The 70,833-nt window shown below is 40.5% G+C and overlaps 5 protein-coding genes across 9 annotated transcripts; 3 read left to right on the top strand and 2 right to left on the bottom strand.

Annotated features, from left to right (window-relative positions):
- Window positions 1-17,042: 17,042 nt before the first annotated feature.
- On the top strand, window positions 17,043-43,368 carry arhgap44a (Rho GTPase activating protein 44a). 5 transcript variants are annotated; one of them, XM_023264290.3, is made up of 23 exons: window positions 17,043-17,377; window positions 27,344-27,383; window positions 27,993-28,112; window positions 28,221-28,297; window positions 28,505-28,616; window positions 28,810-28,886; window positions 28,994-29,108; window positions 29,305-29,373; window positions 29,497-29,578; window positions 29,912-30,039; window positions 30,249-30,360; window positions 30,830-30,911; window positions 31,083-31,163; window positions 31,717-31,830; window positions 31,934-32,025; window positions 32,642-32,825; window positions 33,790-33,807; window positions 33,915-34,103; window positions 35,259-35,771; window positions 37,753-37,898; window positions 38,009-38,410; window positions 39,053-39,104; window positions 40,162-40,302. In XM_023264290.3, exons 1-22 carry the CDS (start codon window positions 17,325-17,327, stop codon window positions 39,058-39,060), a joined length of 2,814 nt encoding a protein of 937 aa, XP_023120058.2. In that variant the 5' UTR covers window positions 17,043-17,324; the 3' UTR covers window positions 39,061-39,104; window positions 40,162-40,302. The 5 variants fall into 5 exon arrangements, 4 of the variants coding, with proteins under 4 accessions (XP_023120058.2, XP_023120057.2, XP_023120056.2 ...); XR_004846880.2 differs by having other exon boundaries at window positions 38,009-39,104; XM_023264288.3 differs by lacking the exon at window positions 39,053-39,104 and having other exon boundaries at window positions 17,044-17,377; window positions 40,162-43,368.
- Window positions 43,369-45,227: 1,859 nt separating this feature from the next.
- LOC111564675 (RING finger protein 222) lies at window positions 45,228-46,571 on the bottom strand. Its single transcript, XM_023264397.3, has one exon. The coding sequence runs from the start codon at window positions 46,393-46,395 to the stop codon at window positions 45,760-45,762; it is 636 nt and encodes a 211-aa protein (XP_023120165.1). The 5' UTR covers window positions 46,396-46,571; the 3' UTR covers window positions 45,228-45,759.
- Window positions 46,572-47,537: 966 nt separating this feature from the next.
- Window positions 47,538-56,594, top strand: ndel1b (nudE neurodevelopment protein 1-like 1b). The gene is made up of 9 exons (XM_023264275.3): window positions 47,538-47,696; window positions 50,265-50,361; window positions 52,556-52,709; window positions 53,482-53,630; window positions 53,751-53,887; window positions 53,996-54,163; window positions 54,259-54,350; window positions 54,608-54,753; window positions 54,936-56,594. Exons 2-9 carry the CDS (start codon window positions 50,276-50,278, stop codon window positions 55,024-55,026), a joined length of 1,023 nt encoding a protein of 340 aa, XP_023120043.2. The 5' UTR covers window positions 47,538-47,696; window positions 50,265-50,275; the 3' UTR covers window positions 55,027-56,594.
- Window positions 56,595-56,685: 91 nt separating this feature from the next.
- LOC111564602 (medium-chain acyl-CoA ligase ACSF2, mitochondrial-like) lies at window positions 56,686-61,270 on the bottom strand. Its single transcript, XM_023264276.3, has 16 exons — window positions 61,015-61,270; window positions 60,215-60,410; window positions 59,841-59,969; window positions 59,525-59,578; window positions 59,317-59,435; window positions 59,013-59,175; window positions 58,796-58,891; window positions 58,563-58,714; window positions 58,370-58,461; window positions 58,207-58,283; window positions 58,023-58,130; window positions 57,786-57,937; window positions 57,493-57,634; window positions 57,190-57,300; window positions 57,030-57,098; window positions 56,686-56,931 (listed from the first exon to the last, which is right to left on the bottom strand). The coding sequence occupies exons 1-16, from the start codon at window positions 61,119-61,121 to the stop codon at window positions 56,881-56,883; spliced, it is 1,818 nt and encodes a 605-aa protein (XP_023120044.2). The 5' UTR covers window positions 61,122-61,270; the 3' UTR covers window positions 56,686-56,880.
- Window positions 61,271-63,735: 2,465 nt separating this feature from the next.
- Window positions 63,736-68,157, top strand: atp5pd (ATP synthase peripheral stalk subunit d). Its single transcript, XM_023264352.2, has 6 exons — window positions 63,736-63,803; window positions 64,196-64,334; window positions 65,899-65,995; window positions 66,185-66,256; window positions 66,617-66,679; window positions 67,839-68,157. The coding sequence occupies exons 2-6, from the start codon at window positions 64,213-64,215 to the stop codon at window positions 67,968-67,970; spliced, it is 486 nt and encodes a 161-aa protein (XP_023120120.2). The 5' UTR covers window positions 63,736-63,803; window positions 64,196-64,212; the 3' UTR covers window positions 67,971-68,157.
- The last annotated feature ends 2,676 nt before the right edge of the window (window positions 68,158-70,833 follow it).

The raw sequence follows: 70,833 nt of genomic DNA, 5'->3' as shown, positions 1-70,833 counted from the left end.
AGCTTTGCTCATTTCTAGTTAACTGAACTTAATGTGTTTTTTTTTTTTTTTATTTCCAGACCCCTTTCACTTGAGAGCTTAGACTCATTAAATTGACTTCATAAGAAACATAACTAGTACATGAGAAAATTTTGCAGGATTCATTTTTGGAGAGTTAAAACTCCCCAGAAACTAATTTTGTTTGTTTGTTTTCTATAGTGTAGAAAAACAGACATTATGAAAACTTGCCATGTGTCAAACAAATTTAAGGTTGTTTTTTGTTTCCACAGCAATCAAAACAAGTACACCACTGGCCAAAAGTTTTAGAATGCCCCAAATTTTCCAGTTTTGTATTTATATTCAAGCAGTTCAAGTCCAATGAATAGCTTGAAATGGTACAAAGGTAAGTGGTGAACTGCCAGAGGTTAAAAAAAAGATAAGGTTACTCAAAGCTGAAAAATAATGTATATTTCAGAATTATACAAAAAGGCCTTTTTCAGGTAACAAGAAATGGGTTAACAACTTAAAATTGTTCTGCAATGGAGGTTGATCAAGCCTTGAAAGTTGGTGCTACAAATCCTACAGGTGTCCCAACTTTTCTTGATTACTTACAACCCCCTCTGTCTGCATAAAAGTAGTGTTGGAACACACTGCTGCACCACACCCTTCAGAGAATTATTCGAACAGTATTGTACTCAGAAAGTAGTGTGTTGCTATAAAAATGGTGAGGAAAAGGCAATTAACAATAGAAGACAGACAGACCATCATAACACTTAAAAATGTAGGTCTTTCCTACAGAGAAATGGTGAAGAAAGTCAAAGTGTCAGTGAGTACAATTTTCTTCACTGTCAAAAGGCTCAGAAACTGGTGGAAACTCTGACAGGAAGAGGTCTGAAAGATCCAAAGCCACAACAGAATCAGAAGAGAGAGAGTCAACAGCTTGATGATAGGCGGCTCACAGGACAACAGCTTCAAGCACAGCTTACTAGTGGTCATAGTAAGAAATCTCAATTTTAACTGTGAAAAGAAGACTCGGAGTTACAGGTTTGACAGGTCGAGTTGTAGCAAGAAAGTCATTGATAAGACGTCAGAATTTTAAAAAGAGGCTTGCCTGGACCACAAACCACCGCCAATGGACTACTGAAGACTGGAAGAAGGTATTAAGGACTGATGAATCAAAATCTGAAATCTTTCTTTCATCACACAGGATTTTTGTACGCCGTCGAGTAGGAGAAAAGATGGTTCTTCAGTGTGTGACATCAACTGTCAAACATGGAGGAGGAAGCATGATGGTCTGGGGCTGTTTTTCTGGATCTAGGGTCAGTGACTTGTACAGAGTGAGAGGAACCCTGAACCAAAACAGCTACCACAGCATTCTGCAGCACCATGCAGTATCCTCTGGTATGTTCCTAGTTGGTCAGGGGTTCATCCTACAGCAAGATAATGACCCAAAACACAAGTCCAAGCTATGCCAGGACTACCCTAAGAACAAGATGGTAAAACATGGAGTGGTCAGCATAGTCTCCAGACTTAAACCCATGGAGCTGGTTTGGGATGAACTGGACAGAAGAGTGAAAGCAAAGCAACCTACAAGTGCCACATATTCACGGGAACTTCTGGAACAGAGCTGGGAAGAAATTTCTGAAGAATATTTGATTTCCATTGTAGAAAGAATGCCAGTGTGTTCAACTGTTGTATCTGCCAAAGATGGCTACTGTGATGAGTCAAAAGTTTAAAATATATTTTGGTTTCTAAATGGATTTATTTTAAACTTCATTTGTTTATTTGTTCTATGCTTTCATTTCAGAGTACACTGAGACATCTACATGTATAATTTCCAATAAATAAAACTGAAAAATTGGGGTGTTCTAAAACTTTTGACCGGTAGTGTATGTACTAGTTCGCTGAACTTAATATCTCGGGTTTATTGAACTTGTTTTCTAACATTCATTTAATTTCACTCAGCTAGTTTGAAACTTTCACAACTCATAAAATGAATTTGAACCAAACTCAATTGACTCACATGTTTTTCAGGCAGCAGGGGAACTGAGTTTTTTAAGATGAATGAACTTGAAATGATTTGCAGTGTAAAATCAGGAGGACTGTGTCACACAAACAATGGGAAACTCTGCCGTCAGCAGTAATTTTGAGTAGGATTTTTAAATAGCTTCTGTTTGCACATTGTGGCACATTTGTTTCTGTGAAGACAGACATGCAAAACACAAGGTTCACTGTAAATGTAGAAACTCCTGACACCAGCAGGCAGTCAAGTGACACATTGGAAATATGTGTCACAGATCAGCTGTTTGTTAACAATCTCGCACTCGTCCTGCTGTTGTGGAAAGAAAGGTTGTTTGATTGGCGTCAGTGATTCCTAATTGCACTTGTAATTCCAAAAGAAAAAACACATAAACAAATTATGTCAGTGTATTTTAAGGATCATTAACGATAATAACTCACTCTGCCTGAGCGTAGAGATGCAGCTGCTGTAAATTTCATTAATGATGAAGATGTGTGAATATGAATTTTGAAATGCCACTGAAAGTTTGGTGTGTGTGTGTGTGTGTGAGTTAGCACTTCCTTTTGATGCAGGGTCAAAGGCCTTCAGTCCCACTGCACCCCTGAGCTAGCAGAGGATTAGCAGGATTACCCCAGAGCTGCCATGTCAGTCAGAGTTTCACCAGAGACAACCCTGCCCCCTTCATCTAAGCCCCTTATCTCATCTCTCAGACGCTGCTATATATGATATATGTGTGGTGTGAATGTGTGTGTGCATTTTCTAATCCTAATGGTTGCATTTCCACAGAGCGTGAGCACAAGATAACCTGGTTCGGAAAATGTGTGCGTCAAGGGGTTTGGTTAGCCCGACAACAGTCATGTTTGCCCTTTCCGCTCAGTGTACAGATCATGTTTGTCTTTGCTCTGTGGACTTGAAACTCTCTGGGTGGAAGTTCAATTGTTGAGTGCAAGCATTAAAGTATTGCTTGTACAGTTAAGTTCAGAAACCTTTTTCATGTGTTGTGCAAATTGAAGAGGATACAGCCATTTACAAGTGATGACAGGTTATTCCATACCTACAGCAGAGCTCAAAATATGAGAAAACTATTCACAAATATAACTGCGACAAAGTTATTGCACATCTCTCCCGCAAAAGTTGCAATGTGTTTATCTAACTTTTCCTTTTTATGGCAGAGTATTAGTCACAGCACAAAGCTCTTCTGACAAATTCAGCCAAATGTATTTACGTTTTTTCCCAATGTAAATACAGTGGAACGCCCTTGTGGAGCACAGCCAGATGAACAAGTAGAAACAAGTGCTGTGATGTAATGCATCTTTAATGTATTAAACAATATTATGTCTGAAAACTTGCAACTGACATAAGAACTTTTACCCGCCAGTGAGTTTAAAAGGTGTGTTAGCTTTAATAAATTACCTAAATTACACCATTTATCAGAGAAAGCAACTGTACAAACACAAAGACTTGTTGGATTTTCAACTTACTAAGGGAAACAGTCATATGTGACATCTTGTTTATCTTAAAACTAAACCAAATATCAGCTTTAAATTATGATTGTTTATCTGAATCAATTGATTCTACATGTCTTAGATTTAAAAAAAATGCCAAAAATAAACCTTGTGCACCAGATCCTGCAATAGTACAAGCAAACAAAGAAAAACAAAGTAAAAATCTAACAAGTAGCTGCAAGCAGGAGTCACGACCAACAGATAATGACAGAGACAATTTAGAGCAATTATGACGAAAACTAAACATACTTGATCAATAAAATACCTGCAGCAAGGTTCAAAAACAGCATGCAGTGGAACAAGTCGTCAGAAGGTTTTTGGAAAATACATTCAGCATGGTGAAATATCTTTCCAGAGTTAATGTGTGGAGTATGAAAACGACAAGTTGAATTAAATTTAAATTTATCAGAAATGCCTGAGCGTAATCATCCTTTGTGGTGCCATCACCGCATATTGTGAGAAGATACAATCTACTTAGCTTTGAGAGCTTCATTAATTTTGTTTTCTCAAATTAGTCCTCAAATACTTCAAGAGTTTAGCCCCAGAGCCTCTTTCTCACAAATATCCACAGAAAAGACAGTAACAAGTAACTTGGATCACTGTGAATAGCAGCTGTAAAATATCCCAGCGTAGATCTAATTTTGGACAATCAGCTCTCTCCATAAATGGCTGTCAGCTCTGGAACACATTACCAAAATTGTATTAATTCCAGATATAGAGTCAATCACAATAGCAGTTAATGATTTAAAACAAACATGAGCTGTAGCCATTTTTAGCTAATTGTAGGTGTTTTTTTTCTTTTTTCCTTGTTCATCACAGTCATGTATTTTACTGCACTTCCATGTCTGTAGTGTATTCTGGTTTTATGAGACTGAAAACTGTATATTTTTATTGTGTATGTAAAAGCCCAACAAGGGACAAGAGTCAAAAAATCAGCATTATTGTAGCCATAAACTCTCTGTGCAACACAATAGTTTCACGCATTGATTGGACCTATGCTGAACTAGTGTCGTCCTTATCAAATAAAAATGAACTGAACAAATGGCTTTTTTGCAGATTTAAAATTTTGACAGCTTAAAACGCACACACAGTAATATTATCATCCCACCGGAGTCATATTTCTGCCCACCTGACAAATGAACCAACTCCAATATTCGCTGAGTAATTAGCACACTGGGCAAGGACTGAAGAGTGGGCTATGCATTCTTTTTCTGAAAACAAGAAATTATTATTTTGTCCAACATTAATTAAATTTATGAAGACATATAGTATAGCTACCTGCTTATTCAAACCTCAAAAATACTACCCATTTTAATATTCACCGCAATAATGTTAAAATAAATAAACATACAACTCATTGTCAAATCACTAATAGTAATTCACTGAAGAAATTATGAAAGCAATTGTCATGTTGGTAATGTGACATGATTTTTGTGTTTATTTATGACTGACATACTACACCATAACACACAATGGGGAAATGGGAGCTATTGTTGTTTTTTTTCGGAGGCTTCGTTTTTTTTCTGCATGGAGGCGACTGACAGACTTCCAAGTGGAGAACAATCATGGAAGGATGAAACTTAGAACAAAAGACACCTGAGGGAGGATACACAATGACACACAAACACGCACAGCAGTTTTTTCCAGGGTTCCAGACAAGTGTTTCAGCTAATTCATTCCATGTGTAATGCTACATGGAGCAACAATACAGTCACACACGCACTCCGTGTCATCATACAAGGATCGAGGAGACATAAACGGGACACACAAAAAGGAGTGCTTGACTTGTTCTACACATCCTCAGTGTAATTACACTAACTGAACCATGTTAACAGACTGCTCTTGTGCAGCCTAAACAGATGACATAAACAGCAGCTGGCTCATACATAAAAGCCAGACAGTCGAACAAAGTCCTGCATCAGGATTCTGCATTCATGGATGTCAGATTGTGTTGTCTGCTGCTGTGTAGCTCCAACATAAACAACCCTATCTAACCTTTGTGTATTTGGCTTGCCAGTTTGCCGTTATGGTGCCATTTTCTACTTCGCTGACAATAAAAAAAAAGTTTGAATAGTTTAACATCATGAGTGTTCGCATTACAGAAAGGCTGTTGCTGCTTAATTGCCTGGAGAACAAAAGCCTAAAGCTGTGTCTTTCTAACTTATCAAGACATGTGCTGTCCCACACACCTGCCTCCACAATATAGCTTTAATGATGCTGCTTATAACCTGTGCTTGCTCATCACTTTGTCCTGTCAACACGTTTTCGAAATCCATTCTTCAGCAATTGAGCAGTTGTGTGAATAAATAAGCAAGCAGGTGGAAAGGTGTAAGCCATCTGTGGTCTTTTGTGTGTGCATACTTCAAATGTATGGCGGTATTCATATAGTCAGAAGGCACAAAATCACCCAAACACGTTGTGCTAACTATTGGAGCGAGCTCCAGATGTCAGAGTTCCAGAGCCAATTAGAGGGTAAAGTGGAAGGAAGGATGATCTCATCCCAGAAAGAACAAACAAATGCAAACAACAGTAGGAGCGAGCAAAGTCTTACACACGCAAAGCCTTCAATCTAATGACGGGGTTATTAGGTGAGCTGAGAGGCAGATCAAGACACTGCTCTGACTTCATTAGTCCTCCTTCAAGGTCTTCAACTCCAACTAAGGCCATTTAAAATGTCTATAATTTCTCCCGAGCCACGCCAGAAACCATCTTATCTTCTCTTAAGGAACAGCCGTAGCCTGAGCGGATTTCCTCACTTGATCCTGTGGAGAAGGTCTTATCCCTCGCTGATGTCCTCCTGGACATGGAGGCAGCCCTGTGGCAGGTTGGAAAGCTCAAGCAGGCTTAGATTTTCTGGTTCTGACAAGCCGTGCACAGGCTAAATAAAATCCCTTTTCTTCTGTTAGCTCTTTTATTATAGGTGAGCATAGCTATAATACATAAAGGGCAATAAAGAATCTGTGACAGTCATACTTTCATACTTTTTGAATGAGTAATAATGAAACTAGAGTTACACCTGGAGACAGACTTTGTTTCAGGACAATCCTGATGAGTTCATTTAATAAAGATTTGTCCACTTCATTGGGTGAACGCACTCGAAACCCATGTAGTCGTATTATTGTGTGACTCTGACATGGCCTATTTGTTTTATTTTTCTTTTACCACATTTGCACAGGCCATAACATTTTACTGCACTTGTTCTCAATAGAGTATTCACCTAAAAAACACACATCAGCGAGTTGTAACAAAGAAAAGGTATGGAGGGGTATTTAAGATGTCTCAGAAGTTTTTTCACAGGTATCAAGACAGTTTGTTCATCCAATTATATGTATTTTTTTTTTTCACATAATCCAGATGGCTCACAAGTTTTTTTGTTTTTTTTTTTATCAGTGTTGCACTACCTGCTATATGACTCTGACACCTTATTTTCAAGTCTTTTTGGATTTTGTGCTAATTAATTAAGTACTATTTTCACAGAGACAGATATACAGACTTCCAAGCAGGAATTGTAATAGGTACCCTCCCATAGTTTTGTTATAACCTGTCACTGTGTTTTATGGTCTCTGTCAGATGAGCAGAACAGTGTTCATGAGAACTTACAGTAAATATTTACTTATAAATTAATATATGGCAATATACAGATGTCAATCATGGTTTTTTTTCTTTTTGAAAAGTGAAATATTTCAACATTCAGTGAAATGCATCTATTTGCAAGCCTGTTAGCTCATGTCATAGTAGGACGTTTCAGGCAATTTTAAATGTTATGATTCTGCCATATGTCTTTTTCTCCATTCTGTTTTGCAGCATCAAAACTATTCATCATTTAATCATTCTGCTGACATATAAATAATATGTGTTTTAATGTCTCAAGATACCAGGTGCCATCTAGTGAATGAAGCATATTGTACGGTTGCTACTTGAAACGAATTTGTGTTCAGCCAACAAACTACACTGAGTTAAAATGGTTAGCTCATCGTCACCAAATGAAGGTTTTGTCAAATGACAATTTTATTAAAATCTAAATTTGTCCAAGCATGTTAGAATAATAGGAAGGGAAAATACTGAAGTCAAGATGCACAAAAATCAAGTTATCAGGCAAATTTAATTGAGTTACCTTCAGTGTTAAATCAACTTAGGCAGAAATTTGAATTGATGTTACACATAATATTAGGTTGATGCAACTACCAATATTTTTATGTGAAGCCAACCCATTAAAATAGTATTTGCAGCTTCAAATTTGTTTCAGATTTTTTATTTATAAAAGTGCTTTTTTGTTGCTGTTGTTGTTTTTACAGAACATTTAGGCTAGTAACCAAACAATAACCCTTGTCTCATAAAAATAGAAAAAAAAAGAAAAATGTTCCATTTTTTAGGTTTCAGTAGTTATCCAGTTATTCAGTTGCATTGTGTTTGAACAGATGTACCTGTTAAGCACAGTAAATTAAAACAAACTGAGGTTTCATAAGGGTCCCCTCAGGACTGCGATGTAGTCAGGAAGTGGCTTTCCAATCTGCATGAACCCCTGCATCTTTTCCATACAAAAAATTACAGTACAACTTAAAGTTTTTTGTTTGTTTTTTTTTTTTAAAAATCTTGTAACCATGCAGTTATTTAAGTGGTAAGAGTGTGTTGCTTGAAATGCTTTTTCAAGTGCATGATGTCTATTTAAGGTGTCCCCTAAAACATGTTGCTTAATTGTTGTCGAGGTAGCTCATTGTAGAAGTGTATAATTAATGGAAAACTAACTACAAATTAGCTAATCAGCTACCTTGGAATACAGATCTGTGATACTTGATTATGATGAAACTTTGAGTGAAGTTTGTTTTTATGGGGGTGTTTGACTTGCAGACCTTTAAAGAAACAGCAAGACTCATATGTGACAAACCATGGAGCCAAGGTGGCATCAATCAGTGAATTTATTCTGACCTCCACCACTGTTTTATAACAGCATACACAGATGAAAAAGTTCAAAAGATACCACAACCTTGCCCTGTGACCATTTCCAAAAACAGATCCCACCAGCCGATGAGCACAATTGTCTGGTAGTTCTTCAAAAGGTTGCAGTGAACACATTTTGGCAACAGCAGCAACTAGATACCCTCAAGTCGAAGCCTTGCAGGCCGGGTGTCCCTTAGGGGATATATCCTGGATGAAAATGTAGCCCATTATTCGAGCTGAGAACAGGTGCTTTCAACAAAGAACCCTGCATCATTATGGTCCTGTGGGAAATGAGAGAAAATATCAAGGTCTAGGAATTCACGATGTGGCCTTTTGAAAGCAAAGCAGATCAGATGCCAGGGTTGTGAGTCAAACTAGTGAAGCCAGTTGCAGAATAAAGAAGGAAAAACAGGGAACAGCTTCTTCTAAGTTAAGCAGGAGAGTTTTCTTAACCAGTGTACAGCAGGTTTATTGGACATGTATATGAAAATTGGGAGGTTTTTAAAGAATTGTTTTGATTCTGTCATGTGTGATGAATTGCATCCATTACTGTAATTATTATATATCTTAAAATGACACATAAACACATAAAACATGCAATTATTTAACCTCCTGCAAGTGATATAGATAAATAATACTTCATTATAGTACAAAATGAATTTCCAGGAAAACTGATTTCATAAACCACTTACTTCAATTTTGCATCTTAATTATTTGATCTTTATTCTCAGAACGTATCTATTTTTCAACAGAGAAACATTGCATGTCAGTAAAACTCTAAAATAACAAGAAAGCAGAGCCACGGCCAACAAATATTTCTCACTGAAGCAGCGTCTGGGTGGAGGTCCTCTAAAGACGCATTATACTCCACATTACCACTTCTCCTTCTCCGAGCTTTTATTCCAGCATTCCTGGCATGCTTCATCTCTCACTCCTCTTTCATCTGCATCATTTCTCCAGATTAGAACTACATATGTGTCTCGCTGTCTTGCTTAGATATTTTTGAGCATCTCTCGATCAAATCTAGGAGACCAGGATAGAGACCAAAGTTTCCTCAGGCAGGGTAGCTAATACAGCTTCTTGCCAGCCAGCACTTCTTGGCATTGACCAATCTCTGCTCTCCAACTCCCTGCTTGCCTCAGCCTTCATCGAGGTCCTTGGCTCCTGTCAGACCAGAGCAGGGTCCCTTTGATCTGGACCGAAATGACAAGGCTGTGTGATCCCAGTGGCCCCAGGCCTTCTCTGTCACCACAGGCACAATATGACAAGGTCACTCATGGGAGAGCTGAAGGAACATGTGCATGATCTCCAGGTCACCTGTATGATTGGAGCTACCAAGCTGAGAGGAGTTTTTGTAGGACTGTAAAAAACATTTCACGGTAATCAAATGTGTATTCATGAACATTTTGTACTTTCTTATTGTAGCCACAATAGCAAGCAAATGTTACAAGAATAACCACTGAAGGGTATAAGTATGAAAAACTAAGCACTGTCAAAATACTGCTTAATATTTAACAAAAGTGCACCCTTTGATTTGAATTGTTGATTCGTCTATATGGCTGTACTAAAGTTGAGTGATTCCTTCTGAACAGCAAATGATCCCTGTTGTTTTAGGGTTGCAAAACTCATAATTCTGAAGTTTAGTATGCTTGCAATCACTGCCCTGATTGAGTAACGTGTTCAAGCCGTTTCCAGACAAACCACTTAAATAAATCAGAAATAGCTCAAGCACACATGTTATTTATCTCTCAGCTGCACTCATTAGAAATGTACAAAGTCAATTTTAGTCTTCCAGTCAAATTTTCACTCAGTCACGCAGTTGCCATATCTGTTGATTGTATTCTCCGTGGAGAGCCAGCTGAAATGAAGTAAAGCTGGTCTGTGGGCAAGTAGTCAACCCCCTGAGGAAGAGGCAAGACAAACATGATAAGAGGCTGTCTGTAAAATTACAGACTGCATGCAGCCCTTAATGGAGTTCAGCTCAGGGTTGAAAGGAACAAGGTCAATCTGTCACCTAAGCTGTTACACTGATGTTTTCCTGAATTCCTGAACAGCACTATCAACAGGAAAAGGGGCTGATTAGTACAGTATAACCTTTTGAAAACAAATCCTGAGAAGACAAGCACGCAAACCTGACTTTATTGGACTATAGGTCCACAAAAACAGTCATTTTAATGATAATATACTGATCCCACATTAACAAAGCATGAAGAAGGTGCATGAAGCCAGTACAAACACTGTATTGACAATCGTGAACTCTTTCTGCAGGGCTAACCACGCTCATTAGCATTGGATAAACACAGCACTGCGCTGCAGACCTGTACAGCGTATGCATATTTCATAAGGGTTGGACAGTCTATTGAAAATTCAACCTCTTCCAGATTTACTGTACATACAATAACACTAAGGGTGGGCAAACACCATAGACCACACAAACCACCTCTGTTATACATACTTTCTATAGGTCTTGATCATGATTTGCCAACTATACACCACACGGGTCTTTAGTTAGGGATTCGAAGCTCTGTTAACATTTGATTTATGGTCATTGTTCAGATATGTTTTGTTTTCTCTGAAACTTCAGGTTAGAACACAATCTGGGAGTTCCTGCACTTTAATACAGTTGTCTACAAGAATATGGCATGTCTATGTACATTTTCCTTTTCCCATGGTTTATGAGCAATCACCTTTAATATTCTGACTGTAAATCTCTCCATCACTAGCGGCTGCCAGCCCAGGGAGGAGTTGGTTTGTCCCTCAGGTTGCTCGCCTTGCATCATAAATCCTGAACCATCTGAGCTCAATCTGTCCCTCAGATCCATGCAATGCCAAGGCTGCCTCAAGGCCTTGGTTTCCAAGTGTTGGTCTCATATCAAATGTCCTGAATGTGTGTGAGTGTGCAAGTGTGATTGAGCTATTGGGATGCATTTCAGTACAAGTGATGTTCCATCTACACCTGTAATACCACCGTGATGAGGAGCTAACAGCAACAGTGTGGCTCACAAATAAATCAATAAATTTCACTGAAAGAAAATACTGAGATTCTGTCACTTTTCAATGTTAGAACAGCAATAATTAACGTGACAGTGATGCGTTGACATTTGAACTACTAACAGTGTTCTACCAGTGGGTTGGTAATTACAATTTTATGCTGTCCATCCAAATCTTGTTCAAACACTCAAATCAAAACACAGTTTGAAATTCTAGTACAGATCTCCAAGTTTTCAAAGATCCTTTTTATGTCATGTTGAATGTGTGAGATTTATTCAGAATGATGTGCAAGGCAACTAGAAATTTTCCATTTGATGACATGTTCACAAAAGACACAGAATCTTGGGACTGAATCTAAAAAGACAGTAAGTGCATTCCTGACAGAGAAAGTGGGGCTCAAGTGCAAAATATAAATCAGCAGGAAAAATGTGGCACTCCATAAAAAGCTGACACTGTCAGTCAGTGAAGAATGAAGCGACATTAAAACTTCCAAAAGAGCGAATGTCTACATTAAGGCGTTACTCTTTGCATTGCATTTCTCATTACTGACCTGTAATTTGCCATTTTGAGTGGTCTTATCTTTAATTACAAGCATAACACAGATACAGTAAAACAATAAAACCCAAGGACAAGCAGATTATTCATGATTAGCACTTCGGCTTGACTTGAAAATGATCCATTTCCAAAGTTATGTGGGTTAAAAAGTTCCACCATCTGATCCAACGAACAGTAAAAAAGTTATCTTTTCTCAAAGGCATCTCCTCCATATTCAGACTCTCTTTCAAGCAAAACCCAGCATTTATTGTGTGTGCTTGCATGTATATGCATGCACTCTCTCCAAACACATTCACAATAAACTGCAGCTGGATCTCACCACACCCTGGCACTCAGTTATTGAGTTGGCATTCATGAAAAAATTTAAACAAGGTGACAAAGGGTAGCATGCCAGGAACATAGTGTTAATGCAAGACTTAACATGTCAGTGAGTTTGCCACAGGCGAATACCTGTCACTCTTGTGAGCTACTTTCCGTTAAATGTTAAAGGATGATAAAACAATAATGATGACAATTTACGTAATGTGCAGTAGTTGAACTGGTGCTCAGGTCATGAAACTCTCATAATGATCAGTTTAGTCATAATACATGCTAAAGGTTAAAAGGTTAACTCATCTTCATAGGGAAGAATGGCTTCATCCAGATTAACATAAACATAAAAAAGCTTGAAATACTTCTGAGTTTTGCCTGTCATGTTACCTCTATGCTGTTAGCACCTTATTACTGTTGATGCTCCATGTTTTGCTTTCTTTCTCTTTTTGCATTTTTCTTGCGACGGTGTTCAGATTGATTTCTGTGCATGTGATCGGAATTTTTCTGACAAAGATTTGAAGAATATACATGTGTAATTTCACCTGAGTCTTGGCATGTTATATTAAAGGTAAAGCATGTTTTCATCTCTTTCTTCATAGCTCTCAGGTACAATTATCAACTATTACAGTATGGTTGCATCCTCATAGAACTGTGTGATGTACTGTGAAAGATAACACCCTTACAGCTGATCTGACAGCAACATCCTCTCCATTTTATGTCCACACCTTGCCGTATAAATAGAATCCATGAGATATCCTGCTACAGAGAAACAGTCACTGTCATCCTCTGCTTCGTCCAGAACAAACAGTATGTTTTCGTTTTTTTTTTTTTTTAAATCCAACTACTGGTGTGTCCAACACAGTGTCAGTATTTAGGGCACAGCTTGTGTCTCTCAACTCCAGGCCTACTCACTAGCAGACCTGCATTTAGAGTGTCTGAGAGGTGTTTGGGATAACCATCATTTTCTGTCATTTGATGCATGTTAAAACAGCCCCCATAGTTTAGACCTGTAATACCTTTCCCCCTCAGATGTCACAGCATTTTCATTAGGCCCGGCGCTAGGCTTGCTGGGGCTCATTATGTCCCAAGATAACACTTAAAAGACACACCACAAAGACTGGCCTCGGCGCTCAGGCTTACCTGAAAGGCTGATGTTAATGCCTATGGTGAACTTTGTCTTTCCACACCCAGTCTTTGAGAGACAAGAACTATATTAACAACAAAGAACGGCATACCTCTCTGCTTTTTGCAAGATGATTGATTCAAATCCAAACACCAGTAATCAATAGGAATATATTTGAGGTGGGACAATCAAGAAAGTGAATTTGTCTCTATTTTAAAGAGGACTGAGTCATAACCAGAGTGAGGACTTGCTGTGTTTGCTGATTGCTTTGCACACACCTCCTTGATGAATATGCCACACTTTTCTTTAATGACAGACCAAAGCCTTGTAGCAGCGCACCCCTCACACCTAGACTGATTGATCTGAGTAATATGATGCTACGTGTCTGAAGATAAAACAAGCATGATGTGCACGACAATTCCACAAATCTTCTCTCTGTTGACTGGGCAGCTTTTAACCTGAGCTCATAACGTGCCATTAGATCCTTCCTAAAAACCCTGCCTTTGTTTGTTTTGAGCAAGGCTAACACATACCACACGCACGCACACGCCGGCGTTTCATTTCAAGCAAGACCTAACCCATCCAACGACTGCCGGCAAAGGCCCTGTTGCTCTGCGGGAGTGACTGCAATGCCACGCCTCAGTGAAAGAACCACGGGCCATCCATCTGACCAGGTCACTGTCAAAGTGCAGCCCACATATCAGTCGCAGCATTGGGTCATCAGGTGGAGAGGTTATGACCTGAGGGAAGGCTTCATTAGGCGAACCGGGAGCCAATTAGTCCCCAGCTGCCCAGCAGAGGAGCATTAGAGTTCGAGGAAGAACACTCAGTCATCCCACTCAGAGACAGGAACAGCAGGAGAGCAGATGAAGAATTGTTGTTCTTTTGTTATTTCTTTTCTGTTGTGCTCTAATGAGATACATGCCACGAACAGATTAGAAACCTGAGAGTTTTTTTTAATAAAAATGATATCTGAGTGTGAAACCCCCAAAATCCACTTGTAGTTCAATTTTATGTTTGCCCTTCTTGCTTCTCTACATAAGGGCATCCTGTTCATTGTGCAGGGATTACCGGTGAGAGAGTTTCTGAAATAGGCCAGCGGATGTAAAGAATCACCCATGCTGATTTAGAAGTGTCCAGAGACACTCTGAAGCAGTAAGTTTGGCGGGGGGCAGGGGGCTGGGTTTGGAGTCATGACGACACCCCTGGATATGCTTTCAGAAATTCTCCCTGGTTTAGGAGGGGGGCCAGTGTGGGTGTCTGGATCAGGGACTGGCAAGTTCATCTGAATGGGAACTAATGAAAACAAATGATCTGACAAGGTCAAAAGGTCGAGATCAAGGCTGAGGGATCCCCCTGTCCCTCTCAATTTTCAGCTTGGGAGATTAATGAGGGCAGAAAACAGTCATTTCTCTGTATCGTTTACTCCCTGAGGCCTGTGAACCCTGTGGCAGTGATGTGCAGACCCACCTGTTGGCCCAATAATGCCTTGTGACACTGAGCCAGAGGGCATCACTCCCGATGGGTGGATGTAACTACTTTGTCCTGTTCACAGGGGCACAGTGTGTTACCACAGCTCCTCCTAAAAGCTTTGTGAGTCCACCTTGGCAAAATATATAAAGTTATAGTCATTATTTTTATCAGTATTTCACCTACACAAGGTTATGCAAAATACATTCAGATATCAAAAACTGAGCAACAATGCATTTCTTAAGGTGATTTAGAAACATCTGTGACCTTAGCTATATGACTAATGTGATTTTTTTAAAATTTACATTTGGTGAAAATACTTGATGAACTCAGATGAACTAACACCAACACATGTCTGACCAATCCTGACATTTTAAATGGCATTGCATTTGTTGTTTGAACATATTACATGGGAGTGGATATCCTGAGTTAACAGCCAAGTTATGATGCTGAAACTGCTGCTTCAGACTATGGTGCTGAAGAGCTCAAGTGCTTCACAAGACAAGACTGCTCCCTTCTGGACACGTAACAATAAGCATCACAGAATCCAAAAATAAGTCACAGCAAATTCAATGCTTACCATCACTTTTGAAGTCCTTCTGCAGACATTGACTAAACCCATAAAAATTCACATTTAGAAGTGTTTTTTTTTTATCCAAGTAAATAATGCCCTCCTGCCTTAAAATGGCTTAAATGTTACCCTATACCGCAGCTTCATTTAGAAGTTCAGAATCAATGAAGTCCACTATTTATCTACATCTTCTCTGTTCTTGCTGCAGCTTGAGCAGTAAAGCTACAAACCGGGAAGTTTTAATGCTGGATTATTTTAGCCCTACATGTTCAAACTGGAAATCAAAAGAAGAAGAATGAAACAGAAAGCTTGATCTTGCAAATTGACAACATTGGTTCCTTTGATTTGTTACATTTGATGATCTGGAATCTGTGAATTTGAGACTGTCATGAATAAACTGCAGTTTCAGTGCAGAAATGCTCAGTCAGGGTGTTAACTGCTTACTCTCCTCGTGATCATCAAAACCAAATAACAAAAACAATCACCTTATGGACATGCCAACAAGGTAAAAACAAACAAACAAACAAAAAATACTTGATTTTCATGATTATGGGGGTGTTTAGCTTTGAGAAAGATAAAAAAAAAAATAAAGACAACAAAAGGTTAAAAGATAAAGGACTTTTTCCATCCGTCCATACACCACTTAATCCTCATCAAGGTCGTGGGGGGTTGGCTCACATTTGGTGAAGGCAGAGGACACCCTGGACAGGTCCCCTGTCCATCACAGGGCTACATATAGAGACAAATAATCACACTTGCATTCACACCTACATACAATTTAGAATCACCAATTAACCTCAGCATGTTTTTGGACTGTGGGAGGAAGCCGGAGTACCAGGAGAAAACCCATCCATGCACAGGGAGAACATGCAAATTACATGCAGAAAGATCCCAGGCCCAGGCTGAGATCTTCTAGCTGTGAGGTGACAGTGTTAACCACAGCAGCTCTAAAGGACTTTTTGATATTTCATCATTTCAATCATATACATGCACAAAAAGTATTTAAGGAAAAAAAATGCAGATAATTTCTAATTATTATTCCATTATGAGCTGAAGAACTTTAACCAAAGTGCAGTAGCTTGTACTTAATTAGTTCATTAACTTTTTTCCCACTTTAATTAGGACTTGTCCCTTTGTACGTCTAGTTGCACTGATATATCGAAGACACTAGATGGAGGTGTTAGCCAGACTGAGTTACAGCAGTGAAGGCTTTTGTGGACATTTACCACCACTTTTAGGCGTAGGGTATTTTTCATTGTAGGAGGGTATAATGTGATATAATAATAAATGATTAGGCATTATTATTTGTGTTATGTGTATATACAGTATATGTATAGGTCTATATATATACAGATATCTATAAATGCATTTATGACAATGCAACTCTCCAGTTTCTTTTCGTTTCCACTACGAATCTTCATTTGTAAATGGAAACGCAAAATTCTTGTAGACCATTGCAATAAATTTTACCATTAAAGAACCGTTTGATCAAGCCTTGATCTGTGGGAACTGACTGAAATCTTGAATCAGCCTTAATTTAAGCACACTGCATTTCCCATACTGCATTGCTGCGCAGCCGCTACTTGTCACTGCTGTCGCTCTCTGCCTGTGCGTGCCCGCGGTGAATTGGTCCAGCATCTCTGCGCAGGCAATGGGGCAAATATAGATGTAAAGAAAAAAAATAGATTTGAAAATATGTAACCGCGGAATAAGTTCTCGGCGTCGGCAGCTTTGCGATGAGGGAAGGAGAATATGGCAGATTGGATTTTGCGTTGCCCCTCTGTGGAGGACGGAGCGGTATACTGAGAGAAATAATGCGGAATATTTCCCCCCCATAGGTGTTAACATAGAAAATACAAGATGAAGAAGCAATTCAATCGGATGCGACAGCTCGCCAACCAAACGGTGGGAAGGTAAGCGAACCCCTTTCAGTGCGCTATTCTCGCCGGGCCAAGTCAAAGGGAAAGAGAAAGCCCTCCAGTATGGCCCCAATAGGATGTGAGTCATATCCATGCAAATGTGGTAGATTTAATTTGTTATTAGGATCATTATAGGGGTCGCAGAATGATCCGTGCAACTGTAGCAGCACAGAGGAGCAAAAGAACACCCCATGTTCCTATGCGTAATAGCCATTAGAATATGCTACCGCATAGGCAGCGTGTAGGCGCATTGCCCCAGCAGCCACAACCTGCCCACGGAAATTCATTAAATATAGACAGTCGCGGGGCACAGACAATAACGCAGAGAATACCCCAATATAAAAAATATATAAATATAACACTGTATCAACTCTATAGAATGATTTTTTTTTAAAAAATCATGTCGTGATTAAATTTACCTCCCGTCACCAAACCTGTCAATAGGTGAACGTGATGCAGACGGATGCGGTGTGGGCTGCGACGTGAGGGAAGAAAATGGGAAAGAAGAAAAAGGCGCAATGTTTTCATTACGCAGTAACATCAGCTGTGAGGAGGGAAGCACCTCTTAGGCGTGGGTTATCGAGTCCATTAGTTGTAATAATCTGGCATTAATGTAAAATGCGTTTTATTGGAATGATTGATTTTTGCGCATTTAAAGAAGCGCCTTTATCATTCCATTATAGTTCCTAAACATAAAGAATCTCGCTAAATGAGATCTTGCTGTGGAAGGATTCTCCCTCCTTCTCCTCTGTCAGCACTTACCCGCATCTGGGTGGTTCTGAAATCTCCTGCCATCTTCAGGAATGGATGCTTTGTGACCTTTTACATATTGGTCCAATGGGCTTATCAGTCTTCCCCCACCCTCTGTGTTCAGGGGAGAGCAGCTTGTCAAGCAGCGCTGGGCCAGAAGGTGTTCCTCTGCTCAGCTCTGGGGGATTAGAACCAGGAGGCGTGGGTCATAGGCTGTTACAAGCCTGTGTGAGAGGCATGCTACAGAGGCAGGAGGAGACACACCTTGCAGGATCTGTCTGTGCCATCATTTACCCCTTTGGTTCGGCTGCCTTTTTGTAGCTGCAGTCTTTTTCGAATCGTTTTTATGTGACTCATTAGAGAGTGCGTGTGTGGGTGTGATTCTGGATATGTGTGTGGGCAGTCAGGTTGCAGGCCTTCACAGAGCCAGAGAAGATATGACAGTTCTTCATTGCATCCATCTATCTGTTAGCTACGCATACTCTATTTTATCTAGGTTTTGCATTGAGCTTGAACCCAGCTGACATTGGGTAAGAGGCAGATTACATCCTGGACAGGTTGCCAGTCCATCTCAGGGCTAACGCAGACCACCATGCATGATCACACCTTCGAATTACCTTCATGCACGTCTGTCAGCAGGAGAAATCTTGTATGCCAACTCCACATAGAAAGGCCTCAGCAAGTTCACACCCAAAACCCATTTTAGTGCTAACCACTACACCATCCTGATGTGCACTGATACAGTCATATTTGAATGCATTCCTTGCATATGGTGCACGCTGGTGTAGCTGTGAGCATTACATTCTTCTCACACTTTGTTGTTTCCCGAAGCTGCCTAAGAGCAACATGCTAAGTTGGTCTTTCTGCACTAAAGAATAAATAAGCAAGTGAATAATAAGCAAGAGAACTCTCCTTGCACTCCTACTAATGGTACCTAGCAAGGCCTGCCACTCTCAAACCCTTCAATTAAACCACAATCAGGAATTCAGAGTTACTTCTCATCAAGGTGAGCTTCAGTGACCCCTCTTTATTTTGAGCTTTGGATCAGGACTAGAAGCAAGAGCCCTAATACCTTGTTGACCTTGAGCTGTGTCAAACATTGGCATATGGTGATGGATCGAAAGATAGAAAGACTCTAACCTTTACCGTCTCTAACAACCTGAGGCAGCTCATTTAATAACAATGAAGCAAGGCTGGCAGAGTTTTCTCATCATTGACAGGAACAGTAATTCATGATCTTGTTCATTCAAGTGCTTTGGGTAGAAAAGTCCATCAGAAGTGTTTTTATGCTGTTATGTGCTCCCTAATGTCAGAATGCTGCTTTTTTTTTTCAATGCCATCCTATTTTGCACATATTTGAGGACTGTCACCCTGTCCCTCAGTGATAATTTGAAGGAGTTCAGAGGTGTTGTGCTGAAGCATAGATAGGTGAAAGCGTCCCTTGATCTTACCGCTCACAAAGTGGATGTGAATTATGAAGTGGCAGTGTGCTTGATGCTTTATACGCATGCATGTTTGCATCCACGTGTCCTCGCGCCCACATGCCTTGGTGTGTTAGTGCAGGATCAGTGGGTGGACAAATGTGTGCATGTGCAGTTTAATGAGGCATCACACAACAAACGTTCACATCATTCTACAATTCTGCTATCCTCCTGTTTTTGCTTCTCACTGCACTTGAGCTCCCTTTCTGCCAGGAGGTTATATTGGGCTATGTTTGCTGAAATGAAGATGCTTTGAGTTTGAACTTCAGCTGTTTTTTTCATGTTATTTCCACTGACAATACAAGGCTCCTATAGGAAGGAACAAGACACACAAAAAAAACTCTGTTAATTGATCATTTAACCACCCATAGAGGCTTCAGATTGGCTGTTCTGCTGACTCAAGCTTCGACCATCTTTAGAGTAGAGCAGGGTTACTCTGTTGGTTTGAGCCTTTGACCTTACCAAACCTCAGCAGTCTCAGTGGAGTTAATAATTTCACTGACCAATCCTCAGTCTCTTCAAACCAGCTCCATGAAGAGCAAGGGAATGAAATTGTATGATTTAATACCAGTAATATAAGAGTGGGTTGGTGTATATATTAGCATGATATAATGACTAAGCTGGTACATCTGCAGACTTTTAATCCACTCATCTGTTTATGGCATGCGTTCGCGTCTCTGTAATGGCAGGTCTTTCTGCATTGACAGTCTTTTTTTTTCTTTTATGTGGTGGATAATGAAGGTCTTCTTTCAGTGGGGGGTTGGCGTTCAGGTGTGCTGTGTCAGCATCCCTCTGGCTCTCCAAGGCTGCTGCTGCTGCTGCCGCCTGCCTGGGTGAGATCCATGTCATGTGATCGTCAGCTTGACCAATTAGCACTATGGATCAAGACTTTGTACTGGAGACTGTGCAGCTATTCATGCTGTATAGCTAAAAGAAGCCTGTAATGGTGTGATGGGAGATACAACTGAGTGTCTGTAAAGTGGAAGAATTTTGTGTTTCTTTTCATTTTTTGTTTCGACACAAGCATTATTTTAGGGGCTTTAATTGAGGCCTCAGTGTTTTTCAGAAGTTCTTTGGTGATGTTAAAATTCAGTTAAAAGACTAGTGGCCTTCGCTTAAGTGTTTGCATTGGTCTAAAAAAAGCCTTTGTAATTTTTTATGCCCTCATACACCCTGAAGAAGCCAGGAAAAGATTACATTGGTTCAGCCAGCTCCCACCCTCCATTTCTCTTGACCTATTTCTCTATTCCCAACTCACTGCCCTATCTAGGTCTAGGACAGCCTGGTAAAAGATTCCATGATACAAGTCATGTAATAATATGTTGTCCTGTATGGTCAAATATCACACATGGAAGAAAAAAGAAACAGAAATTCAACATATGATTCCCAATTACCACTTTCTCTAGCCCTAACATCATTACAAGTTCACTGTCACCCCCTCCCGTCTTCTCACTCTGCGATGTTTTAGCAATACCACTATGGTGAACACATTCTTCCTGCTTTCTGTCTCGCCACTCCGCAATGCAATTATCAGAAAATGGCAGCCATTTGTGGGCTGGCAGCTGAGTTGTAGATGCTTTCTCTCTTCTGCATTGTCTCACTCCTAACTCTGCTTCTGTTCTGACGCAGCAGGTAAATACGGTGAGTTTGCAAGCTCTCATAGGTTCAGAGTGACCAAAGTGTCCATCCAGAAAATTTAAAGGAGAGACATATAAGGAAAAGGAGAAGGGTACAAGGAGCATTATCTGTTATTATCTGTGTGCACTTTTACTACGTCTTTTTAGATTTTGCATGAATGTATCCCTTAACATATTAACCTTGTGAACAAATTTATGTTAGCATACAAAAATAACTGCCCGTGCCTGTTCTTACATTTAGCACAGCATTAACACAACTCCTGGCAAATATAACAGCATAAGGTAGCTGACAGGTAACATGAGGTGTAGGAGGCAACCTGTTGCATGCCAATGCAGCAGCCCCCCTCTCCTCCCCTCGCTCTCTCTTCCTCCTCCACCTCGTTGCCTGGATTCTCTGGGTTGGCAGACAAGGACAACACTATGGGAATCTGTCTCCATAGTTGATTCACAGCTCTTCTGGATTCACTTTCTTTAGAGTTTCCAGGACATCACATTGTTAAATCTTGACTTCAAAGTCCATAATTTTAACAAATCAATACCCTTCCACATAATAATGAAGTATTTAGTCATCAGCAATCAGAAATGAGTCATTGCTTGTATACTAGAGCATGTATCTTTATTCAATGCAAGAGCTGCTGCAATTGTATCATGTCATTTAGTGCTAGCATACAAGGTCAGTGTTGATAACCCTCCCATAACCCCATCAGTGCCTTTCAGAGACAGCATACAGCATACTACAGGGTATGCTAGTGATAAAGAGCCTTTGTCAAGGGGCCATTTTGGCCATCAAAAGAGAGATGATGTAATATCAGACAGAAGCGCCGTTTCTCTCTTTCCATGTCACTGATTCACTCAAAAGACTAACCTCTTAAAGAGCCCCCATACTGGCAGACTACTACACTCTCAGCACTGCTGTATTTAAAAAGTACATACAAAATAACATTGCATACAAAAAGCTTTAGGTATGGCAGACTCAGGTTCTCATTTTTCTTTGATTTCGTTTTTGCTTTTCTATAGATCTGGTTCTTGTTAAAGTGGGCTTGATCATACGGGTGTCAGCGTTAACCCAGTCTGTGGCTTGTGATCCCTGATCTTGATCAGGAAGAAACCATAGGGCCTAACTGAGATGGAACAAATTAATTAGATGTAATTCAAGCTGTGAGACAGAAACAACACACGTATAGCAGATTCAATCTAAAACTCAAAAATCCTGCAGACTTGTTTCTGACAAATCTTTTAAAATGTTCTAAAATACTGTAATATCCTTAAGCTCAAACATTTTTGGTTATTTTCTTATTCAGCTTATGGTGATTGAATTGAACCGTCTTTGCAATTAACTCGAGTAAAAATATAATGTTGTTTGATAGACAATATCTAGATAAAAGCAGCGTTTAGCAAACTTAGTATTGTGAAATTATTCAGAAATTTATCTGCTTTGTATAATTTGAAATAGTAAAAAAATGGAAGTTATAGTATTAGACTTTAGTGGCATTGTTGTTAGAAATAACTCCTAAGGAGACGGGTGACTCCCTGTCTACATGCCCACTTCCTTCCATTCAGAAATGCCAATTGGCTCCAAAAAGGAAGCACTAATCCACTCATAACAATTTCCTGTTTTGTTTACTTCTCATTGCTGTTACTGGAGTTTCTTATTTTTCATTTTATTTGCTCTTAAATTATGAAGGCTGACTCTCCATCCCCTTTGTCTTTACAGTAAATGCAAAATCTTTCATTTGCTTTGGTTGCCTAGAAACGCTCATTTGGTATTATCTGTTTCGTCACATTTGTTTGGCTTCCCCAGCTGACATGTTGCACAGAAATGGTGAAGACATTTATAGCCTTAACACAGACTTGCGATACTGGTTTAATTTGTAGCCTGGGTTAAACGCTGCATTGATCTTTGTTGCTTTGTTTTAGCTCAGTATTGACTTGATGCTCTCTACTGGACGTTTGACATCACTTTGGTGCATTGTGTGTGTGTACTTGGGCAGATGACAGGTGTAAAAACATTGTTAAGTCACAGTGCAGCACGCCTTTTGTGGAAATAATTCACCATGAATAAAGTTATTAGAGATAAGTCACTGCTTGTGATTCCAGTGAAACGCTGCAGGCTCTCTCTCTCTCTCTCTCTCTCTCTCTCTCTCTCTCTCTCTGTCTCTCTCGCTCTCTCATTCACTCCCTCTCTGGACATATGTGTGTTTTGTGTATGTGTGTGTCCATGTGTGCGTTCACTCCTCTCACAGTTATTCTTGCATACTTGACAGAACTGTGACCTAGTTTGCTGGACAACTACAGTAAGTGGGTTTCTCTGTTTTCGTAGCCTTGCATCCCATCAGCCCCCATGCCTTGTCATTTGGGAGGAAACTGAGTGGGCCTCGAGATGCACACGGCTGCAGTCTGGAGAAAACAAAAAGCATTCAATGGAGAAATATTCAGAGAGCATCTCAAGCACAAACGCTGCTGTGTGTTTTTGAGTGTGTGTTTATGCGGCTGACTGTGGATCTCATGCCAGAGCTCCAGGCCGTGTGGAGCCCTGCTGAGGCCCAGGGCCACCATTCTGCTCTGCTACCCTCCCCAAGCAGTTCAGGACCTAGCATCTAGCATAGCTCCTCCAGGTCTCAGAGCAAGGGCCATTTATTTTAGCAATGTGAGCAAACCAGAGCATGACGGCGTTTTTTTTTTTTTTTTTTTTTTTTTGCTCGGACGAATCTCAGGACCCAGAAAGTCAGCAACGGCCCACAAAATACAATCAAGACTGTGGATGTTATTTTATTCACATTTTGATTATGTCGACATGGATTATTCATGCTTTCATAAGCCGTGTACAGCGCTGGGGGGCTGAGGATGCAGCTGTCCACATTAACATATCTCGAGATAGAAATATTTATTATATAAGATAGACGGAATGTGCAGCTGAAATGGTCAGCTGGGTATTTTATACACATTTTACTGCCGACTTAATGGAACCGCACTGACTTGAAATATGTAAAGTCCCTGGGATGATATGCATGCGCAGTAAAATTACACTTCTTTTTTGGCAGCTGTAAACACCCAGATGTTTCTAAAAGATTCAGACCTTGCTTGCTATTAGCCTTTTGTTAATGTTGTCAGCAGAGGTTTAGAGGGAATTGTTCAAAGTGTGGCAGTTTGCGTAAATATTGTCTCAACTAATTCATCTTCCTCCCGTCTCTTGAGTCATTCATGTTTGCATTGCACAGATTTGAAGCCCTTTTCATCAGTCTATCACAGCAAAATTTGATCGGTTTTGAAGGACTTTTGTGTGTTCTGATAAATTTCTTTATTTTGACTTTAGTTGATTACATTTACTGGTGTCTGTGCAGGTGTTTGTGTGTATGTGTGTCTGTTTGCATTAAGTCATCAGCAACTCCAGGTAAAGGAATGTCTGCAATGTGGCAGATGGTTGGCACAAACCTGGCAGTGTCTTCCTCCCCCCTCCATGAGCACACCACCCACATAGCTGCCAACTCTCCCACGTGTTTACTTTCCTTCTAGGACTCAATCTGCACACTATTTGCTTAGAGGAGTATCTCTCTTCACCTCCAAACTGTCCCTCCGGCTTGCTTTACATCAGGTTCTGTCAGGTCAAGCAACTCCAATACTCACTAGTTTTCCAGCGTCAGCAACGCTGCTGTGTTTTTTTTTAGCGTCTTTACAGGCAGATTACATATGATACTGCTTTCCTAAGAGGAAATGCCACCGTCTGAAAGCAAACTAGCTCATAGAACAAGACAGTGCTGCCTCTGAAGATAGGCTCCAATCTGTTTGCTGTTTGATGTCTAGGTCATAATCACCACATCAGTAGTAGTCAGTGAGAACTCTAGGTTTTTAAGATTTTATTGCTTTGTTTTAAACATCAAGTGCAACAAAGTAATTGTGTGTGTTTTTTTTAACCCACCCTTTTGCTATGTATTGTATCTATGCTCACTTAGCCACTGGAGACAAATAAGAAAAGTAATAGAATTAGCATTATTCCTCATGGTTAATACCTGCCAGAGCATATGCAGCTGTCAAGTTGTTGAGAAAAGTTTAACTTTCTCCTGACGCAGGCAATGAGCGTCACAGGTTAGACATCTATCTGTGCCAAACATGTAACTTCTCCACATTCTTCTCACTGCAGGAGCTCTTGAGCCACCCATGCTGTTGGTCTCTCAGCTCGCACATCCAGGCCAAATAGACAGTGACAAGCTCACAGTTGCATTGCAGACCTCCAGTGGATACACTCAGCATCTAATAAATTTAACAGTCCGCGGGAAGGTGTCTTATAAAACAGGGGGTTTTACAGATTTTTTAGGTTGGTGGAGTGTTTCAGCAAAACATTGCCAAACCTTAGTGCGCTGCTTGAGTTATTTTTGTCCGCCTTTGTCATGTAATCAGCAATCTGCGATCTCACTTACCCTAACAAATCATGCCAGAAATCTCTCGCTTTGCTATCTTTCATTTTCTCTCTCTCTCACTCTAAGGCATGCACGCACACATTTCCTGTATTTTTCCTCCTAGCGCAGTGTGTAGAGCAGTTTTCCAGGAGGCTGGCTGTGATTAGATCAACTGGTACATGGTTTGACCCAGTTCCCATGGCTCCACGCTCACATCTTGGCACTGAGGCTGCGGATGCTAATAGCTGGCATCATTAAAACTCTGTGTCATTGGTGACAATGTATGGAATATTCATTAACAACTGCACATTAACGTTAAAAAGACACTTTCTTTTCTGACATTTTTTTCTACTGTAACCGTACAGAGTCACCATGCTGTGCATTTAAAAGGCTTGATAGCAAAGCACCATACGTGAAAAGAGCACTTTAGTTATGTGCTGCTGATTTATTTTTGTCTGGCTGATGAATAATAGAGCACAAACCGAGGTCTTTTCTATTTTCTTGTTCGAGATAAAGTCAAATTCATTATTTGCAATTGGCATTGGCACAGTTTGGGCACAATCGCAGGAAGAGGCAGTGTAGACAGGAAGGGGAAATGCTGATAGTATGGTGGGTGGCTGCAGGTGGGGTTTGTCTCATTTTAGGATGTCAGACTGTCTGCTATGCCTCGCTCATCACATAAAGCCCTTCTTCTGAGTGTTAAGTACACATTATCCTCCACTCTGACTAGATATTCTTGTTATATCTCAGTTGTTGTGTATTGTAGGAATCCAAGTTTGTACTTAAATTGATATATGTTATTCTTAGGAGACAACTGGCCTATTTTATCTTTTCGTGAAGGTTTATAAAATGCACGTTGAGCTCAAGTGGGAAGTGTTCTTGCTGAAAAAGGACTAAAGTCTTAAAATATAAGCTGTCTGGGTGGAGCTGACACCAAATATTTGTGATATCCAGTGGTTTGCTCTTTTCTGGGTGTATGGCTCATTCGCTACTGCGGATGAGTAAATTCATCTGCTTCATCGGCACTCCAGCTCTGCCTTTCGCTTCAGACTTTTGCTTAGTCCCTGTCTGCTGGAATCACAGTGGGATGTGTTGTTCCTCAGTGAAAACTGGCATATTTGAATCATTGGTGTTAATATGCTCGTGTATTGTCTAAAATCATGACTCAGAAAGACAGCCACACAAACACACACGCCCACACACATACTCCAAAGGGACAGGTGTGTGGATGTGGCTCACCTATTGTGTAGCGTTGCCACATTGATGATGTGGAAAAGATCAGTGAGTGAGTCTTGCGTTGCTACTAAGACTCATGAATTGTCTGAAATCAGCATGTCAGGGGGTAGTAATATGTCTGATGTCATTTCATGTGTAAAAGATGTGTATGATAGAATGTGGATACTTCCCCTCCACATTATTGATGTCTAGATGGGAAATAGTTAAGATTTCAAAGGTGATCTTTATCTCTAAATAGATTATATATGACAAATATATTATCTGTAACCTTAAAGAAATACTGTTTGCCCTGACACCATCGATGCTCAGAGCTAAATGTACCTCAGAAGTTGTATCTAATAAAAGCAGAAACAGGCGTGTGCAGCGGTCCTAGAGTGAACTTTAAAAATGCTTGCATCAGCCAATATTTATGTAGTCTCCATCCTTGAATACCCTAACTGTTTCACACTTTTGTCTTTACAGGGCAGAAAAAACAGAGGTGTTGAGTGAGGACCTTCTGCAGGTGAGCTGTTTAGCTGTTTTGCATTAGTGTCTGTGGAAGAGTAGTGTGAATAGTATTAAAGTGATTAGACAGTGGTCTCTGTGCAGTCATCGTTGTGTCATAATGTGATTTTGATTACTCTGTAGGACTATGATGGAGACAAGTGTTTTTTTTGTCCTGTGAGCCCTTAAATCACAGCGAAGCACTGTCATATCTGTACCCAGCTCAGTCATGGATTCATTCTTAATGTTGTTCCATTTAAACAATTTTAGAAAATTATTTTTCCTCTCCGTTATGAATCAGTTAGATTTATCAGACGTCAAACATAAGGAAGCCTAAAATAATGTCTGAAAATTACCTCATTTGTGTTATTTTGCATAAAATCATAATGAAAAAGTGCTATTTTAATACTGATTCTAGTTATTCAAAATTATGACAAGAGATGCAAAAATACATTTTTTTTTTGTTTTTATATGCACAAAACATTGTGTACTGCCAGTGTTTACCATGAAAATAGTAGCAGGAGGGGATAAACATGTAGATTACAGGATAGGATTTCTGACATTACATGCATATACAGTATGTAGGGGTATTCCATGCAGTTTTTCATGTGCATGTGTGTTCTTTCAGGTGGAGAAGCGTCTGGATCTGGTCAAGCAGGTGACACACAGCACTCACAAGAAGCTGACTGCCTGCCTGCAGGGTCAGCAGGGGACTGATATGGAGAAGAGGTCTGTCAAGTCACCTTCTGTGAGTACCTGGCAACTGACGGAAACTGATATGACGTGTGACGATGATGTGTGAATATTTTGCAGTTCTTACAGAAGCCTGAGTAACATTAATTCTCTCTACCATCAGAAAAAACTACCGCTCACGATCCTGGCACAGTGCATGGAAGAAGGGGCTGCAGTGTTGGGGGACGACTCTCTCTTGGGGTAACTAACTACTAACATGCCTATGTGCTCGCACAAACTCCTCCTGCACACACACACACACACACACACACACACACACACACACAAAGACAGTCATCTTTAAATATTGATTTGGCATATCGAATTCTTCTCTGTCCTCATTACCCTTGTCCGCATTTTAATTGTGTTTGATTGCTTGTGACTTTGTGTTTGGCTGTCACCGAACAGAAAGATGCTAAAGCTGTGTGGAGAGACAGAGGAGAAGTTGGCTCAGGAGCTCATTCAGTTTGAGTTCCAGATAGAGAGAGATGTGGTGGAGCCTCTCTATGTGCTTGCTGAGGTGAGCTGGCACTTTCATTATCTAAAGCACCAATTAAGATAGAACACCTTCCTGATATGACAGAACCACAGAGCTGCACTCTGGCGTTTGTTTTTTTTAATCCAGTGTTCTGAGTAAAAAAAAAAAGCACAATAAGGTATTCACTGTAATTCTCTGGACTGACTTCACATATCCACCCAATTTTATTTTGTAGGTGGACATTCCCAACATCCAGAAACAGAGAAAGCACTTGGCTAAGCTTGTCTTGGACATGGACTCCGCACGAACAAGGTAAAGAAGGTTCAAATTACAGAACCAGGCTCCAACACTACAATACTCACGTTTAAAGCAGGAATCATGTACATATAGAATGATGTTGCTGCTTTTTTCCCCCATAGATTCCAGCAGTCGTCCAAGTCATCCAGCCACCCAAGTACTCTGCAGCCTGGCGCCAAGTCCGAGTCCCTAAGAGAGGAGATGGAGGAGTCGGCCAATCGGATGGAAATTTGTAGAGTGAGTCACCAATCAAAGTAACTCATATGTTTTGCCCTCCCTCAGCTTCTTTTGCTCTCTTTTTGATTTATAACCCTCTTGTATGTTTCAGACACAAATGGACCGTGTTGCCAGGATGACATTACAGTTATATGTAGCGCTGTAGTTAGATCATCATTTAAAAGATGTTTTTTTTTTTCTCTGCTTTCTTTTTCAGGATCAGTTGTCGGCAGATATGTACAATTTTGTGGCCAAAGAAATAGACTATGCAAACTACTTCCAGACAGTAAGTAAATTGCATCATCTGAATTCCAATCCCAGTGGGAGCGTTTCTTTCCATTTTAGCAAAAGTCACAGTAAACATTGTAGATGATCTAATAACATTGTCTTTTACCATGTCCTTCTGCAGCTGATAGAAACACAGGCGGAATATCACAGGAAGTCATTAGAGATTCTTCATAGTGTCCTGCCCCAGATTAAAGCTCACCAAGGTGAGTCATCCACTGTGTGTAGAGGTGTGTGTGCACAGATCAGCTTCATTCTTGCACCTGAAGCGATACCAACATGATAAGTCACAGAGAAAATAACAGCCCTGATGCGACAACAGCCTCATTAAGCAACACCTTATTTTTAAAAACATAATTAGTTTGTAATTGTCAGCTCAAGCAGAAGGGTTCAGTATCGCATTTTGCTAACAAACACCAAATAATATTCAACCTTTATATACAACCACTGGTCCGAAATCATTCAGGGGAAAATGGTAGCTGTATTGCGTAGGCGTCTTCGCATCACTGTGTGATTCTAACTGTTGTTTTGTGCTGCAGAGGCGTGGGTGGAGAAGCCGTCGTTCGGCAAGTCCCTGGAGGAACACCTGAATATTAGTGGGAGAGAGATTGCCTTCCCCATCGAAGCCTGTGTCACCATGCTGTTAGAGTGCGGCATGCAAGAGGAGGTAGCAGGGACAAACACATACATACATCATTCACTCATTTTAAATGTGCATAATTTAGCTTTGTGATACATGCAGGAAAGTCCATATATGCAAAATCAGCATTATGTTGATGCTTTTAGGCATTTCATCATCTGCAAGTGTCAGATGTGCAGCTCATGTTTGATGTGATAATTACACACGATTATGTGTTTCCTGTGTGGGGGCTGTAGGGCCTCTTCAGAGTGGCTCCATCGGCCTCCAAGCTGAAGAAGCTGAAAGCCTCCCTGGACTGTGGAGTTCTTGATGTGCAGGAGTATTCCTCCGACCCACACGCCATCGCAGGTGAACTACACCCACACAAATGCCTTGTTCAAAGCCCATTTCCATAACAACAACCCCTACACTCTGTCATTGTTAGCCAGGAGGAAAACAGTAAATATTTCGATGTAAAAGGCAATGAGTTTTACTCCATGCTTTCTTAAGCTGTGGAGAGTTCTTTTGCACGATGCAAATGTTTTTCTTGGACTGATTTTAGTTGGAAAATGTGGCTGTTTGGGAGAACAGCAGCCCTTAGCTCCGTCCTTGGTGCTTTTTTTCCCGAAGGCTTTCTCTTCAGATATCGCCGTCCATTTCCCATATTAGCATGAAATCTCCATTGAGCAATCTGAATCTGGCAGCTGCACTAGCTGCAAGGGAGTGCTAGAGGGGAGTTGAAATGTGGGGCATGGCCTCACCAGTAAAGCAGTCCTCCATTTCCCTCAAAAAGTCAGCTAGTTTTCACTCACTCCTCGTGTTTTTTTTCCACCCACAGGGGCCCTGAAATCATACCTCCGTGAGCTCCCAGAGCCATTGATGACCATTGAACTTTATGATGAATGGATTCAGGCCTCCAAGTGAGTTGCTGTTTTCTTATTAAAAGTATTTTCTTGAATTATGCCATCAGGGATGATGAAAAATACAAAGTCTTTATCCAGAGGCCTTTAACTGCCAACATGAAAAATGGTGGCATTTATTAGGAAGTAGAGCAACAAAAAAACATAATGATTTATTTTTATTTCCCTTAGCGTTCAAGACATGGACAAGAGGTTACAAGCATTAATGGCAGCGTGTGAAAAACTCCCCACAGACAACTTGAACAATTTCAGGTCAGTTGCTTTCCCTGAGTTTCTCTCCATTAATTTGTGCAATTGCTCATGGCTTTAGTGTACCATAAGGAAAGACAAGTGTAATATGCATATCAGAAAAATATGCTGACACAAATTACTCCAAAGTCAATCCTGGACAATTTCATGCAACTGAAAACCCCTTCTGACATTCTTCCACTCCTGAACATTTCAGCTCAATCTGTGCCACCTACAGGAAAGAAAAGTAACATCATCAGCAGCAATATCATGCCGATAGCTGAGGAAATTCATTGATTCTGCAGCATTGACACTTGTGCCACCTGCAGGCAGTGACTTTTCCCACTGTACCTTTTACTGCCTGCAGCTGGCTAGTTCCTGCTGCTGCTATTACTTTACTTACTGAAACAGACTGCTAAGGTTGAGATGTGCAAAACTATAATCAAGCGGCTCCACCTTATGGAGTATCTGCAATATGCTGAAAGTGAATAACTTAGTAAATTATTTACAATGTATGCCAACTAACAAGTAGGTCATAAATCCCTTTTAAAATGCACTCTTGTATTCAATCCTACAGATATCTAATCAAATTCTTAGCCAAGCTGAGTGAGTATCAAGATGCAAACAAGATGACTCCTGGTAACATGGCCATTGTTCTTGGACCTAACTTGCTGTGGACGCATACTGAACCGTATGTATTCATTAAGCAATTCCTTTTAATTTTGCACAAATTGATTTGTCTAAATTAATTACATAGTGATTATAGTGTAGCTCAGTTTTCCTTTGTTCTCCAGGAACATGACAGAGATGATGACCACCGTGTCTCTACAGATTGTTGGCATCATTGAGCCCATTATCCAGCATGCTGACTGGTTCTTCCCTGGAGGTGGGGATTACATACTATGTATGTAATAAAGTAACTGTGCTGGGGCACCATATATATTTCAATCGATCTTCTATAATTGTAACTATATTATGGGATTCTTTTAAGAAAAAAATTATGATAATGACCTACAATTTGACGAATTTTGTTTCAAATGAACAAGCCTTTGCATCCCATAATCATATAAACCCCTTATAATTTTTCTGTTTCCTTTTGCTCAGCCCCATATGAACATAATGATACTTTATGATCTTATTATTGTCTTTGTCGATTGTTTGTTCACACAAGAAACACATCAACAACACTTACAATAAAAGACACACAGCCATTCAGCAAGTATGGTATAACACAACAACACACTGTGCCAAATTACAAAACTTATAAATTGCTATATGTGTAATAATTTAACAAATCAGAATGTTATTCTTTCTGAAATTAGCATTAAATATTACCATCTTAACACTGGCTGCCAAATAGCAAACCGACACAATACATTCTCTCAAATTCTTAAAACTTGCACATAAGCTTCTACAGTTCCATGCACCCAAAACACCCACACTCAAACACTGCTGTAAATGCAATTAAGTATACACTGACGGTGTGTCTTCTCCTGCCTTAGAGATTGAATTCAACTTGACAGGCAGCTATGGCAGCCCGATCCACACCAACCACAACTCCAACTACAGCTCCATGCCCTCACCTGACATGGACCAATCCGATCGCAAGCAGCAGCACGACCAGAGCCGACGCCCACTGAGTGTCGCCACTGACAACATGATGCTGGAGTTCTACAAGAAAGATGGGTAAGATGCCAAGTGCACTCTACTGCTGCCCACTTCTCAGTCTCCCTCCATCTCTCTCTCTCCTCCCACCCACGCCTCTTCGCAGGCAGCCGATGTTGAATTCTTACATTTGAGGAGGGCAACATTAGCGCATTAAAAAGCCATTACTTTAGTGGAGTATTTGGGCATTCTGTAATCTACAGTTTGCGCTCCAGTGAGTCAGAAGGCAATGGAGACGTGAGCATCTTAGTATATATCTCACCTGCCAATAGCTCCAGTGCATACAACTACCCCGCTATTATCAGGATTTATGAAGAAGAGGCTGAAAACCAGTCTCATTTGAGTGCATGGGACTGCATTGCCTTGAGTGGCATTGTCTCTATGGCAACAGGTCTCTGATGGAGAGCTGCTGGTTACCTTTTTTTTCTCAGGAAATATTTCTCCAATGCTATCTTCCCATCCTCCCACACCCAGCTCCTCCTTCACAGTCTGGCTAGCACGTCACCTGGCCTGAGTCATCCATCGAGCTGGTGGAAAATCACTGGAGGAATTAGAATTGATGCCTTCAACTAAATACCCCCATCAAATCAAGAAATAGCCTGTAATATTATAGGCATTGATCTGAATTTGTGTATCACATAATCAGCAACTACTCAGTGTGGGGAGGTAGAAAATAGCTTTTATCTGTTTCAGGTAATGAACAGCTCAGTGAAACCATCTGTTCTGTCTGTTGTGTTAGCGCTTTTCTAAGACTAAACAGGTTTAATTAGAGAAAGAAAGCCTTTAATGAGCATTCAGGAGATAAGTGCACGCAGGTTATGTAGCCTGACATCCTCTCACCTCTGGAACATCCCTAGTGTTCCTCCATGCCACTGTGGATCTCATCTCCCCATCACGCACACTGAGTCCTCTTGTATTGTGAACCATGTCTGCATTACTTATGACCTCATATCCCTTTTGCCTCTCTTCTCCCCTACTAACGCAGCATTAGGAAGATACAAAGGTACCGTATCATTCCTTTTTCCCACTCTTTTCCTTATGCCCCCCTCTCAGTCCATTTGTTGCTTCTCTTATCCTCATACATAACTCTATGCATGTGTTTGTCTCCAGTATGGGCGTCCGGGTTATGGACACTTCCTGGGTTTCTCGTAAGGGTTCGTCCACGCTGGCGCGCAAAGCCTCCTCCACACCTCCAGGCATGCAAGGCCCTGGCTCTCCCGCAGACACACTGATCCCAGAGCAGCCTGGAGAACTCGCCACCTCTCCGTCCGCCACACCCCCACCTGGAGAAAGGGTTTGGTAAGTCACCATGGAGACGCTGCCTCCCCCGACCGTCTTCCTCACGCATCCACTCCTGTTCATTTTTATCGTCATCGCCATCATCATCACCATCATCAATGTTCCCAGCTCTGTGTAATCAAGATCCTTGGCTGTGTTAATCATACTTCCATTAATCTGCAATGCTTCCTTGTTCTTTTAAGTGTTTCTCTGTCAACAGAATCATGCCTTACTCTGTTTCTACTACACTGTCTTCATGTCTTGAGTTTGCCTTTGTCCCTTTGTCAGGTTGATGTCACTGTGGGTAAAATTTTCAAAAGAATAATGACATTTTTTTGAACTCTGAAGGGTTTTATTCCAAATACTGTATGGAAGCTTTGCTTCTCTACATGACACTAAGCTCCAATCTGCAAGTCCTTGCGAGCATGCTGATATATTCAATCTCTCATTGTTGTGGCTTGGCTTTTTCAGCTTTGATCGTGAATTATTTACTTTTCTTTTGACACTCAGACTGATTTCACCATTATCTTAGTTAAACACATGAATAATCACCTCATGGTCACTGACTCTGCCCGTGTGGCAGACGAGAGATAATATGACTTCTGGCTTGGCTGGCTTTTCCCCTCATCTCCTGTGGCTCTTTCAGCCATTGAAAGGGTTTTGTGTCTGTTTCACACTGCCCTGGGCTGACTGCAGGACCTGCAATGCAAACAAGTCATAGGATTAGGGCAGACAGGTTTCCATACCCAGCAGAGAGCAGAGATTCAGCCATCAGTTCAGCTTGACGATATTGTAAGCTGCAGACCGGCACTTTGGCTCCAGAGAAAGATCCTCACAGCTCTATGCAGTGTGCAGACACAAGGTGATCACAGAGGGAATCCTACACACTGTATTCTTTTCCTTTGGCAATAAAACTTTATTTTCTTTGCTGTTTCTTTGTGCTTGTCTTTGTATTTGCACTAAGCTGACTGTGTGCTAAGCTTGGTGCCCACCGCCCACCCTAAAATGCAGTCTTTTTTTCTTTTTTTTTCCCCTCCTGTTTTTGGCTACGGACCAACTACCACACTAACACACCCTAATCATCAAAACAGCTTATCCTATATCGCTCCAATGCGTTTCCCTGTTCAATCACTAGAGCTGTTTCTTTTGTGCTGTCTATTCTCTTAATATCTACAGCTCAGACAACGTGTCGCCCAATCGGCCGGACACCTCTCATGCCCACCCACCCCCAGGGGAGGATCGGCCACCCCCCCCTTATCCCACCTCCTCATGCCACACTCTTCCCCACCACTTCTATCCCAAACCCCCACCCTGCGCTCGCCCTGTGGCACCGGGCCCTGAGTCCCAGCCCCCTGGCTCACCGCCACCCCCGCTGCGCTGGTCTGGCTTCACCCCTCCAGCCCCGCCCCCTTCCTCCTCTTCCTCCTCCTCTTCCTCCTCACTTGACATCAATTCGAACCCCAAACCGAGTTGTCTGCACTTCCCCAAGCACAGCCCACCTGGTGATATGTCGCATGCCCCCCCGCCAGACACTAATGCTTCACCGCTCTACATCAAAACCCCCTTGGTACTAACCCGCCATGACCAGAGCCTTGGCAACCCCCCTAGCCTCCCTTCGTCCGCGCCCCCACCCCCGCCGTGGGCTGCCTGTCCATGTGTCCGAGAGAGAGGACCCCCCAGGCTGACTAGGTAAATACAACACACCCATGGCCACTATGGATGCATCACAGAGTGGCAGCTGTATTTCTCCGCTAGCTCGCTGGCTCATATGCTCTTTTTGCTTTTTTTCCCCTCTCCCTTCAAATTACATACCTCAGATACTGTGACATTCAGGTTGTCTGGGGATGCTTGGCATGGGGGTTGCCTAGCAACCAAATATGTTACTGGCTTATATGTGCTTTGTTTGATGCTGGTATTGAGTAGATGATTAATGGACATGGACAATGTGGAATATGGCTTAGAGTATATGAGCATATTTATTAAAAAGTTTGGAGCATTATCCTTTTTTTTTTTTTTTTTTTTTTTTTTTACAAACCTACAGGAAAAACTCTGTTTTTTAAGGAAGATTTTTATGTTTAATAATATAGTACCTTCTTTGCAATTATGGCCTAGTAAGCAGTACAGTACGGTATAGAATGTCTTCATATAGCATAAGCATCCTCCAGCGAGACCCAAAGTGCTGAGTTTGTATAGATTGACTCTGGCACTTTCCTGACTCATAGGGCTTTGGTGTTACAACCACACAGGACAGTGTGAATCATTACAACAAATCTTTGTCAGCAGTCAGAAATGGGTCACTTGATAACGCTCCTCCCTGTGATTTGAAAACTCCATCGCTTGCCATTTAGATGGCTTAAATGTTGAAGACAAAACTCAAAGGAACTGCAGGAGATTGCAGTTAATTTGATGTTACATAATCTTAAATGTGACTACTGTACTGTGAAATGGGTGTTCTTTGTGGGTGTATGTTCAGATGCAGCTATCATAATCAGAATGACAACAGACTTAATTTCGATAGCTCATTAATGCGTATCAGGGTCTGTATTATTGATATTCTGCTTTTCTAATTGCAGACTTTAATTACAGGTAACCCTGGCAGTTTGGCAAATGCAAAGTTTGTTACATATGTAGGCATTCTGGCACATTAACACATCAGTAAAGAATAAAATCAGCGGTACTGAATAACCATTGCAATAATTTATGATTATTGGCTGTTCATGCAGTTTATCCAGAAATGTTTGTCAGTCATATCTAGTTGCATGCAGGCTCTTTCATCAATTTTCAGTGTATTTTCACTGTTGTTTGTGTTGTATCAAAATTAAAACTAACCCTAAGAAAAGTTAATTTATGACTTCGTACACACTGCTGTTTGCTAAAGCTGGAAAAATTCTACAAGCCCAGTTGCATTTTAATCAGTAATCAAGTTGAAATCTTGTGAGTTTGCATGCCAGATGGACTGTAATTAAGTTTCTCATCAGCACAAAAAATGTTTTAGGTCTGCCACTCCTATATGTGCTAAAGGAAAGAAGTTTTAAGTTGTGATTTTCTATACTCACCCTAGAATACATTAAGCTATGATGAATCTAGCCAGTGATATTCTGTCTTGAAGTTTTTCAACCTCTTTTTTTGTTATTTTAAAACTAAAACTATTTTTGTTTCAACTCTTTCTGAGCTTTTTTCTGATTGGATTTGTCAGGCACTACATGTCTGTTCAATGATTCCATCTAACTTCATTATTTCCGTCAAATATATCTACATATTTCACACCCCGTCAGTGATTTGTCAGTGACATTTATGTAAAAGAAACAAAAACACCTTTACAAATGCACATCATTTGGAAAGGTTTGCAGCTTCAGGGAATTATGTGTACCACTATTGTTTAAAACTACTAAACAAGAGGCGTTCAAACGATGGGATGTTGTTTGGTGTGGAAATACTGGTGTAAGAGATGTGACTTGCTCTCCCCCTATCGAGCCTTGCTTGATGTAACTGTTATGAATTCGGGGCAATTAAACACACTAATGAGTGATGGTGATGATGATGATGGTAGTGGCTGTAGTAGGACTGAGGTAATGTATGTGTGGTATACAAACCATCTTAAACACTCACTGTTCACAAACATACTGTGTCTGGTTCTGTGCACATAGTAATGTCTGTCTGTCTCTTTCAGTTCGTTGAAGAGTAAAGAGCTTTCCCCTGTAATTGGACACAAAGCCATCCAGGTGGCAGGTCCAACAGTTCCCCCCAGCAGTAGCCCTCAGAGCAGCAGCCAGTCTCCACACTCAACAGAGCACAGTCCACACACCCTGCGCAAAGGTCAGTGCCTCTCTCAATCTGAGCTCACACTGACTTTCCAAAGTTGAAGAGGATCTTTTTTTTCATATAGTCACAGGAAGCTCTAATACGACTGTGTTCGGTGTTCTCAGGTTCCAAGAAGTTGGCCCCTGTGCCTCCCAAGGTCCCTTATGTCCCGTCTGGAGGGATGTCTGACCAGTCCACAGGTCAGCCGTCACCGGTCAGCCTGTCCCCCACACCTCCTAGCACGCCTTCCCCTTATGGACTGGCCTGTCCTCCAGGACAAGTACCCCCTTCTTCCCCTGGGCAGACACCACTGGGGACACCCCACTCTCTTTCATCCCCACCCTCCCTGACCGGAACACTCACCAAATCGCGGCCTGCCCCAAAGCCCAGGCAGAGACCCAGTCTGCCCCCTCCTCAGCCACCCACGGCTCCACCTGGGTTCACTGGCTCAGCCATGGCCCCAGTTCCCCAGCCCCTGGAGCAGGGCCTCCTGGATGGACTGTCTCCTGGAGAGAGCATGTCTACAGGTAAACATCAGCCCTTGGCAACAACACCCCCACTGCCACCACAGGTGGGGCTGCAGCGGCCTTCTCTCAGACTCGCTGTGGCTCTGTCCAATGGAGACGGTGGACGAGTGTAGGACTCTGTAGAACTTGTCACTGTAGACATTAAAAAAAGTCCCCTTTACTGACTGTTCCCAAACAAATGTCTGAATGAATAAAAGTTGCCTTTTAGACACAGATGCCTGAGAATGGTACAATGTAAATATTAGCATTTTTGTGCTACTGTAGTGAGCAAACCTCCTGACTTATGTATTCATTGCTTGTGTTATGTGATGATGTTTCCGGGTAATGTATGGAAACATCAGAGAAGCATAGCTCGTCCTGCTTGTATGGAAGTTGCCATTAGAATCATCATGTGCTCTCTGTTTATCTGTGTTACCCAGACCCCCACTCGGCAGAGGTAGGTCAGAGGCTTACACAGTTTACACCAATCAAGTGTTTCCTACCGTGTAGCAGGCGTGGAAACCTAGCCAGACAAACCCCACATTTTATCTACAGTATGATGTTCTGATGATGAGGTGTTCTGTCAATATGAACCAGTCATTCTGTCACTTTGTTATATTTATCATTCTCTTGTTCCCCCTGCTACTATTGTGTACCTTGCAGCTGTGTGAGGCCAGGGATTCAGTGTGGGCTAAGTGTGAGGGGGACTTTTAGGGTAAGCCAGACCGCCCCCGCCCCATGCACTCCATCTCACTGCCTGGCCTCGTACTGTGGATGCCTCTGGGGTCTCCTGCAGCCTGCCTCAAACATACCTACCCGTAGCACTCAAGCAGAACATTGTATGTGTTCCTTCTTAGCAGGTTGGCATTATTGTCTCTCTGCGCTGTTGTAGTTCAACCAATAATGCACGGCTTAAGGATTTCCCAGAGTGCACCACACTGCGCTCACATTGCAGATGCCATTGCTTACAAAGGTCCATCTTAAAGCCCCCCTTCTTTTTGTTCCCCATTCCCAGCCCTACGCTGGCAGACATCCCCCTCTAATGCCCCTGCCACTAGTATCAGGGGGCCACAGGTAACCTCCACTCTTCCTTTGGCAGGTTCATTGCTTTTTATAACCTCTGCTTCCTCTTACTACACTGCCACGCTCCATCTCATTCCTACACAGGAGTAGTCATCAGTCTCTGTTTTGGATGTGCTGCTTCCAGTAAATGGAGCAGCACATTAGAGTGCTTATATTTCCAGCAAATACTATATCCAGTCTTCATGAGATTTTTCATTGTTACTTTAAGCCCACTTGGTGTCTTAGTGCCATTTTCTCCAACAGAGTTCCACACACATCTTGTTGCCTCTGTGTTGGTTTACCTGGCAATTGTTGTAAACGTGTAATGTGTTGTTGTGCAGTCATTTTGACCTGTTATTGTATTTTATCTGACAAAGCATCTGCTGTTGTTGACTCTAAAGACACAAAAAGCTGTGACATACCACACTAGCTGCTACCTAGTTTGCCGATGTGACTAGCACCACACTGAAACCATCCCTGTGTAGAATGTGAAGCACATGTAATCTACTGATTCCTTCAGTCAGGGCTGACATCATATGCCACTTACCATGAGTTCAGACTCAAAACGATTAATATTATTTCTGCTCTCTTCCATTTTTACACCTCATTATCATCATCATATGCCCTCTTCTCCCCCTCCTATTGCTCACCATTACCATTTCCACTATTCTGCTCATCATACTCACCTCTCCCATCACGCTCACCATTAGATATCTTCAATTATGAAATCCCCTCCATCAATGTCAATCTGGACAGCCTCATCGATGAGTTCAGCGGTGCCCCCTGCAGGAGGTCCCTGGCAGTGACAGACTCTCAAGAGGGGGACGCTGTGCCTGAGGAGGAGCCCCAGAGCACCACTCTATGACCTATGACCCTAAGGCATCATTTACCAGCACCCCTATGGCTGTACATACTTTTAACTGTCGCCGCCAAGGCCTGATGGAAACACCAACTGGCCTCACCAATGCCCACCTGAAACCAGAACATGAACCCTCCCCCACATCTGCTACAGGCTGCAAAGAAACTTGTCTTTTACAATTGCTCGCTAGTACATTAATGTGACTACGAAAAGAAAAAAAAAAAAAAACACCAAAATGCCATAGTGGAGGAACAGTTGCCTTTAGGAGGAAAGACTGGAATATAGATGAGTATTATTTTAAAAGATTTTTTTATTGTTTTTTTTCTGCTTTGTTTTGTTCATCTTTGTTGTTTAATGCAGTGATCTGTATTTCTGCGTGTTTTTTTTTTCTTTCTTTGCCTTATCAGAAACATGCAATCAAATTGCAATATGATACAAGTTGAACAACTTTTGGTTAGGGAAACTCAGAGCCTGACATGGTTAGGAGCAAAGCCCAATTCTCAGGGTGAAACAGAGACGGAGTGAGAGCGTAGTCTGGTTACATTGCTCACAGGGTATTCAAGCTTTGTGCACATTAGGAACATGCTGAGCCCTAGAGACAGGCTTTGCATGCAAGATGAAACATTTGATGCAGTTTTATTATTGTTAGTGTCGCCCCTTACCTTTCCCCTCCCATCTTCCCTTAACCTCTTCTATCACAAATTACAATTGTAGTTCTTTGTCCAACAGTTACCTTTGTATAGGTAAACTCACTTTAACTCACTTTATACCAGCACAGTATGAGAAGAATGTTATTGTAATTCAAGTTTTTGTACTTGCATCTGTTATTCAGTTAGGAAGAAAGCACCACGATGTGTTTGCATGATAAGCCAATATGATCGACCTGCTATGGATCAAGGGCCTGAGAATGGCAGTGCTTTACTTTGTGCGAGTGTTGCTGTTGTTTTTCACTATGGACAGTAAATTTAGAAATCACCCCTGTGCTGTGCAGTTTAATGATAATGGATGGATGATGACACTGCCTTTAGGTTCGTATGAGTCTCTCTCTTAACTTTGTTTCAAGTGCTTCAGGTTCAGTGACCTTTGACCCCAAGTGTAAATACAAAGACTGTATATAAAGTGATGTATATAAAGCTGAGAGGAAAAGTATATGTAAAATGCATATCTTGAATATATAATAATATATGTGCTGATATTTATCGTGTAGAAAATGTAATGATTAAAAAATTTGATGTTATTTTTGTCCCTGCACACAATGAACAGGTTTACTGTAGATTCATAATTTTTCACTTTAACACCAGGTAACTGCAATGCTGCAGCAGAAATGCAGAAAGTTATTTCTGCTAGAAATCAAATGTGGTCTTTCTAATTCTGCCTCCTGAGCTTTGACTTCAGACATGCTAGAGCACTAATGAGTTACACACCAATGCCCTATCTTTTCTTTTCTTTTAAATCTTTTACTTAAGAGATTCTGTGTAAATATTTAGACTCCTTTGAACCCACTCTGACCATTTATTAATTCATAATGAAGACAAATGTAGTCCCGAGCCTCTATTACTGGACTGATTTTATGATTAGTTAGAAAGCAAAGCCGAATTTGGCACACATCTAAATTTGAAAGTGTTGACGTCCTTTGTTGTCTAATCCCAGACAATTAATTAGAGATAATTAAAACTCACCAGATAACAGATGCTGCAGTGTCACTTTTTTAATTTCCTACAATTTGTCTTAGGACAATAATTTTGTCAATTAAAGTGCAATTATAGTGTTTACTGATCGACCTCAGTCCAAAAAGTGGTCAAAGTCACCCCTCCTAAACCTACAGAAAAAAAGCCATTATTTTCATTGCAAAGCGACTTTTCAAGTTTGTTTTTATGTGTGAACTAACCTCTGATAAAATGAATTCTCAATTAATCTCTCTCCAAAAGTGATCTATGGTATGCATCAGTGTGTGTTCTCAATGGACTATGTTTATGAAGACTTTTGGTGATGTTAATTATATTGATAGTTGTGGTAATTTTATGACAACAGTTGCAAGTGCCCTCACACTGGTTGTTATTTTTGGAACTATAGGCATAATTAATGTGTACTAAAGGATTTATTTTCTGTGCTGAATCCATAAATCTATCTGAGGAGGCAGGGGTATCTCTGAATGTGACTGACTCAAATGGTAGGCTACCTGATTTTATAATAACTAACGGGGCAAAGGAAAGTTAGTATTTGATTGAAGGTTAATTAGGGCCTGTTGGCATGTATTATTACCAGTACAGGGCAGTATTACTATAATGCTTTTGTGCATCATAACTGGAACTTACAGCCACCTAAAAGCATGCATTCATATTCATTCTAGGTGTGTGATTATTATGCTGCTAAAAGAAGAAAAAACGAAACATCTGTACCCTCCCCCAAAACACGAGTCATTATTTCATCTCATATCTAATTTCTAGTCAGAAAATTAATTTCATATCAGTTTCCAAGCACATATAGGAGCAACTTTTTGCACCAAATGGTACACTTTTGCATAGTTTTACCAAGCGTTCAAATTACAGTCCGCCCATATTTCCTAACTCGGCTCATCACCAAGTATGTTGGCCTAAAAGTGAAGCCCAGTTTGTTTACATTTTGTGTGTGGGGAGGGGGGCGTTTAAATGAGAAAAAAATGAGAAAAAAGTGTCATGCATGCGCTTAGATAGTCTTTTGATAATCCATGTTTTGTGTCAACCACTGTCTTTTTAGGGATTGTAAGAGGGGTGATGAACAAAATGTATAGATGGATGCAAGAGAATGTGGATCACAGTAAATGGTCCTTTGTGGGTTTTTGAGCAATACGGTGGAGGAGCAGAAGTTGCCTGTGGATGTACTGCCTCCTTCTGCTTTCACTACTACTGTACAAACGAAACCTGCCGCTTATCAAGCCCACCATGCCCACCCCTTCCTCCTCTGCTTAGCATATCAAGTGGAACACAGTGTGTACTGTGAAGCCTACCTGCAATCCTTATCAGAATGTCAGAAATAAATATATATATATATATTAAACTCTACATTTTTAATAATCTCACTTGGATAATGTGAGTTTTATTTCAATCATTTCAGAAAAAAAAATTGGACTCATTTCACACATTTATTCAAGCACTTCACTTGAATTCAATTTTAAAGCCCTCATACTTTAAGTATCTATATTATACTACATTTTTTAGCTAAATATTGTTGTTATACTGCACTACATTAATCTAGCATGCGATTCTGACCTGGTTGGGGTCCACTCTATTATTATTACTACGCCAAGAAACGGATATGTGACGATCAGCGTACATTTGTCTGTGTGTGCGCAACATTACTCAAAAAACGGACGAACTGATTTGGATGAAATTATCAGGGAAGGTCAGAAATGACACAAGGCCCACCTGATTAGATTTTGACAGTGATGCAGTTTATAGTCTGGATCCACGGATTTGGTAAGGATTTCTGTGTCATTGCAAGATAGCAGCATGGTGTCACTGTAACTATGACTACAAGTGGACACAACGTCAGCTGCATGCTGATGATCACATGATTGCGATCCTACTACAAATTCACTGCTGAGGATATAACAGGACTTATCTGTCAGAAAGTATACAAAGACTGAGCAGGCTTGAGTGCTTTTCTTGTTAACAATTCTATCAACATCAAATCTCCTCAACTCAGTCAAAAACAGATTTGTGTATGATTAGTATGAGTCTTATAATCTGAGTACCTTTTACACTACTATCTGTCATCAGATAATTGGCATAAACATACAGGCCTAAAAACTTGAAAATCTTGTTTCCTGAGCTTTACATGTTTTAACTCTTGATACTGTTATTATTTGACACTATTATCAAGTTGCCTTTGAAGTGGTGACTTTTTCACATTTACAACTATATGGTTATTGTGGGTTCTTCTGTTTACATACAAGCCACCAACAGAAGTATGATCTAAAAGATCATCTAAAAAATATAAATCATTATAACTGTACTGACACATGTTGACAAATTATTCTCAACATGTTGAGCTATTTCAGCCGAGCAACCTGCAGGACCAGCCCAGCAGGACGGCTGAAGGATTGTCACAGGAGGAAACTAGGAGTGTACACGTCGGACAGGATTGTGACGATACTTACGAAGCTCAAGTCTTAAATTTGTCATGAATCTCCACCCCAAGCTGTGTCATTGCTGCAATGCTGTTAAGTATGTTAAAACAGTGTTTTAACTCAATGAGTCACTAACGTTACACCTCTTTCAGAAATATTTTTTGCATATTAGTTCATTTATCATTTTTAAAATATACATATGTTCTGTTGTTTTCTCAATTCTATCAAAATGAGCTCATTTCTCTCAGTCCCTTCTCAAACTGTATTTGTAAGGAGTTAGTGGGGATCTAATGATGCTGTCCAGCAGTGTCTCCCCTTACAGCAATCAGCCAGGCACAGCTCATCGTCGACCGCTCTATCTCCTTCCAGACTGCCATGGGTGCATTAATTATTTCTTACTGAAAGTTTTAAAGGAGGCTCTTTTTACACTGTCTCTATACCTACTACAGGAGGAGCAGTTGCATGCTGTATAGGAAAGTGGGTTTAATACAAACACTAAGTCTCTCCAACTTTCTATAGTAAACAGGTTTCCACTTGATAAGCATCGGGTTAAAGTTTAAAAATGTGTGAGAATTGTTTAGATGTGGAACTGAATGTAGTGTAAGAGAAAATCATGTCTGTCAACCTACTTTGACTGTTTAAGCCAAGCTCATGCCAAATGAAACACCTTTACTGTCTTTTAGGGACAAATGCAGATACACTAAACAAACCTGAAAGTGATAAAGGGTGTAGCTCTGTGTCTGCTGCTTGGAAACAAGACATTCAGCAACAGAGTAACACAATAATAAAGTGAACTGCTTTAACAGCAGTTAAGTTGGGTTAGACAGCTTTTATTGAATTCCTAACAAATGGTTTTAATTGTTAAATTATGACTATATAATTTACACCTTCATTGTATTCAACAACTTCTGTATATGTTGAAATTGGTTAATTTTTTTCCACAAGCGTGCTTCTCATAAAACAGGTCGAACATGTCAAAGACAGGAATGCAAAACAAAAGAGTGCTGTCACGGCTTTCCTAACCTTTGCTTTACACTGTTGCTTGGTAATACTCATAAAAGGACAAGGGCATGCGTATAAACTCCCTCACTTTGCCACAGAATCAAGGAAAGAAACGACACCTGATCACATCTTTAAAAACTAAAGTAGATCTTCATGTATTTACTGAATTGTACATTTTCATTGGAACGATTGCACTTGTAATTTTTCAGTCAGACTAATAAACTACTTCACACATTTTCCTTAGCTGATGGGTAACATTACGCGGACTTCTCTCTGTCTTTAAATGTCACTTGATCATGTCCTTACTGGCACTTAAATTCAGACATCTTTATCAAGGTGCTACGCCAACAAAATCCACGGTAAAGTTGCTGCCACCAGTGCCAGGACAGTAAATGCCGAGAGCAAGACGAGCAAGCATCGTGCTGTTGTACAAATCCTGCGTCTTCGCCTGCGCTGGGGCTGAACCACAGTCATCACAACACTAAGCGCATCTTCTTCAGCCATAGGTCGCCCCTGAGCGCTTATGATGAAGATCTGAGATGCATTATGGCCGGGGCTGATTAACCTCTGTCGGCGGACTCGCTGAGAGATGCCCCTGCAGCAGCGAGCAACGCGAGCAACCCAGTTTACTCCACTCAGTGCGCTCTCCATGGAGGCGCGCCGTGCGCTCTGGAGCTGCCCCAGTGGCAGAGGAAGAGGTACCTCCAGAGTTTGCCCTTCATGCAGATCCTTGTCCGCTGCGAGCGACACCAGCGCTTCCTTTTGTCTCTTGATGAATGTAAGATGTCTGCAGATGGGGCAAACGATCGTGTCTCGGATGTTTCCATCGCTGTTGATGCTGACCAGCGTTTTGACCAGGCAGTCGTGGCAGAATACATGACCGCAGCTCAAAGTGCGCTCAGTGCCAGAGAGACTCTCATAGCACACTGGGCATTCTAGCGCGTCCTCCTGACTGTCTTCTTTGTAAAGTGCCATGTAGAATTTTGCAAAATTGAAAGTTTTTAAAAATGGACTCCAGGTAATTGTAGACCAACGTCCTCTCCGACTTCTTTTTTTCCTCGACACATAACTTTCTTGGCGTTTGACTGTGGGTGGAGGCGAGAGCGACGCCTGGTAAAACAGGGCCTGCCACCTGAGGCTGCAGTGACTTGAGGGATTGGTTTCCTTGTCCTGCTGCAATTCAAGTGCATGTGTTGGTTCGCATTTCATGTTGTATGACATACTGCATGACATTATATAAAAACTGGCATATCTGACTACATTGTAGATCATGTTAGGTTTATTCATCTTAATCTGAAGTTCCCCTTCTTCTTTACAAATGTTAAAAACAGCAGTTTGGTTGTTAAATAGGTTCAAATTGACCTTTTGAGTTGTAAAAGTGTAAAACTTTGCTTTCTGGGATGACACAATTTCTTCTCTTAAAATGCAGCCTCACTTACTAGCTGAAGCTATTTCTGAAGACAAGTATAACTTAATTTAACTTAAAGACACATAGCAGTTTCCACCATGTCTACTTTGTCATACTATAAATAAGTAAGTCAGTAAGTTATTTCCTATATGGTATATTTTGCACATTCCATTTTTATTACTTCACTCTAAGTCTTTTGTATATTTTGGTAGTTCTGTGAATATTTTTGTGCCAGAATTATTTCATGCTCAGAGTTAGATGTGGGTTCTTGAGTGTTGCTCTAACTGCTCCAACAAAGTAATTTCCTACAAAGGATAAAGTCTCCATCTTTCTAACAACTAAAATAAAAAACATCTAAAAACTCAGTTGGTTGTGAAGCCAGCAACAACAACAAAAAAAACATATTCTTGGAGTGTAAAATAATTTAGAATTTATAGTAACCTTTTAAATCATTTTAAACAGAACCATGGATTTTTGCTGTGGTGTAGCTCTTTATTTTCTGGCAATCATATGCCCCCTGGTGGTGACTGAACATTATAGTGCTGCTCGATATGTACAGCAAAAAAAGGAAAAACAAAACAAGAAAAAAGCAAAAGGGGGGAAAAAAGAGAAAGAAAAGGTGTGGCTGTTTGGTTTCTAGTAGGTGACGTATGTAGCGGCTCTTCCCAGTCAGACGCATATATGAATTGCGTCATCACGTACGTCCATGTCGAGATTACGTTGGTTCCGGGAGACGCGTTGGCAATTTCCTAAACACCGCTCTGCTCAGTGTTGTCCGAGGCCCGGCGAGGAGAAGGTGTGTGTCGCTGGGGGTTACACCGGCTGGAGGGCAACTTGCTGAAACGGAACACCGATTTGACATGAGCAGGTACCGAACGAACACTTAAAATATTCAGCTCTTTCAGTCGTTGCTCTCCAGTGTGTAACGCTACGAAGACGACGGCTCGTTTTTCGGTTGAAACGTCGAGAGGTGTCGACTGTAATTTTTCTTTCTTACGTCCTCCATTTTCCCTTTTTTGTATGCTGTTTTATTTTAAATCGATACAGCCTATAATTTAACATAAGCTTCTTTATTGTCACACCACCGAGTATCTTATATCGACACATTGACAGCTAAATTAGCTACCCAGCTGAATGACAACCTGTCGCTGTTATGCTAAATTCTATGTGTATTAGCTTTATGATCAATTTAAGGTGTCAGTTTTGTTTTCTTTACAGTAAAAGGCTCCTCGTGTCGGTTTTTGATGTTCATAATGCTAAACTGTATGATAGTTTTCTAGCTTTTTCTTAGCAGGGTTCAATGTGTTTCTGTGGGTAAACATAACACAAGGAGCAAAATGTCACCCCAGGTCAGGGAGGAACTACTACCACACCCTGCAAAGTTGTTCACATTAGAGCAAACCAACAAGACCCCAAGACTCTGTCTCACCCCTCTCTTAGGGCCTGGGTGTAAAAATGTGACTCCATCAGCAGTTAACTTCGTAAGCACTTAGTCATCTGCATCAAAAGAGGATGTAGAGACAAGAATGTGGGAAAGGGGAACTCTCTCTTCACTTACGTTCCTTCCCCTGTCTGTAATTTCCAGGCCCTGCCTGTCCTGGTATTGTTACAGCATACAAATAGTTCCGGGGGTCAATCTGACATCACCTCAAAGATGCTGATATGAAACACAACAGGAACTGTCATGTTTTCTGGCACAGTTTCAGCTATGTCCTTGTCATTTTAAGTGGTGTTTTATGTTATCTGTACAGTGCCACCGTCGTCATCTGCCCTAAATATGTCCAATACTATGGCTTTGGTTAGGGTATATCTCTAATGCCACGTTTAATTCTGTAATTGGTCAGTAACCTAATAAAAAGTCATGTCCCTTCTGAGGTTTGTCCTCTATAGATTGATCTCTATCACCATGGACACTGTTTCCTGTCACTCATGTCTTTGGAGACCTGCAGAGATCAATAGAAAGCGGCATATCCCATTCAGCCCTGTCAGCATCATAACAAATAGAGATCTGCTGTGTTTGGTTTCTATTTATGTTCAAAAGCAACATTTTGGTACTTCCCTGCAGGGCTGTGAGGGTTCTCCTTGTTCATATGATACAGCAAACATGTTGTGTAAGTAGCGGCTTGGGAAAATTTCTTTCTATCCACCCTCATGGTGTTTTGGTCTCCAGTTTCCTTTGCAACCTCAGGAGTAGCGTTCTGACACGTGAGTTGTCCTGTGGTCCAAAACTGTCTATGACGCCATCTCAGAAGAATGTTTAAAAGAAAGAGCAGGCGGTCTTGCTTTAGAGTCACCATCCCTCTGAGTCTAGACCATCCTCTTCATAATACATCCTCCAGGCTAGTCAAGTCAACATATGGCAATAATTGTTACAGCAACTGTAACCACTAGCATTTCCTATTTATGTCACTACTTTTTGCACATACACACATACATACAGTTTAAACAATCACATCAAATTCCGCATTCCTTATAAATAGCTACCTTAAAATGTTGCTAGCATTTTGTTTGACTTTCAGTTCAGCTGAGGGGTTTCCTGTGTTATGTCCACTGGCTGCCGGACCTATCAGTAGGAAATCCTTAAAAGCTCAAGTCAGATTATAAATACTCCTGTAGCTACAGCAGTGGTAGTTGTGGCAGCAGCAGCAGCTGTATCCCAAGCACACAAAAAGCACACACAGCAGCTCTTTCCAGATGTGTTAAATAATTTCCTGAGCAGCCATGTCTGTCTACGTAGATCACAGAGTTAGGAAGAGTTTAATAGTTCACAAGAAAAAACAGAACAAATGTCTGTTAAAGTGCTAATTTTGTAAACAGGAAGGAAGATGGAAAAACTTATAGCACTTGATTAAAAAGGGATCTACATCAGACAGCTTTCATCTATTTGGCATTAGCCACACAGCATAGATTAGTGGTATGTTGACATCACATGAGTTGAGCTGTTAGAAGGTTAAAATCAGAGGATTTATAATGACGCCTCCTTTTACGCAGCACTTGGCACATATCATTGAGGCCGTTCTCTGTCATAGAATGGCTTGCAATGCTGGCCATTCAGAGTAGATAAAATTACTTTGGTAAATAGAAAAACCAACAGCAATAAACTCACATTTGGTTCATTTTTTTTTGTTTTTTGCTGTTGTGGTTTTTTCAATCAGAGGATGTGTTTGGACAGTGATTTATGAGAGGATGACCTCAGAATGCCATGATGGCATGGCAAGGTCAGTCTGACTTTGTCTGTTGTCTTCTCCAGTGAGGAATGAGGGCGATTTTTAATCTTGATTTCATTGATTGCTCACCTCAGAGATAAGAAAGGAATGTGCTGTGCCTGATTCTACATGCCAGAGGATGAAAATAATGAAAATGTCATACCATGTGTGGGACTAGTTTAGTTATTTATATAAACACAAAGCTAATGGAAATGTCTTTAAATCCTCAGGGTGCCCTGATATGGACACTGAGATGATTCCCAAATTTTCATCAAAGGATGAGGAGGTTGACTACTGGAAGTCCCAAGCCCTCAAATATAAGAAGAGGTAGGCAACATTTATTTCTCATATGATAGCATTGCATGTCTGAATTGATTTGCTGTATGAGCTGATGTGTATAGCATAGCCTCTTTATCCGTGTCTAACATCTTGTTAAAATCAGCCATGGCTTATTATACAAATGAGTATCTGGCAAATGTTCTGCTGTGGCCTCAGCGTTTTGTGTATGGAGAGTATTACTGTTTGCTTACTAAGCTTATTATTGCAAATTGTGTTATGTTATAGTGTGTCCCAATATTTTTCCTGGTCTGTCTTGCAAGAAAATTGAACACTAGACAGCAGCAATTTGCCCATAAAAAATCAAAAAGACCCTTTTTTTTTTCTTAGATCAGTTGATGCTCATGCTTACATAATACCAGATCATTATTTGCTGAATATGTGGTTTTGCCTGTAGTTAGGAAAGATGACTACACAATCATTTTCTCATAAGCATTGACCAAATGTTTTTGAAATGTTGTGGATACATCTCTGTTAAAAGATTTAGCACAGGAAGGCTGTGTTTAGTCCATATAAGGCAAATGACCAGACAAGCTTTATGGAATCAGCACCCACAAACAGGCTGGCTTACTCATGAGGAAATGACTACATCTTTGGCTTCTTAAACAGAGACCACAGCCTATATTGGGATAGACACCAGGAGTATTTGTGAGTGTTGTATACATTTTCGCCAAATATGTTTTGTCCTTCTTTTCTGTTTGTGGACATGGGTCCCAGCATGCCTTCAGAGGAAGTGTGAAACTGCACAGAAGGGGTTAAAGTCCGGGTGGTTTTCGGAGAAATTCCTTCTGCGGGTACATAAGGGAAAAAACATCAACCCTTGGAAAAAATAACTTCAAGCAGAGAGTTCACCATGGCTTTTCACATGTTTTGGAGCACACGTCCTCTCAGGAGCACTTTTCAGGAAATCAGTGATAATCGTAGGATCATAGTTTATTAACTTCTGAAATGTTAACTATCCAAAGTGAAATTTTTAACTTACCTTTTGTGCATTTTCACATGACAAGGCTACTTTTACATTAGAATCAACTTTATTGGCCAAGTACGTACACAACATACAAGGAATTTAGTTTCAGCTGTTGGTGTCACCCTAGGAATAAGGAAAGAGAATAACAAAAAAAGAAACTATAGAAAGAAGAAGAGGAAAAAATAGTAATAAATATAACACAATATATACATATATTTACAAAGCTAAAAAGGAATGTATAAACACAGTAGTGAGTGCAGTTGATTATCAGAAGTTCCAGCATTTACACATTTACTTTATGCCCAAATACAGTTTCAGTCACACATGTAGAATACTATTAGTCATTTTAAACCTTATAAAAACCATTAGGATAGACAAGCCCGACTGTTAAAAAGAGAAGTTGTAGAGCCCAGCGTGCTGATCAAGCAGCCTCTGTGAAGCTGGTATGTGTGGAACGACCCTGCACAACAACTGATTCATGAATACCAGTGCTCTGTAGAGACACTGAGAGGCCAGTATCCCAGTACAAGTCAGCTGATCTCAAACCAGTGTTAACCACAGTGCAGTCTTGACAGGAGAAAAACTAGGGTGTATTTAGCTGATATAAACTCTAAGATAATTGAATGTTTTTTTCTCTCCTTTTCCACCTTGAAATGTAAGCTTAAATAAACATACACATTTCAGAGTTATTTTGTGTGTTTTTGCAATCGCTGTATGCTGTCAGTCCAGTGTGTACAAACATCTTGTTATTCTGTTTCTTTGCCCTCTCATTTTCTCTTACTCCTGACCCTTAACCTCTTTCACAGCTGAGGACACATGACAGCTTGCCTGTTTTTCTGAGCTACTTTTGAACCACCTACTGTTACAGTTCAGCTGTCTCTTCAGAGCTGTATATTTAGAATGCGTAACTCAACAGTGCTGAGCTCAGTATATCCTGTTTGACAGAGGCAGGGAATGAAGGTTAAAAATCTACAACTATCTGACTGGCTTTTCATGCAGGTTTATTTCTGGCCATTGGGGGAAAAAGCAGCTACCAGAACGTGCCCGAGCTTGGCTCATCTTACAGGACAAAAGCTGTCACTCTTCTGGAGCTCATATCCACAGTCACTGAACCAGTCAGCTCTACAGAATACAATAGTGGATGGTGAACAGGGTAGCTGGTATGTGACAATGACTGTTTATGTTTTTCATCTCTCTGCCTGTGTCTGTACCATCCAGTTGCCATGAAGCCCAAGAGGAGCTGCAAGAGTTCCAGGAAGGAAGCCGGGAACTGGAGGCTGAGTTGGAGGCACAGCTTGGCCAGGCTGAGCACCGGCTTCGAGACCTACAAACTGAAAACGAGAGACTGAAGAATGAGGTGTCCAACCTTAAGGTAACTGGACCTGATAACTTGCCATGTTGCTTATTTTACAATTAGTTTTGCTTTCATTGCTGATGCATTATGACACTACTAAAGTGAATTGTGATTACCTAAGAGGTTATCTGATCTCTGTTGAATCCTGAGCACAAGGTCTGGAGTCTTATTTGCATGGTAGGGGTTAATACAGCATGGTCTTGGGTAATCCTACAGCATTCCTTAATAGGATGTCAGGATAAAGAGGAAGAAAATAGAGAACTTCAAGGGCAGGTCTGGTTCTTAATCACAGCAGGGGATTGTGTGCTCACTGTGGCCCTTTGCAGAACATATACAGTGTTGAATGTACTTGTTGCTGGATTATACATTGAGGAATTTACCATCTAAGTATTATGATTTTTCACTTGAGTCTGCTTGCTGCATCCAAAACTACAAATGGTGTGTACAAATCAACCAGTGAGAGGCCATGAATGATGCTTTCCTGTCTTTGTGCCTCAGAGGCCACAATAGAGTCATGCAGCACTGCTTGTAATTGTACTGTAAAGCATCTCGGGGTGAATGAACCATTGGGCCTCCCCAGGGAACAAAGAGGCCCTTTGAAAGTTAAATAATGTGTACGAACATATTGACTGCCCTATAATTCACCACATTTCCACTACTATTGTGTTTAACTATTATTTGCATGATGGCATTTTCATACTACATGCCTTGGCAAACTTGTATCCTTGTTGTCCTTGTTTGAATACATAGACTCACTCGTAAGTTTTTTTTCTCTTTGTCACTCTATCAGGAAAAGCTGGAGCAGCAGTATGCCCAGAGTTATAAACAGATTTCAGTGCTAGAGGATGACTTAGGCCAGACACGCAGCATCAAGGAGCAGCTCCACAAATATGTCCGAGAACTTGAACAGGCCAATGATGACCTGGAGAGAGCCAAGAGGTCAGAATGACATGTAATGTGCAATATAATGAGTAAATGATGAACTCTGCCTGTGTTCAGATTTTCTAGCAATTGTACCTTCTGTAACACTCATAAAGCATAATCACTCTGTATGTACAGGGCAACAATAGTGTCTCTTGAAGACTTTGAAGGCCGTTTAAACCAAGCCATTGAGAGAAACGCCTTTCTGGAGAGTGAGCTGGATGAGAAGGAGTCTCTCCTGGTGTCTGTCCAGCGGCTGAAAGATGAAGCTCGAGGTAAGGACAAAGCAAAGACGAATCCATTCTGCCCTTTTTCAGGCATTTAGCCGTCTGTGTAAGGGTTAGTGGAGGAATGTTTCATGAGTTTCAGTCTGTCTTCTGCAGACCTGAGACAAGAGCTGGCAGTACGGGAGCGGACTACAGACAGGATGTCAGCACCCAGCTCACCCACATTAGACATTGACAAAATGGATTCTGCAGTACAGGCGTCTTTATCCCTCCCAGCAACCCCAGTAGGAAAGAATATAGAGCACCCCTTTATAACCACAAAAGGTTTGGACTAATTTCACTCTTGCATCTACATAATGTATTCAGATAGATGTACAATTCTGTAATATTTGTTTTGATTTTGGCCTTTTATCCTCTAGCAATAACCAATGGCTGTGGCACCTCTTCCTTGACTCCTTCTGCTAGAATCTCAGCTCTTAACATTGTTGGTGACCTCCTGAGAAAGGTTGGGGTAAGTAATTTTCCTTTAAAATAAATAGCCCTTTTCTCTTCTCTCTGTATGTAGAGGTGTTGTTGTTTCTCTACATTTTAAGACTTACAAAGTAAACATAATCAGTGCTTGTTTTTAGATGAGTGTTTAGGGGTTAAATCAAGAAGCAGAGAGGAGTTTCTAAGATGACAGATGTCACAGAGCACTGAGAAACAATGTTTTAGAAAGATACTTACAAAGAGGCTAAATACAGGTTGCATTTCCTGCTTTCTCACTAGGCTTTGGAGTCCAAACTCGCTGCATGTAGAAACTTTGCCAAGGACCAGGCAGCAAGAAAACATTACTCCACAGACACCAGCACACTCATCAACAGCAATGCCACCAAGTTCTCACACTCTCTGCATACCACTTACTTCGACAAAACGTAAGTCTTTTAGCCTGTGTTTTGTTCCTTCCCTTACTATTTAGTTTTCTGTGATTTTGTTTAATAAGCTCGGCTGAACTGTGCAGAAAATGAAAACGTTATTGTAAGTGATTTTGTGCCTATTAGTTTTTGCCCTGTATGTGTGTCCATGTTTGCTAATATTGGTTATGTCCATGTGGCAGCACTGTTAATGGATTAGACCCCAGCTCCTTGACCTCCATGGCAACATCCAGAGCCGTGTCTCCACCAGGCATGCTGCCTTTGAGTGTGTGAGGAGTTCCCAGCCTACACAAACCTCGACTGAAACTCTTATCCACCCAGCGCAATGTGGGAACAGAGATGACGCTTGTGCTACTTTTGTGTGTGTGTGTGTGTATGTATGTGTGTGTCTTAGAATGAGAGTCAGAAAGGAAGAGTGATGTGTGTTTGACTGTTTGGGAGTGTGCATTTTTGACCACAACGTGTGAAAGAGAGGCTTGACTATACAGTCAACTTGCCTCTAGTTTGCAGCTCTCAGTGCATCTGTGAGTAGGTGCACAGTTGTTTGTGCATAATCTCCCTACCACATACTTGCATGTGCCTAAAGCTGTACTGTATTGTGCTTGTATGAATGTCATTGCAATGCATTGCTCTCCAGATGTCAACTATGGTTCATCTGAAAACTACTATCCCTGACAAAAAGGTCCCTAATAGACCACAGCTTCTTTTTTTTATCCTTCTTTTCCTCTTGTATGTTCACTGAAATTGCACATTTAAACTCATTTCTATTTAGAATGTATTATATTTAAAAAGGGATATGTTCATATTTGCTAATTTATCTCATAGTATGCTTTAAAATGCAATTTTCCTATTTGCTTTTTTTCTTGCATGTGTGCATATTTAATATGGGGTTGAAGAAGTATGGATGGACCTCATATTTACAAGAATGACCGAAGTGAATGTTGATTGTTCAAAGCCATGTAGCCACAGTGCAGTCGTTCCTCTTGTTACTGATTGAATAATTTTTGGAAATATCAGCTGGTTCTCTCCTCTGTTTTAAAAATGCACATAAACAAACTGCTCCTCACAGGTTTTTGCTGCAGTCAGGTTTATTCTTCTATGGACGTCCACTGACTTTTTCAAAAGAACCGTTTTGCCTTTTTTTTTTTTTTTTTTTTTTTTTTTTAATGTTTCATGTATGGATTTTTTTTTTTTTTGTATGTTGTTGAAAGCTTACTTACCTCATTGTGATTTGTTTGAAATTACCCACTGTTGAATACTGATATGTGAATTTGGCTTCATAGAATTCCTCAACCACACAGTGAGATACTCAAAGCAAAATGGTTAAAAGTGACTCAAGGACTGTCCATTAATTTTACCAGATGTATCTGAATTTGTGGTGCATTGTGGCCTTGCAGCACATTTGGTCTTTATCTGCTTTTGTATAATGTTAATTTGGTGTGACTGACTTTTAGCAGGTGTGATATTGGCTCTAAATACATTTCCCCCTAATTTCCTTCATCCTCACATATCTTTGTTTATTCCTCAGTGTTACCATCTTGACAGCTTGGAGTATAATCCAAAGGCTTCACTGTTATTTAATAATATGCGATGTAATTTTGGGCACTGCAGGAGCCTGTTACGAAAGTATGTTCTACAGTCAGTGTATGTAGGTTGTATAGAAGGTAATTTTACCTATGACGTTGTACATATTGACATTTGGCACTAAGGTCTATTTATTTCAGATTCTGTATAGCATGTGTTCAGATAATGAGTTTTACTATTATACAGTGGTTAAAGCCATTGGACGATGATATCAAACTGTTTGTGAGAATTGTTTCAATAAACATTGATATGATGAATATTTTGTGTAGTTTTGATTGTATGCTGCAACTGAAGAAGATACTATTTACTCATACAGCACAAACAGTCATCATTCTCCAAAGCCCTCAGTCAAATCTTATGGCCTTTATTAGTAGGATTTGCTCAGTTGCCACTCTGCTTTTACGAATGGACAATGTTTAAACCTGTAAATATTCAGGTTTCTTAGTAATTTAAATCAAGAAAAAAAAAAAAATAACAGTCCAGCAGCTGTTAAGGTATGCAGTTTTGTGGAGTTTTTGGTGTTCTCAGACAAGGTCCACAAAATTAAAGACTTAATTTCTCCTCCATTGCCTCCTTTAATTTGTTCTTCTTAACCTAGATAAACAGATCAGTTTCAGTTCATAGTAATCACAAACATATACTGTATGACAGTTGTTTATAGGTGTGTTAACATTAAAGCAGACGTTTCCTACCTTTCCAGAGGCAGTCATAGGGTAGCTGTCAACAAACATCACATATTGTGGGATCTTGAAGCGGGAAATCTAGACGGAAAAAAATCCCAAAACGTCAGTGCACAAATCTGTACCGATATTCTCCGTTGTCCTGGTAGCTGTATTTATCATCTCCTCTTACCTGGCCTTTACAGAATGCTCTTATCTGCTCTGCACTAGAGGTTTGGCCCGCCTTCAGTCTGATGCAAGCACACACCTGCTCGCCCAGCCTCTCATCTTTCACTCCAACCACCTGGGAAGCAGAGAAGCAAAATTTAGATCAACCTCGACAGATAACTAATATAGCATCTGAATTAAGTTTATTTAAAATATGTTTTCATTCACTTGTCATGGTTTACAGCAGAAAAAAAAAAGAATAGAATTGCTCCCACATAGACAACTACTTAGTAAATCTTTGCTGCCCTCCAGTGGTTTTAAATCTCACCTGCACCTCCTGCACTTTGGGATGCTTATAGAGAAATTGCTCTATCTCAGCAGGGTAGATGTTCTCTCCGCCACGGATGATCATGTCCTTTATGCGTCCTTCAATGCGGCAGTAACCCAGACTGTTCAGGCTGGCTATGTCACTGTATGGATGAAAATTGTCAACACAGCATTCCCCACAACTAACACTGTGACCCCTACTGCATGAGTGCACCATTGTATTTGCTCCTTTATATTCAGTGTACACTGTACACATTATAGTTATCGAGAGTCATAAGTCAAAATCTATCTTACCCAGTCTGGTACCAGCGGTCTGTGGAGATGGCCTCTTTGGTTTTCTCAGGGTCGTCCCAGTACCCGTGCATCACACAACTGCCTCTGATCATTAGCTCACCTGTGGCCCCCAGAGGGACAATCTCCCCAGTATCAGGGTTCACCACTTTAGCCTATAGTTAAGATACACAAATATACAGTATATCAAGGCATTATGGTGATGCGGGCATGAAGGTTTGTGTGAAAAAGAAAGCATACCTCAGTGTGACTCATAATACAACCGGCAGTATTTATCTTCAGCTCCTCGTTGTCTAGCGGGAATCCCAAAAATGACAGAGGGCTGGTTTCAGTGGTTCCATAGGCGACCTGTTAAAATATGAGATTCCTCTTTTAAGTGTTAGTACAGCATTATTTGAAGAGGTACAGGAATGTGTCCCCTCACCATTATTTCTTTCATATTCATGTCTGTTTTCAATTTTCTCATAAGCTCAGCAGGACACGGAGAAGCTCCAATGAGTCCTAAAATGCAGCAGTAAATATAAAAAGATGCCTCAACATTGGCCAGATTCAACACAACATATTCATCATGTGTTTAAATCTCTTACCAGCTTCAAGTGATGACAAATCATACTTGTGTAAGTGTTGTTGGCTGAGCATGTCAGTGTACATGGTGGGAGTGCCATAAACAAAATTGCAGCTTCAGTGAAAGAAAGATATGAATGGCAATCAATGAAAGTGCAATCATTGAAAGTTATTATGCAGCTGGAGACAATTCACTGTAAGGGATGAGCACCGTACCTTTCTCTCTGAATGGCCTCTAAACTGGCACGGCTGTTGAAGCTTGGAGAAGGGAAGACCAGTGTGATTCCATAAATTGCCATGCTCATCCCTCCAGCGACAAAGCCAAAGCAGTGATACATGGGTACAGACACACACACTCGCACCTGAGGCTGATGGGGAATATTGAATGAAGGTTACCCACAATTCAATGTTTGCGTTTTCTCCAAATCAAGATGCAAAGATGGACTTACTCTCCAGTCAAAGCCAGTTCGAAGACCAAGGAAGTATGCATTATTTACAATGTTGTGGTGAGAAAGAGTGGCTCCCTTTGGACTCCCAGTAGTACCCTGACACAATAAAACAAGCAAATTGACACCATCGGAATCACTGGTAAATCTATGTGATCTCATAATGTTAGTCTAAGTCAATACAATGCATGTGTGTCACTGTAAAAAAGGTGCAAGTTACAGATGTGAACTGAATGTTGATGGGATCATCGAAGGACAGTTTGCTCTGCAGATTCATCAGCTCTTTGTGGTGCCGAGCCTCCCCTGCTTGCATCACATCCTCTAGATGGAGCATCCCTGGCTGTCTGCTATCGGTCACAATTATCACACGCAAGTCTGGCAACCTGTCAGACACAAGAAAGAATCTCTGTGTTTTATCCAGAACACCATAAGTTATACACTGTGAAATTTTGAAAGAATTTATGGTCCCAAAATGTCAACAAAGGAAGGATGTGTATTCAGTATGACATTTGACTGAGTCAAACCTGGAACTTTTGATCATGCCTACTGGTGCTGTGTCGACCTCTGGGCAGACCTGCCTCAGTATCTCACAAAACTTCTGGCTTTTAAATTGGCTAGGACACACCACTGCATTACAGCAGACCTACAGACAACAACTCTGTTTTATTACATATGCACCTTACAAGCTTGGACAATGTGATCCAATACAGGCTATATGTCTATATGCCCTACCTTCTGTAGAGTAAACTCCACTTCCTCCGCTTCATAGGCTGGGTTCAAAGACACCTACAATTTCAACAACAGTATAAAGTCAAATTTTTAGGAGAGACTTACAATAAACACAATATAAAACACTGTTACTATGGCTGTATAGCTCTATTACATCATGCTTTCTATGACACTTATAGGAACGAACAGTTACAGAACTGTTCCTCTGGAGAAGGTGCACATCCTTCTAACTGGCACCTGACACTATATTAATTGCTACCACAGGGCTAGCCTCCTGTAAATGTCATTTTAAAAGTAAATGAACATCTCTGAGACGGACCAGTATAATTCCAGCCTTGGCAGTAGCAAACTGGAAAAGGATCCACTCATAGGTGTTTGGTCCCCAAACTCCGAGTCGATCACCTCGCTTCAGGCCCAGAGCAAGAAGACCTGAAGCAGCTTTGTCAACCTGCACAAAAAGTAGACATCACATTAACGAATGTAGTGTGTAAATTATCAATAGTGTTACATGGTCCACATTGGGAGGTGAGAATGAGCCTCCTTTGACTTTCTTATTCTTGTGTTAGCAATAGAGCTGCGTAGACTTTTTTTTACTACATAGACTGAGTAACTAAAGGACAATCAAACTACAAAATATAAACTGAATATCAAAAAAATTCCAATACTATGACATGAATAGTATTTAAGACACACATCGTGCTGCAGTTGGGCAAATGTTTTCCGGATGCCGTCCTGCAGGCAGACCACAGCTTCACGGTCGGGCCAGCGTTGGACTGTGGTGTCCAAGCACTGGCTCACAGTCAGGGGGAGTAGTGAGACAGATGAGGTGCCATGGACATAGCTGCTGGTCAGTGAGGGTTTGTGAGGAGGACTGTCCACATGGAGAGAGCTGTCATAGAAAACAGGGTTTAACAAAATGCACACGGGTCAAATACTGTTATTTGAGCACTCTCTTTTACTGCAGTTTTAAAGATTTAGAAGAGAATTCCAATTGATTAATCACACTTCTTCTATGCAGTGGAAAACATGTGGCTGTTTCAACAATAAACAGCAAAAACATACATTATATCAAGATGATTTTAGTCTTAGCAGCCAAGAAAAATCCAAGCATGAGCTGACGAATGAAAGCAAAATAATAATTTTAAAGGCCCATTGTTTCAATGCACTGAAATAATTGTTAAGCTAAACAGTCATATGGAACAAAACTGAGCTCATATTATTGAGCGACAGAATGCATGAAGGCCAGCAAATGTTCTTGTTCTTTGTATTTGATACCTGCTACAAATCCTCTGTTTTTCTTAGATAACCTTTTTTTTCTGTTAAAAGCACAATTTCTCAAAGTTTCCAATATGCTCAGTAACTAGCTGCGAAAAAAGATCAGTTGTGTTCGTACTGCTGCATTTTTAAGCAAAACACCACAAACAGCCATAATAAATTTGCGGGAGACAAAAATTCTGCTGCTTGAACTTCAAATCAGCAAAGCTGAAACTTACCGACACCACCGGAGAAAACATGTGCTGCTTGACGTCCATTTCATGCTGTATTTGAGTACATTCACGCCTCCGAGATAAAAAGCGCAGGACGAAATTAGTGCTGACATGTTCGCAAATGTCCGACAGTCAATCTGTTTTACCTGGATGTTAACACAGTCAAAACGTGTCTGGATAGAAAATAGTGGCTTTCGTCAACAAATGACCTGCTTAACGTGGTCAGACTTCGCAACAGCGTTGGTAATCTTTAACTTTCGCTCGTCCTCATTGACTGAGTGTGACTGTGTGTGAGTGTAACTGAGAATGTGTACCCTGCAGCACCAAGTGAAACATTTTACTGCATCATATTTGAACTTGAAGCCTTGTGTTGTCTTCAGACCCTGTGCACTTCCCTTGTCCTCGGGGTCAAAAATGACCTCCACTGAGCCTCTAAAATAGAGCAGCTTAATTGAATTTTCAACCAAAAATCTATTTTACATGAAGAAACAACCTGTCGTGCATCACACACTTTGTGAATGTCTGAGTTTTTTGCTCTTCAGAAGGCAGAAAGACTGTATTTAATAAATAATAGATGTACAACAAAAATATGAAGAACATATTAAGCTCTAATTAGCATATGTCAGATAGTATACAGGTGTGTGGCATGGACTTTGCAAATGTATTTCTCATATATGCAGCACATAGTATTTGTTTTACAGTCCTTGTTACTCCTGGATGTCTGAAAAAAATCTGATCTGCTATGACCTGCTGGGTACTGAAAAGTACACTCATGGCTTCAGCAAAGAGAGGTGATTGTGGTGCTGTCATTTGCAGCACCTTTATAGCCTCTGAACACATTCCCCGTTAGTAAACCATGCTTTCAAGAAATGTTTCATTTGTTTGAAATTGTTAAATCTTGAGATTTGTTGTTGCTGTGTGATGTGGCACCTGCACAAGAAAGGTTTAACATTCAACCTCTGTTTCTGTGTGTGCGTGCATGTGTGTGTGTGTGTGTGTATATTTTGTCTGTGAACTTGAGTTGTGTGGGGTCGTGGATGGGCAATGATGCACCTGCACATAGTTTATCAGAGATCAATCTGTAGCACGCAATCTAAATTTTTCATTCTGTGTGTGTGTGTGTGTGTGTGTGTGTGTGTGTGTGTGTGTGTGTGTGTGTGTGTGCGTGCGTGTGTGTGTGTGTGCAGTGGAGGATGTGCATGTGTGTGTCGTGGTTTTAGACGTGTGTGTGATGTGAGTGTGTGCTTTAGTTCACTGTGACTGTGATTTTTAACTGCCGGGTCAAAAATCACCCGAAGACCATCTCTGTGCACTGTTGATGTACAACTGTGATGAAAATATAAACAAAAACAAAAAAAAAGAAAAAGGGATTAGTGAAGGAGGCCACCAAGACATCTATGACTCCACTGAAGGAGTTTAATTGTATAGCACTTATGGACTTATTTTGCACTTTTTCTATTCGTGTTCTGTTATTACTCTGTTCTATGTTGTCTGTAGTACCGGTCTTACTATTCTCTTCTGCTCTGCTTTAGGCTGTTCTATCCTTTTTCTGTGATTCTATTTTACTATTTTGCTCTGGCCTGTTGATTCCATGGTTTTAGCGTGTTCCTTTCTGTTATGCTCTGTTTGAAATGAGTTCTGTTACTCTACTCAGCCAGAAGGGTGGACTGGAGTCACGGTGGCAGCAGGATCAACAGTGCATCCAGATATCCCTCTTTGCAGTTCCAACTGGGAGATCCTAAGGCAGTCCAGTTCTAACTGGACTGCCACTTAGGATGTAATGCCCAGGGCATTGCATATCTCATACCAGATGAGATATTTACCCAAAGGAAGAAAATCATGAGCTACTTGTATACGCAATGTTATTCTTTCAGTCTGTACTTCAAAGTCATGACCATAGGTGAGAGTCAAAAAATTAGATCGACTGCTAAATTGAGAGCTTTGCCTTCAGACTCAGCTCCCTCTTCACCATGATGGTCACATTGCTGTTGACACTGTACCAATCTGTCTGTCACTCCCGATGAAACAAACAAAAACATGTCATCTGCAAAAACACAAAAATGCCACTCTGATGTTTCAAATGGGACACATTCCTCATCCTGGCTGTGCCTTGAGATCCTATCCATGCTTATCACAAACAGGATCAGAAATGAGGGACAACGCTGGAATCCAATACCCACCATGTTTGGCCTTGTCTAAACACAATAACAGAAATGTCAAAGACAAAATAAAACAGGGTGTAGACATTCATCATGTTTTGAAAGAAGTAACTCAACAACTATCAAAAGTATTTTTATTTTATCTGCTTGAGGCATTCATGTTTTTCTCTGCTTGAATTATAACAGACTTTTCCTCTAACACCACCATCAGGTCAACATTTCTCCACTACTTTTGTTAATAGCCAATGTCAACTGCTTAGAGCTTACCTGAGGTAATAAAGAGCCAAACTAATCTGCTTTCCGCACAACATCAGCATGAGCATGTTAGTATAGTAGTATATCAATCTGAATCCATTTGTTTATCTCTGTCCAAAGCTGTCTCTTCATTGGACTTGGATCAGTCAGGTTGCTGGACACTTACCTTCTGAAAGTACATAATTTCAGTGTTAATTATGTAACTTCCGTTTAAAATATAAACGAGATTAGTGTCTTGACTGGTCTTTTACAGTTGAAAAACGTGGGATATTCATCAAATTTGGTTTGTGCATTTAAACTCCCACCGGCAGATGGCGACTTTGCCCCACATTACCTGTTAAGTAATTTCCGTTTCCTGTCGTCGCTACGGAGGAGGTGACGGTACGTAGCGCAAATGTTCATCTTTGTCAAATACCTTTTAAAGTGTTTGTCATAAACCTATTAGAGAAGATACACAATGCAACAACAACAAAATACTAGAAAATGATTGTAAATTTGAAACTGCTGTTTAATTTCCTATTTGTTCTCGGTGTTTTTACGTTGCTAATGTTAGCCATAAAAGCTAGCTAGTCTGAATTTATTGATATCCACTTACATACTAACAGTGTGGTGAAAGATACAGAGGACAGCAAACTAACTGGCTCTTTGCTAGTTGTATAAGGAAAGTTCGGCCTCAAGAGCACAAGTACCGACATTTGTGAGAAAAGACCAATCAACATTGATTCGTTTTCCCTAGTAAACTAAGTATTGTGTCTTTCTGTTGTCCCCTACAGTCAACACATCCTGAAGCATGGCTGGCCGACGAGCTACACTGAAGGCCATTGACTGGTTGGCGTTTGCAGAGAGGGTGCCTCCCAACCAGAGGACCATGTTCAACAACCTGAAGACAAGAAGTGATGCTATTTCTGCAAAGTAAATTCTTACCTTTTCTAATGTTTGACACAACCTTACCAACATACTCTTCTCAGGTGCTACCATTTTACTCTTTAAATTTATTATTGAGTCTAAGCCTCCTCATCTCATTCTCGATTCCTTTCTTGGATACCTTTCTGTTAAAAAGACATGAGGAGAGCAGATTTGAGGCAACAGACATTTAACAAAATGAGACATCCTCACCTTCTGAGTTATAGTTTGAGATGGCATTTAACATGGTGTGTGGCACACCTTATTCACCTGTCTGTTGTTTTGTTACAACCTACCAGTCTTTTATGGCATTAGTACAGAAAGGATTTAATCAAGGATATATTGTTGATACAATTATGCATTCCTACTCGTCAAATTCTCGATCTTCTCTCCTCAAGATGAATTTTAGGAACTGAAATGCCCTGAGTGATGGTACACCAAGAATGATTTATAAAAAAAGATTATCCTACCGCTCAGCCACAACATTAAAGCCATTGATGATGGATGAAGTAAATCAGATCTCCGTTAAAATGCAACGTTCTGTTGGGAAACCTTTAGTCATGACATTCGTGTGGATGTTGTTTTGACATGAACATTTAGCTAAACGTTGTTGTAGACCAAGGACATCCCTTCTCATGGCTTTAGTGATATCCCACAACATGAAAGAGAACCCTACAACACTGCAAAAATGGCTTGAAGAACAGGACAAAAAGCCCAAGGCGTTGACCCAACCCCCCTAACCCATTAGGTCCCAATCCAGACAAGCATCTACAGGATGCACTGGAACTATCCCACTCTACAGAGGCTGCTGCCAGCATCTCTTTGCCAAACACTCCTGCACTTTCCCCGAGGTTCTGTGTCCATACCTCTATAATTCAGATTTGGCAGCTTGAAGGTTACCTACATAATATTAGCTGGTGGCTTTAATGTTGTGGCATATGGATGTATATTTTTACAGGCACAGAGAGCAGACATTATATTCTCAGGATTTCTATGGCACACTCTTGAAGCATTCTGATGCAGTGGATGGGTGTGAAGTAGTGATGCTATCTCAAAGTAAGTGACTGTATCGGGCTGCTTCCTGTTGTAGCCATTCTCCCATCCCTCCCCCTCTCCACCCCTCTACCCCTCTACCCCTGTACCCCTCTACCTCACTACCTCCTTTGTCCCTCTCAACCTGCCGGCCAGCAGGCAGATGGGTCCCCCTACATAAAGAGCCGGGTTCTGGTCAAGGTTTTTTTTTCCATGTTAAAAGGGTGTTTTCCTTGCCACTGTCGCCTTAGGGCTGCTCTGGGCAATGCAGTGACCTGTAATTAGGCATGACCTGTAATTGGCACTATATAATTAAAATTGAATATATATATATATATATATATACACACACACACACACACACACACACACACACACATGTATACATATATATATATATATATATATATATATATATATATATATATATATATATATATATATACACAAAGCTATGTATATTAGCTATAGCTTATAGCTAAGAATTTGAGACAGATCACTTTTAACAGTAAACTAACTTTTTTTTAATCTGTGTTCACAGACTCACCTCTCTGCCTGAGAAGCCTGTTGCCATTGACTGGGCCCACTACAGATCTGCGGTGGCTAAAGCAGGCATGGTGGATGAATTTGAAAAGAAGGTAAATAAATCAAAAATTTGCTACCAATAAATCTTGCTTCTAGTTGGTACTGAAAACTGAAAGCAGGGTGGGTTTTTGCACTAATTGCCTTTCGATATTCTAATGGCTTTGGGACTATAATGACAGCATGTTGAGTATTTATTTTTTTTTTTATGTCATGTAAAGCTTTAACTGTCTGTGTCTCCTCAGTTCAGCGCCCTGAAGGTCCCTGAGCCTGTAGACACGCAGACAGCACTTATCAATGCTCAGGAGGCAGAAGCGGTGAGTACCACTGTGTTTCAATGGTGGTTATATGTTATATTTCTGTTTGTTTTGCTCCCAACAAGTACAGTGAATGAATAAAATCTACCACATTTTGCTACATGACCTTTTTCTGTTGTAATGTATTGCTAAAAACAAGAGAGAAACGGCTTAAGAGAAACACCAGCAACCACAGTGAATGAATACAAGAGATAAATAAATAATAACTGATTTTGACTGCGGGACAATTAACAACATCTCAGCCATTTCAATAAATCCAGAATTTGGCGCTTATTTTCCTTCTAAGAATTATTGTTTGTTGTTTCATTTTGCTGTGTTAGATTTTTGTAATTTGCCAAAACTCCTTTTAATCTCTTCCAGAACAAAACAGCCACTGCCTACATTGAAGCATCCAAGGCTCGCATAGCCCAATATGAAAAAGAGGTGAGAGATGCTATTTTTTTTCTTTAACAACAGACACTTCAGAAAGTTGCAATAAAAAAATAACACCACAGCAGGTATTACAATCGAGAAACAAAATGCAAATCTGACATCCCTAAGCACGTAATTCTTTATTTGACTCTGCTGTAAATGTAAAGCAGCTTTATCTTTATATATAGCATGGGAACTCATTCAATTTTTCTAATGATGATAATAATAATAATGCACAGATTTGCGCTTTGTCTGCACCCCACAATAAATGTTGAGAGCATCATCATCTTCATTCTTTTGCCAAGTTTTCCCAACATCATCATCTCTGTTGCAACAATCACTGAGGAAAGTACACATTTTAAAGGTGGACTGTGGGATTCTGAAAAATGATATTATGATTGATATATGTTGATATTTAGCTGGTGAACACATTTAGATAGCATGTGCCAGATTTACCGTCCATCTCACACCAACATCTCCATCTGTTTTTAACTCTGTCCTATGCGTAAGTATGAGCGTGGACAGGAATAGTAATTCGTTAAATTGTCCAAGGCACTTTTGTTTGCTTTCCATTTACAGGGCCAGGACTGTATAGGAGTACATTTTTTCTGAGAAAACATTCACTGAATTTGATTTTAAAAAGTGCCTACGTAAATAATTGCCTGAAAGCAGCATAACTGAGTTTGTTGTTTTGAATAATAGTGAAATAAGGAAAGGCTCTTGAAATAAATGGAAGGCTAAACCACGAAAAACAAAATGTGAATGCAAGGCAAATTCATCATCTGACTTCATGAATATTTCTGAGCGATTGTTTCTTCATCTGTCATACCTGCTGTATTCCATTGTCCTGAGTTAATGTGGGTTTTCCCTCCACAGTCTGTCTTTGCTCGATTTATATGTGGAGACCATCGATGGTCCGATCCTGCTAGGTAGTAGCTTTTCTTTTCCAAACTGACAGGATTCTTGATTGTGAAGGAGTTATAGAAAATGCAACATGGTTTGCAGAACTACGTGAAGGTGTGATCAGAAGTGGAGAGGCTTGTAATTGCAGATGCTCACAGCACAGTTTGGCGCAACTGACTCGTCCACATTGAGAAGACCTGAGAAGACTTTTATACCTGAAGTCTAGTTTTTTTTCCACATCTTTGATCCTCTTTTCTTTTTTCTCCAGCTGGACAAATTCAGAAACATGATTCCATTTGACCAGATGACCATTGAAGACCTGAATGACACATTCCCAGAAACGAAACTGGACAAAGAGAAGCACCCATATTGGCCACACAAACCCATTGCTGATCTGTAAATGTAGCACACTATCCATATTGTATGTGCTGTATCTTCCACTGCAGAAAACCTGTACAGTATGTGTATAAAAGTCTAGTCTTTTTGTCCATTCAGGAGTTATGAAATGGAAATGTAGTTTTTTGTTTTTTTTTGTCTGGATCCACTGTCTGGATGGAGTAAAAAAAAAAAAAAAAAAAGGAAATGGATGATTTGTTTTGTTTCTTCTTAATTAGACCTAAATGAATCTTCAAAGTGAGTTCTGAAAACATGGTGCAATGGTGTGATCAGTAAAACATGTTAAAGGTCACCAGTGTTCACAGGCCCATTGTAAACAACCCCACGGATCCCACACAGGCAAACAACTGTTATTTTATTACTGGATTTCTTCCCAAGGCGTCATGAACTCAACTTGATCTGTTGGACCTTGTTTTCTTTCTAAATTTGGTATGAAATATCTTCCAACACTCACTGAAAATCCAGCCCTTGTGGATACACTGATGACTTTTTAAGTACATACTCGGCCAAATCAATCTCAGCAGAAAGCAGAGTATGGTTTCCTTTCTTTGTGGGGTCAGTGTTGTCTTTGGGAACTCCCAGTAACTTGCCAGTTTTCTGCATCAGCAGGGCACAAGCCTTCTCAGTACATTTGCTCGTGTGTCTATCTAGGTGCAGCTTCACACACTTGGATTTCTGCCTTGTTGCGTTGATACAAATTGTAGACTGTTAAATTAGGCAGATTCAAGTCATCCGTCAGTGCGCGGACAGCATGTCGGCAGAACAAATGACCGTCCAGCCGTTTTATTGTGCTGTGTCAGTCTTGTTCTGGCTTTGTTTTGACTACAGCATAAATCTACATTTCACCACAGCTGGAAATATGAGCGGTCTCTCCGGGATTGAGAGAGACCTTAAACATAAAGCCTGCTTTCCATGCTCTCACTGCACTGTTATTATGGCTTTGGTTTGTGGGTTAATACTGTACATAGCTCCGTCCATCGGTGCAGACCTAATGCTGATAAGTTGAGGAATGTATCCCAGCCTCAATATTGTCATTGTCTCAGGATTCAGTGTCCAGTTGTTGCACAACACAAGCTGCTGCTATGTGACACTTTCCTCCTGCAGGGGGCAGTATTTATCTGAGAGAGCAATAAAAAGTGGGCTTTGCTATCTACCTCACTGTGGAAAGACAAAAAGCTTGTTTCAAAGACCAAGATTAGTAAAATTACAAGGTGAATTCATTGTGTTTTAAATAGTAAATGGGATTACATTGTGCTTTTCTACCTTAGTGGCACTCAAAGCCCAATATAATGTTTCCAACTCATCCATTCAAACAAATATACTCTATATTACATCAAAAACTGATAATTTGCCTCAACTCTAACCATTTGCAAACCAGTCAATTAGCACACAATAAGTAATACTGCACGTAACTTAACACAGTGGACATGAAGTTAGTAGTTTTTCTCAGTCACATTATTTATGCAATGTCACCAAAACCTTTTTAAATCAGTCTCACGTAATAGTGTTTATATGCTGTGATCAAATTAAACTGATTAAAGCAGATTTTAAGAGAATACTAACTGCTCTTTTTACTGTATTTAAATGAATAGAAACAAGCTGGACAAGCAGAAAAATGAGAAATTTTAGAATGTTATTGTCTGTGAGATGCCATTCAGTGTGCATGATTTACAGCTTATTGGCTAAATGTTGCAAACACATACCAGGTATGAACATAAATATCTGGAAAGGTAATATTTTTATCAGCATTCCTTGTAATTTAATAGTTGTATAACTAAAAGATGATATGAAAAACTCCCAAAAGAAATTACACATCTGCCAAATACTGACAAGTGATAAACATCTAGTAATTTTGATGCATATCATATGTATAATATCACATTAATGTTAACATTTAACATTGCTGGACTAACTAAGTAGGTGTGAAAACAGGAAAAGTCTTACAGGCAGCTTCACAATTTTAGTAAGTTGAAGCAAAATTTCACTGCCGTGACACTGTGAGGCTCCTGTTCTCCTCTTCGCCACCTTCTCTCTTGATTTCTCCATTTAGACATGTTGTGCATTCCACAGTGGACCGGTGCTAATCCTCTCAAAATTATGTCATACCAATGAGCACTTGCCTCTTCAGCCCGCAACTGGGTGAAGTTGACTGCGGTGCCACTTGTGCATCATTACAGGTTTCTCAAGGAGCTGCTCTAGAATGAGAGAAGAAGTGGAGCAGGGAATTTAAGCAGACTGCGACTTTGAAGGGACGACATAAATATACTTTCTGTTTGTCATGTTTGTGGTCTCATTCACAGCCTGTGATTTATTCTCACAGGTTTAGAATCAAAGACGTTCATTTTAAGCCGTATACTGTTAATCAGTTATGTTGGCCTTTAACCTGCTGCAGCACAAACAGGTCGCTAACAACATAACAGGTTCCTCAGCTCTGATTTAGAGTCACTGGATGTCACCTGTGCTGAGCTACTATGTGAAACAGCTACTTGCATGCCCACATGTGAGTGCGTGACCCGCGGCAGCTCTACTTTCCCTTGCCTCAGCCATTCTTGTCCCAGCTGACCATTCAGCTGTTGGCAACACTTGTCTACTTGATAACTGTTGCCGTAGCTCAGCACTCAGCACACTGTTTTACAACCAGTAATGATTTTAATGAAATCCCTCTGCCCCTGTTTGACATGTACCAAAGAATTAATAGTTCTCCAGAGAATCTTTTTTTGAGGATGTATGCAGACAAGTCATTTCATGCAACAAATTGTGCAAGATTAAAATTTCTGCTTGTAATTAAGAAGGATTTCATATGTCAGTGCTGCTGTTTAGAGTCTGTTAAGAAATAAGCTAAATCCCAAACTATCTTCCTCTCACTG

This window comes from Amphiprion ocellaris, chromosome 19, assembly GCF_022539595.1.
Source record: "Amphiprion ocellaris isolate individual 3 ecotype Okinawa chromosome 19, ASM2253959v1, whole genome shotgun sequence".
NCBI classification, from domain to species: domain Eukaryota; kingdom Metazoa; phylum Chordata; class Actinopteri; family Pomacentridae; genus Amphiprion; species Amphiprion ocellaris.
Note: the sequence above shows the minus strand (reverse complement) of the source record. Positions and strands in the feature narration are given on the sequence as shown.

Bases quoted from the DNA above. Each gene is read 5' to 3' on its own strand.
- arhgap44a (XM_023264288.3), top strand. From the start codon at position 17,325: ATGAAGAAGCAATTCAATCGGATGCGACAGCTCGCCAACCAAACGGTG. The intron at 30,361-30,829 runs GTGAACTACACC...TTCCACCCACAG, and splicing joins CGACCCACACGCCATCGCAG to GGGCCCTGAAATCATACCTC. The intron at 30,912-31,082 runs GTGAGTTGCTGT...TATTTCCCTTAG, and splicing joins GAATGGATTCAGGCCTCCAA to CGTTCAAGACATGGACAAGA.
- LOC111564675 (XM_023264397.3), bottom strand. From the start codon at position 46,395: ATGGCACTTTACAAAGAAGACAGTCAGGAGGACGCGCTAGAATGCCCA.
- ndel1b (XM_023264275.3), top strand. From the start codon at position 50,276: ATGGACACTGAGATGATTCCCAAATTTTCATCAAAGGATGAGGAGGTT. The intron at 50,362-52,555 runs GTAGGCAACATT...TGTACCATCCAG, and splicing joins GCCCTCAAATATAAGAAGAG to TTGCCATGAAGCCCAAGAGG. The intron at 54,164-54,258 runs GTTTGGACTAAT...TTTATCCTCTAG, and splicing joins CCCCTTTATAACCACAAAAG to CAATAACCAATGGCTGTGGC.
- LOC111564602 (XM_023264276.3), bottom strand. From the start codon at position 61,121: ATGTCAGCACTAATTTCGTCCTGCGCTTTTTATCTCGGAGGCGTGAAT. The intron at 58,462-58,562 runs GTACGGTGCTCA...CTTTCACTGAAG, and splicing joins GAGGCCATTCAGAGAGAAAG to CTGCAATTTTGTTTATGGCA. The intron at 58,131-58,206 runs GTGAGGGGACAC...ATATTTTAACAG, and splicing joins TGAATATGAAAGAAATAATG to GTCGCCTATGGAACCACTGA.
- atp5pd (XM_023264352.2), top strand. From the start codon at position 64,213: ATGGCTGGCCGACGAGCTACACTGAAGGCCATTGACTGGTTGGCGTTT. The intron at 64,335-65,898 runs GTAAATTCTTAC...CTGTGTTCACAG, and splicing joins AGTGATGCTATTTCTGCAAA to ACTCACCTCTCTGCCTGAGA. The intron at 66,680-67,838 runs GTGAGAGATGCT...TTTTTTCTCCAG, and splicing joins TAGCCCAATATGAAAAAGAG to CTGGACAAATTCAGAAACAT.